Source organism: Lycium ferocissimum, chromosome 6 (assembly GCF_029784015.1).
Source record: "Lycium ferocissimum isolate CSIRO_LF1 chromosome 6, AGI_CSIRO_Lferr_CH_V1, whole genome shotgun sequence".
Classification (NCBI taxonomy): domain Eukaryota; kingdom Viridiplantae; phylum Streptophyta; class Magnoliopsida; order Solanales; family Solanaceae; genus Lycium; species Lycium ferocissimum.
The window spans coordinates 3,376,368-3,448,456 of NC_081347.1; the positions used below are offsets into that span (position 1 = coordinate 3,376,368).

General features: G+C 32.7%; 4 protein-coding genes across 6 annotated transcripts; all 4 read left to right on the forward strand.

The window, feature by feature from the left end:
* The first annotated feature begins 4,029 nt into the window (after nt 1–4,029).
* On the forward strand, nt 4,030–9,587 carry LOC132060554 (rhamnogalacturonate lyase B-like). Its single transcript, XM_059453563.1, has 14 exons — nt 4,030–4,145; nt 4,237–4,287; nt 4,718–4,834; nt 4,996–5,115; nt 5,226–5,361; nt 5,994–6,164; nt 6,279–6,437; nt 6,703–6,809; nt 7,383–7,473; nt 7,567–7,708; nt 8,231–8,390; nt 8,479–8,595; nt 8,883–9,009; nt 9,339–9,587. The coding sequence occupies exons 1-14, from the start codon at nt 4,030–4,032 to the stop codon at nt 9,570–9,572; spliced, it is 1,848 nt and encodes a 615-aa protein (XP_059309546.1). The 3' UTR covers nt 9,573–9,587.
* Nucleotides 9,588–15,577: 5,990 nt separating this feature from the next.
* On the forward strand, nt 15,578–25,492 carry LOC132058945 (probable rhamnogalacturonate lyase B). Its single transcript, XM_059451375.1, has 17 exons — nt 15,578–15,692; nt 16,779–16,925; nt 20,727–20,778; nt 21,059–21,180; nt 21,266–21,316; nt 21,401–21,517; nt 21,724–21,843; nt 21,954–22,089; nt 22,522–22,692; nt 22,777–22,935; nt 23,040–23,146; nt 23,355–23,439; nt 23,529–23,670; nt 23,920–24,079; nt 24,446–24,562; nt 24,980–25,106; nt 25,218–25,492. The coding sequence occupies exons 2-17, from the start codon at nt 16,819–16,821 to the stop codon at nt 25,452–25,454; spliced, it is 2,010 nt and encodes a 669-aa protein (XP_059307358.1). The 5' UTR covers nt 15,578–15,692; nt 16,779–16,818; the 3' UTR covers nt 25,455–25,492.
* A 6,377-nt stretch (nt 25,493–31,869) lies between these two features.
* On the forward strand, nt 31,870–41,986 carry LOC132058946 (probable rhamnogalacturonate lyase B). Of its 3 annotated transcripts, none has more exons than XM_059451379.1 (17): nt 31,870–32,030; nt 32,179–32,278; nt 35,308–35,383; nt 35,825–35,946; nt 36,035–36,085; nt 36,611–36,727; nt 36,874–36,993; nt 37,111–37,246; nt 37,964–38,134; nt 38,754–38,912; nt 39,005–39,111; nt 39,211–39,301; nt 39,413–39,554; nt 40,355–40,514; nt 40,609–40,737; nt 41,156–41,282; nt 41,538–41,986. In XM_059451379.1, exons 2-17 carry the CDS (start codon nt 32,190–32,192, stop codon nt 41,778–41,780), a joined length of 2,040 nt encoding a protein of 679 aa, XP_059307362.1. In that variant the 5' UTR covers nt 31,870–32,030; nt 32,179–32,189; the 3' UTR covers nt 41,781–41,986. The 3 variants fall into 3 exon arrangements, with proteins under 3 accessions (XP_059307362.1, XP_059307364.1, XP_059307363.1); XM_059451381.1 differs by having other exon boundaries at nt 40,609–40,635; XM_059451380.1 differs by having other exon boundaries at nt 31,880–32,030; nt 32,176–32,278.
* A 2,433-nt stretch (nt 41,987–44,419) lies between these two features.
* On the forward strand, nt 44,420–55,650 carry LOC132058947 (uncharacterized). The gene is made up of 16 exons (XM_059451382.1): nt 44,420–44,520; nt 44,710–44,788; nt 45,036–45,154; nt 45,238–45,273; nt 45,398–45,514; nt 45,609–45,728; nt 46,326–46,461; nt 46,629–46,799; nt 47,247–47,399; nt 47,493–47,599; nt 52,610–52,700; nt 52,812–52,953; nt 53,611–53,770; nt 53,878–53,994; nt 54,124–54,250; nt 54,934–55,650. The coding sequence occupies exons 1-16, from the start codon at nt 44,423–44,425 to the stop codon at nt 55,168–55,170; spliced, it is 2,010 nt and encodes a 669-aa protein (XP_059307365.1). The 5' UTR covers nt 44,420–44,422; the 3' UTR covers nt 55,171–55,650.
* The last annotated feature ends 16,439 nt before the right edge of the window (nt 55,651–72,089 follow it).

A 72,089-nucleotide genomic window follows, 5' to 3' on the forward strand; every position in this document is an offset into this window, starting at 1 on the left:
GTGAAAACCATGAACATTCATATAAAAGCATATAATTCTTTTTGCATAACAAATTGTTATCAACCCAATGACATGTAATAGCAAAAAAATCTAAATGGTTAATACTAAGACCCAAATAATAGTAAGACAAACATTACAATTTAAAGAATTAAATACGTGGCGCAAATAAAATCTATATTTTTAAACAAATCTATAACATCGGCTCTACAAGTACTTCTAGGAATACCCTCAAATAACGGATTATAACAACAAATTGAATGTAAGTAACAAACCCCAAACCCGAGGGAAAGGAAAATGGTAAACAATCATAAGCTACCATTTTAGCTATTTCTACGCGTTCTTTTTTCTTGTCATACTTAAAATTTCTCCGGTTCGTGGGTCTATCGTCATTTGAATCCCCCCACATTTGAACCCGTTTGCTCTCCCCAAGCATCCATATGTTTGGTTCTCATATGAGAATTTAGTTATCCGTTCCACCATCCTTTCCAATTATTATGGTTAAAACTAAATACTTGTCCACATATGTTACATAAAGTCGATTGGCTTTCTATTCTTAGTCATAAATTTCCAAATTTTTCTGTCAGCTTACAAAGTTCAGGCGGTTTGTCTTTGTATGTTTTTCTGACATGTATCTCTATGGGATTTTCGGGGGTTGTGTTTCATCATCATCATTTAAGTCTTCATTAAAAGTGTCATGTAAAATGTTGTTGCATTGACAATTATTGAAGCAAGTTCTAAAAGTGGATTATTTCCACCAACATCAATACCTACATTAGGTGTTTCTTCCACAAATGTTTCCTCATTAAGCTTTACTCTAACAATAACTACTATTATGGCACCACGTCTTAATCTCTTTGACATTATTAAATAGAATTAATTTAAATCACAATCAAATAAATCACAAGAAAATAAATTACAACAAATTAAATTTTGTAAATTAAATTGCGAAAAATAAAGATAGAAATGAACAAGGGTACCAAATTGAATGACATTTCCTCAAAGAAAGTCAAGGCTTTGAGATTTACAAATCCACCAAAGCTACCTCTTGTTAAAATCACCAACTCCACCAACAATATTATAATTGCAAAATTAATAATTGAAAGTTGAAACTATAATAAGACTTAGTTATTGCAAAATAATTATTTCTCTGAGAGATTGAGATTTGAGAGAAAGATGAAGAAGAGTGAATGGTGTGATATTAAAACCAAAATGAAGAACTTTATAAGCTAAAGTGATCATGGGTTAAGTGTTAAAAAAAAAAAATTTGGGGTCCCAACTTTTTAAAAGAAAAACGGCCATTTTTGCAATGAAAGCAACAAAAAATCCGCAGATAACTATTTTTTTTTTTTTTTTTTAATTTTCTTATAAGGACTTAACTAGATTGATTAAGTCCAAATTCCGGTTTGTAAGACTGGGAATATTGGAACCGGAAGGTATACAATAAAAGAGTTAACTTGTTCTACCGGTCGATTCTGCTCTTTAATTCGATCTTTTAGTTTCGGTTAGCCCGAACTAAAAGCTTAGTTATGTGTGCACGCGCAAAAGTTGCAATAGCAACCCTTGGACCACGATCACGACATGGGTTGTATGATAAAAATGTTGACTTCCTAAGATAACAAAGAAGGGACCGCGATTGTGGTTAAGGTTGACCTGCTCTAACCCGACTTCCACGATGGGGGTGTGACTAATGACGGATACACAATTATGCCTACGGGTTCACGTGTACCTAATAACATTTGTATGTATTAAAAAATTTACTAAATATTTAAAAACATTTTGATTATGAACCACTTAATTAATACTATAGTTTAATTTAAAATAATTGTAAGAATCAATTTTAAATTTTGAATCCTTCTCTAGTGTGACTCGAATGGCATAAATGATAATTATATTACCAAAATAAGCAGCATTTTAAATGAACAACATAAATAATATTTTTTGGTAAATTATTACAGTATTTATAGTATTAGTTGGACTTTCCTTAGGAAAATATATGACTTTTGCTTTGACCATTTTCATTGGCCAGTTTGAATCTCTTTTTAAGATTGACTTTTAGTAATTTTCTTAATTAGTACTTGTCCTTATATAGTCTTCTTAAATCATGAATTGTATATTAATTTACAGACCAATTTCAAACTTATAAAAGCTTCAGACAGCTATCATATTACATATACAGGGGAATAGCAGAGAGGTATGTAACTTCTTCTCCGTTTTTTTCTTTTTCTTTCTGTTATTATTATTGTGTTATCACTGTTATTTTTTTATTAATTTGCTTTTCACTTATGTATAATAAATATAATATGTTATGTTCTTGTATAAAAAGTTTATTTTTGTTTTTTCTTCTTACAAATCGAAGCGACAAAGGGTTAAATTTATGTGGATCGTAAGGCCACGATACATTGAGATTCGGCCCTTCGTCTTTCTGATTCGTAAGAAGAAAAAACAAGAAATAAATAAAAAATAATACATTTTACACAGGAATGGTGGTGGTGTCGGGGTGAGCTTCTTGCACCTCGACTATTCTACCGGATATCTACTTTCTTTTACTGGCACAAATATCGGTTTACTCCGTTCACAAAGATTTGGATAGATGGAAAGACATCACCTTCATTTTTTTTGCGATATTATTAGATAAATAATTCATTTCAATATTTAATTGATTTTATTTTTGAGTGAAAATGCAGAAAATGGGGAAGAATAAGCAAATAATTGGTGTACATGTGTTGGAGGTGACTATGGTTGCTTTTTTATTCTTCGTAGTAGCTGATTGTCGTCCAAACAATGGGTAAGTCTTTGTTTCTTTTATTTTAATAAATTTTCGATCCATAAAAACATTTTCAAATATATTTGTATATGTTACCAAAATAAATTTTTTGCATACTGATTTGTTAATTACTTCTTTGTTCTTAAAACAGGCGAAGATTGACAACATTGCCAGCAGTCAAACTGGAAATACAACCTAAATATGTAAATCTACTTTTTGCAAATATTTTGTTCTATGTTTTTACACATTATTAATGTTGGTTTATATTAGGGTGTCAAATGAGCAGGTTGAGCTGAATTTGGTGGGGGTCAAAATGGCCTAAATTAAAAAATAAGGTTACTTAGGCTGAAGTGGGTTGGGCTAAAAAGCGGGTTATAAACCGACCGGCCTAATTCTCACTAAGTTTTAATTTCTTTGTTTGTTCTTTTATAATTTTATTACCTAATAATTTTTTTTCCTTATTATGGCTATATATAACATATAAAATAAAATAAAATGACTTTAAAAAAATATTTTGACGAGATTTCTCATAGGTCAATTTAGCCTACATATTAACCCAAATTTTGACGGGTTGAGCTAATAAAAGAACTGGTAAATGACCAGTGCAAACTTAAGCGGGCACATTTTTATGTACAAATTTTTTCACCCCTAGTTTATATTGAAATATAATCCCTCCAAATCCCAAAAAGAATGAAACTAATACCTTATTAATACGTTCCGGGATGACACACTTCTAAATTTGAAATAATTTAACTTGAATTTCTCATTTTATACTTAATGACAAATTTTTATACCCACACAACAAATATTATAGCATATTTAAGATCATATGTTTCATTCTTGTGATGGTTTAACTTTGAACAAATTAACAAAACAAAAAAGACTTATAAAACTTGTTATTTAGTTCAAGTCATAGACATCTGTGGCTATAAATCATGTCATAAAGGATAAAATATAACATATAAAGTTAAATTATTTTTAATTATGTAAATGTATCATTTCTTTGTGGCAGACTAAGGATGAAAGAGAATCACATAAAATGAGATTGTGGAAGTATTATTTATATTGCCGCACAAATATTATAATATATTAAGAAGTACAAATTTAAAAATCTTACTATTAATTTTCTTAAATTACACAATCAAATTACGGTCATATTAATTGAAACGGAAAGAGTATAAGCTTATGGTACTTAAGTTGATTTTGTATGTTAAATAAAGGTTCCATCAATTATATGAATCTCAATTTTTAATTTTCAGGTGACAATGAGCAATGGCTTCACAAATGTTACTATATCAAAACCAGATGGACAAGTCACTGGCATATCATATGGTGGGATCGAAAACCTACTAGCCACCCAAAATGCTGAAAACAATAGAGGGTAATTAATCTATAAACTTCGTATTATTTATAATTTTTATTTAATGAAGAAAATAATTATTAATGCTTATACTTAATTATGACAATTTCAGGTATTGGGATATTATTTGGAACAACACTGGACCTCGAACCATCCGAAAACCGTAAATTTTACCTTCTCGTCTCATATTTACTTTCGATGAAAACATTTGAAGATCATCATTATCTTTTTTACATATATATTTTCACTACTAAAAAATGTTAGTCCGACGGATGTTCCCATCAGAACACCGTTGAAATATGGAATTTCGACGTAAATTCCATCAAAAATACTTCCAACAAGTCAATTTCTGACGGAATCTCTCGGAAATTCACATTACTTAGTAGTAATATTTTTTTTTGTTTTAGACACTCACTAGCCTTATAAGCCCAAATTCATGCTGTGTAGAGCTCATTTAAGGAAGAAATATTTTGTACCAAAGGATTTTCATTCTCATGACTCGGGCTCGCGAACATCTCATTAAGGGTAAAAGGATCTCATTCATCCGGCAGCCAAAAACTTGAAAATTAAGTCCAACAATTTTGGTGTGACAGGTTATTGGGATCAAGTTTTGAGGTGATAATTGACAATGCAAACCAGACAGAAATTTCATTTAAAAGAACGTGGAGTACTTCTCAATCTGATGAACCTCCTTTAAACATTGACAAAAGGTGAAGTATTTCTTGTTGCAAGTTATTTTTTTGATGACTTAATAGAGTGAAAATAACGTTGTATTGTCAAAATATATAGCAAAATTAAACTCTTTCGGTATACAATTAACTATTTTGGATGTTGTACTTTCTAATATTAGAGATATCAAATTTAATTTCAGGTATATAATGCTACGCGATACACCAGGATTTTATACTTATTCGATACTTGAGCGTTTAAAAGGATGGCCAGTTTCGTATATCCAAAATCTCAGGATTGTGTACAAGCTTCAACAAGACATGTATGTGTTTTATCTAAAAAATTTCATCATTAATAGAAAAAAAATTAATCTATATTTGAACTGGATTTATACATATGTCTAATATTAAAATAGCATATATTTATGAATAGGTTTCACTACATGGCTGTCACTGATGAGAGGCAACGGTTCATGCCAACAGAACTGGATCGAAAGAATGGCAAAGTGCTTGACTACAAAGAAGCTGTTCTTCTCACTAATCCGACCAATCCAGATTTAAAAGGAGAGGTAGGAGTAGGAACTTATAATTATTATACTTATATTTTTGAAATTAACTATCCAACTAATCCGAACTTACAAATTAACTATTCAACTAATCCGAACTCGTGCTGGGTAAGTTCGATTTAAGGAGAAAGTGCTCCCTATCAAGATTTTCTGCATTCTCAAAACTCGAACTTCTTAAGACCTCTGGTGACGAATCAGGAATTGAACTTTATGGATTCGAGATGTCACTAGATCCACTGACAACTTGAGTTACTTTGTTTGAAATTTAATATTTTGTTCATATTTAATAGTTTTCTTTGCACATCCATAGAGTTTAAGCCGAAACTACAAGATTATTATACATTCGTTACTGCCTCTAATTAAGGTGGAGTTCGAGGGATATAATATATATCTCTATCCTATCACAACTTTTGTTTATAACAAATATACTCTGATGACATAATGAACTTTTATAGTATTAAAGTCAACAAGCATATTAGCTTTAATTTGAATCTTTTACTGTAGATAACCCAAAAGGATATTCACTTTTGGTCTTGAGAAAGTGATAGATCATATATTTCATTATTTTCATAATTACCAAAAGTTTTTGTTTACTATAGTAATAGATCATGATTTTTTCACCTATAATTATGCAGGTGGATGACAAGTATTTTTATGCAAATAATAACGAAGATGATAAAGTTTATGGATGGGTGAGTGCAAATACTTCTCTAGGATTTTGGATGATTATTCCAAGCAATGAATTTCGTACTGGAGGACCTCTTAGACAAGACCTTACTACACATGTTGGTCCAACTGTACTTAGTGTAAGTGATCAATTAATTAATTACTCAATTAAGTTTTATAATGTGGCACTTGTTAATTTTCTTTTACTTTTAAATGTAGACCTTATTAACTTTTTTATTTATACATAATTGCAGGTATTTGTGAGTGCACATTATGCAGGAGAGGATTTAGCAATTAAATTTCAACATGGAGAACCATGGAAAAAAGTTATTGGCCCTGTGTTTGTGTATCTTAACTCAAATGCTGCAGCTAAGGCAAATCCATCCATACTGTGGAATGATGCAAAGAAAAGAGTATGTATTAATGAACCGTTGTTTCAATTTATGTGATAGTTTTATTATTTCTGAGTTAAAAAGGTTCTTCTTTAACCGCACTCTTATTGAGTATTATTTAAATATCTTAAAAATAGTTTGAATTACGTTATACGTAACTATTACTGTGATTTAATAATTAAAATCTCAAACTTGCCACATAAAGTGGAGCAAAGGGTACAAATTTTGGCGTTTTTAAAAGTGGAATTTGCTACAACATTTTTCTGACGAATGATCAAATTGACAGATGAATCAAGAAGTTGCAAGCTGGCCTTATGACTTTCCAGTTTCAAAAGACTATGTCAAATCTAATCAAAGAGGAAGAGTTAGCGGCCAACTATTTGTTAATGATAGGTACGTCTTTTTTCCCCGGCTAGATTATAGATTGTGTCACTACAATAGCTCCTAGTAGACATTGGGTTAGCGATTTGTATCAATTATATTATTGTTGATGAACTTGTGAATCTGGTAAATGTGCCCATTTACTAGAGGATTATTGAGGTGGTGAACCCTTTAAATGATTTAATTCATACTTTAATTCAATCATAGTTAAGTTTAGGCTTGGTGAGGTCTACCTCCACTTTGATTACCTTAGCCATACTAAGTCGAGTTCTACAATTTGTAGCTATGTCCATAGTAAGAGGAGTCCTAATTGGACTTGGGATTTGTTTGACATAATCTATAGTCATATACATAGGAAGATGAGTCCCAACTAGCTGAGATTAAAATAGTTGTCCATGTAGAAATACGTGCGAGACTTAAGAACTCCTAATTTGTCTTTTATGACAAATACTTAATATCAGAATAAATGAAGCTAAATAACATGAATATAAGTGATTCATATAATCAATCCAATTGATTTGAACTTGAAGTATAGTTGATTGACTAATAGATATGATCAATATTCTTCTGTTTTTGTTTTATAAGGTTTGTCAATAAACAAGGTGTGCCAGCATCGAATGCTTATATAGGATTAGCGCCACCAGGAGACGCTGGATCTTGGCAAAGAGAAAATAAAGTAGGGTTATATGATTGATAAATTTATATATAAAATAAGAGAATTTTTTCATTTATATACGGTTATTAACTTATTTATTTTGTTTATATCCAGGGATACCAATTTTGGACTAAAACTGACTCTAGTGGGAATTTCATCATAAAAAATATCATACCCGATAAATATAACCTGTATGCAACAGTCCCAGGATTTTTTGGGGATTACAAATACACTTCAGATGTACAAGTAACTCCAGGTTTACATTTTTACTTACTCATATTGTTGATTCTCTAATTCTAAATAATCAGCTCGTTCTAAATAACTATGATCATATTTGTTTTCTATGCTACACTTTTCAATAATCAATTATGTCAAGCTATCACAATTGTTTTTGAACCAAAACCTTTTAACTTGTTTGGAAATTTCTAAATGATATCTTCGATTTGCAGTATTTTAAAACAAAAAATTGATCAAATTCAACATTACAAACATCATAAACATGAAAAACTATTTGGATGCTCTATCTTTTTGTTTCACACTCAATGTATGATACCCACTCTAGGGCCTGATTAATCTGGATTTGCGTCGAAAGTTTCATTTTTGGGGTTAAAGGGCTTTCTACCAGAAAACAATATCATTTACAGGACTCAAACACAAAGCCTCTAGTTAAAGCTTGACAATTCTGATAAGAAAGACTTTCGTTTTTTAACATGCTAATGTATAATTAAATGAAACTCTTTTCCTTCCTTATTTCTTTCATTTTTTTTTCCAAATACAGGTTCTAATATTAAATTACGGACTTTGGTTTATAAGCCTCCAAGAAATGGAGCCACACTTTGGGAAATTGGTGTGCCAGATCGCACTGCTATTGAATTCTTTATTCCGAATCCACCTCCAGAATTCAAAGTTCACAAATACAAAAACGACACTGAATCAAAGTACGTTTCAACATTTTAATTAATATATATATAAATTCTTAATTAACGATAGAAAATTGTTGCTCATTCACTCTGTTTTGGTTTGCAGATTTAGACAGTATGGTTTGTGGAAACAATATAATGTTTTATATCCTAAAAATGATCTTGTATACAATGTTGGCACTAGCAATTACTCAAAAGATTGGTTTTTTGCTCATGTTACCAGGTATGCTCCTTATATATACATGGGATTATAAAAATAGATCGGATTGACTGTTTATTTTTCTAGTTGGTATACATAGATTATATATTAATTATACACAGTTATACATATTATACATCTGCCGGCTATTGTTAATTTAAATGGTTGGATGGTCGGCTATTTAGATTAATTCTTCTATTTATGAAAATATTTATAAACCCCTCTCTCTCTCTCTCTTTTTATTTTTATTTTTAACACAATCCCTATTTAAATTTTAATAACCATAAAAGTTGCTGGAATTTCTTTTGAAGGAATGTCGGAAACAACATATATAAAGCTACCACATGGAAAATTGTATTTAACCTTGCCAATGTTGACAATGCGTCAAATTACACTCTCCAACTTGCTCTTGCTGCAGCTCATGAAGCTGAACTACAAGTATGTATTAACCCTTTGATTACCTAGACTTATCATTTCGAATATATACTATGTTGTTCGAACTCTTCAAATATACTATCGGGTTTGTGCCGGATTCTAAAAAAATTATGCATTTTGGGAGAATCCGATATGGATAAGGCAACATTTTTGAATAGTTCGAGCAACGTGGGTGTATTACATACGCGCGCGAAAGAAAATCTAGACCTCAATAAGAATCTTGATTTTCTTGACAATGAACAATTTTGTGTCTCTAACTAGACTAACGTAACTAGCCAAAATTTATTCGAGAAAGGATTTACATGGATTTTCTTTTTTATTTTTTTCTGAAGGTTCGTATCAATGATGAAAAAGCAAGAGAACCTCATTTTACGACAGGATATATTGGGGGAAGTAACCCAATTGCAAGACATGGAATTCATGGATTATTTTTTCTTTACAGCATTGGAATACATGGCAATATGCTTGTCAAAGGAACAAACACAATTTTTCTTACACAAACAGTATGTCTCACCCCATTCCAAGGAGTTATGTATGATTATCTTCGTTTAGAAGGACCTCATTAGTAATAAAATGGTTATTCTATTTGTTCATTATTTAATGGGAAAATTTCAATCATGTACAATCTAGCATACAAAATTACATTTGCGTAGTCATATTTTTAAATTACACCCTGCATAGCCAATTTTTCACAATATATAACATTTTACAACAATATACAACTTTATACATCTGGAGTAGACAATGTATCAATCTTGTATAAAAGTGTATAATAATGTACAGAGTGTATAATAATGTATAAGAGGTGTTTATATCCAAGAAAATTCAATTGTATACAACAATATGCAACATTTTTTCAATTGCAGTGAGGGTACAAATATACAACAAGCTTTTGAAGTGAGGTACAAATTGGGCCATTTCGGATAATTTTACAAACATCGGCTATTTCGGGTAATTATTTTCTGTAAATAGTCATAGAGGGTTATTTTGCCTTATTTAATTTATTTTTAGGCTAGACACAATGCGTTTAAAAGAGAAAATTATAAAGAAAATACAACCAGAGCCATAAAGCTCGAAACGAAAAACTAAAATTGATCGTGTACACTTCTCTGACGTGAAGTGTTCAATCTACCTGGCAAAAAAATCATCAGCCTTAAATGCATTTAGTATTTAGAATACTTAATATTCAAAATAAATTAACTAATATTAGCATCTAATATACAATGATGACGATATTAATACAACTCCTTGTGCTAATCATCATAAATACATTTTCCGTAAGACCATCGCAAGATAACTTTCTAATATTTTCGTGTGCAGATATTTTTCTTTTCTCACTGATTCAATCAAAATATCTGTGGGAATAGCTACTGAATATTTTTCAATAAAAAATTTCAGTGGGAAAATAATGACTTTCTAGTAGTGAATGCTGCATAGTTACTTCTTCAATTTCGCATCTTATAGTGAATGATACGATCCGGCTTGTGGAAGACTCGAATTCAAACAACAAACATGTGGAATTAAAGTTAGAGTAGAAATCAAAGATGAGAAGTGAAGAAAAGGGGATGGGAATAGAAGCAACACCCAATTAGTAAAGAAATTATAGGCAAATTTAGGTATATGAAACCTAAACCTTCTTAATCATTCCTACTAACGAACTTATACTATTTGAATTCAATTAATCAAATGAATTTACAAATGAACAACTTTCATATGAAATCAATGGAAAAAGGGTTCAATAGCTAACAATGGAATCCACCATAATCAACTATGTCTAAACACTAATCACTAGATTAGCACTACACTAATTCTACCAAACAAACTATCACTCATTTTGAGTATTCATTTCAACATCATTCAAAACTCCCTAATGAAATAACTAAGTGTAGTATTTATACCACTAGGCTAAAGAAGACTAACCAGCTTATTACAAAAATACCCTTAATGAAGTAAAGACCTTATTTGGTTGTCTTCTCAAAGGATGATGGCTTGTCTTTAAGAATATACTTTGCAGATAAATACCACCTTCCGCCTTTAACTTCCCAAATTTTGCAATTGTAGCCACATATAAACATTTAGGCTTCTTTAAGAGGAAAGCTTTGGGCCTTGGATCTTGGGCTCAAGAACTCCTCCTCCATGCTATCTTCTATAGCTTGAAGGCCCTCCAATCATTGTCTTCAAGTGCTTCCATAGCTTTATTCTCCGTGAACATGACCTCTAAAGCTTGAAAGTTCTTGGTTCGTGTTGTGAATCAAGCTCTACATAAGGGCCAATGGGCTAGAAGTGATAAATAAGGCTGATCCAGTTAAAGATATTGGGCCAAGTAAAATGATATAGAGTTTTGTATAGGATCCAGACCAATTAGTAATTGGTTAAAAGGAAAGGGGTAAAGATAGAACGGTTTATGCGTATTCTGTAGAAGAAATTGTCTGTTCCTCTCATCTCCTTTCTCATAGTCTAACTTCTCATCCCCATTCTTATCTCTATCCTTAGTTACTTGTTATTTCTAATTCAATAGTGTTACAGTGTAATTTGGCTATCAATGATTGTATACTAGTTGAGTAATTGTGTTGAGAATTCTAGTTTGTTTCATTGGTGCTTTCATTGAGAGTGTTACAGTGTAATTTGGCTATCAATGATTGTATACTAGTTGAGTAATTGTGTTGAGAATTCTAGTTTGTTTCATTGGTGCTTTCATCCAGAGGTCTTCAATGGAGGACCAAAAATTTCGGACTCACTATGATTCAATTAACGTTGGGAAGGATTCGGATTCATTTTCCAAGGAGTTATTTGAAATTCGTTTATTGTTACAGGAGTTGGTTGGAAAACTTACAACGAGTAAACCTATCCCGTTGGAATTCCAACGATTCTGTGGCGATAATCCAGAGTTATGGATTTCTCAGGCTGAACGCTACTTCGACTTCTATGAAATTGCAGAAAACCACAAGTTATCTCTGGCCTCGTCCTATCTCGATGGGGAAGCTCTAACGTGGTACCGATGGCTTTTCCAGAACAAGCAGTTGGCAGATTGGAAACATTTTGCTGCGAAAGTATTGATTCGCTTTCCTAAATGGCATCTCGAATCGTCAGAAGATCGCTTGGCCAATCTCCGGCAGTGGAGCAATATTACCAACACATCCTCGCCTCAATACTTGAATAAGCATTCTGACAGCAACGACCCAAACCAAGTAAGCACGGTGTTCAGGGATATATCGGATAGGGCAACTGACACCTTCAGAGATGTTGAACTACTGTGTTACCAGAGACCCAGGTATGTCCTCTTGCTGCGCAGGGGAGCATCTCCATCTCACTTGTAATTCAATCTGATCGTATTGCTGAAAACTCTGAGATGGACCATGTGTTCGATAAAATGCCTGAGGAGTGTTTTGAAGTAGATTCCTTGGACAATGACCCTAACGAAAGTAATATTGAGATTGGAACTCTTGAATGTATGGAAACACCTCAGGTTGGAAGTGTAAAATCAGTAGAGGTAGCAGAATTGATACAAGAACATTCTTCCATTATCGAAGATCAGTTGGTCGACGAACTTCCACTCACAGTAGTGCGCTCCGACACTCATGATCTTAATGCTATTTTCCATGAGGGAGGACATTCTGCAACTATAATAGTCAAGATGTACGATGATAGCTTCTGCGGAAATGCCGCTTTGCAAACCAAGGTACCTACTACAGTGTTGGAAGATACAAACGAATCTAGTATCGAGGAAGCTGAAAATTCACTAGATAATGTGGCCTTGTTTGGGGAATCTCCTAAACGGGATACATCTGGATTTTTGGTTCCTTTTGCTGGCCAACAAACTGTGATGTCGGATGCGAGTGTGAGATTCGCTGAACTCGAATATTCATTTGATGGTGCCTTATGGGTTCGCATAGTTCTATGTTTACAGAGTTCTCTTGAAGAAATTTATGTGGCTAAACGAAATAGGGTGTTGCTTTACCTTGACTTTAGCTTACACAAAAGTTTTTAGGTTGATACTGGGCAGGAGCAAAATATTTCTGGATTCTTGTTGCCTAAATCGAGAGAGCATGCTATGGATGGGAAAATACGGAGAGTTCTCCAGGCATTTGCTGAAAGTTACTCCAAGCAGTCACCAAATATTTGGGTCAATAAAGTTGTTAAACTCTTGTTTGCTATGTTTGGTCTAGTTCATAAATCAAGGACTACTTCGTCGTATATTGTTACTGCTGCTCCTTATCTTGATTGTGATGCCTTTCCTTTTGATAATGTATTAAATCATTTGCTGGTCTCTCTTTGTGTACAAACTGTTCAACCTCGGCTGCCAAGGCAACTTCCAAAACCACCTTTCTCAACTGTATTATTGGAATTCCTAGCCCAAGTGGCACAATCTGTTGAAATAGCAAAGGAACTCGACTTCGATGGGCTTGTCATAGTTTGTGGAGATGATTCCAGTACAAATGCTCATTTTGTTGCTGCACACTTTAGTAGTATATTGCAGCCTACAACAATTGTACTTGCTGTCATGTTACAGGAGCGGAAAGTATTAGAGTTAAGAAGTGAATATAAGGCGATGCTTCAAGCGGTGCACCCTACTGGTTACATATTTTATAGTGTCATTGGGATGGTAGAGTTGGCTGCACGCCATAGATTACGTCATGGCTTAGTTGCAATGAAGAGATTTGGTGGAGAGCAAGCTTCTAAAATTGTTCATCAGTACTTCAAGGTGGATAATTTTAGTTTCGAAGGGTTTGAGCATATTAAGGAGTATTGTCTGTATCATATTTCAAGTGCGTCCGGAGTTCCTTTTGATCCTAGTAGTACTCTTGATGCAATTCTTGGCATCCCATTATCTGATACCAATACCTATAGTTTGGCCTATTTTGTAAATATTTCATTTGATACCGAAGGAATTGATGCTAAGGAAAAATGGAGTGAGAAGGGCATTAATGCAGATCTTGTTAGCCATATTCGTGAGCTACTGTTGGAAAGTATGACAAATATCCCTCATGTTGCCTCCAGTTATGTTTCTAAGCTTAAAACCATGCTATATGAAAGTTTGAGTGACATCATAATTAGGTGCTTTATTGTTTTGGACGCATCTCAAATTATTCAACATATTTGCCATGTCATCCCGTACAAAGTGGGTGTTGTTCAGAGGCTGAACAAGAATGACGAAGCCAAGTCTGGAATACTCCAAGCTGCCAACCAACTCACGCTATTGCTCCTAAATGTTTTCGCCTGGTGTAGCCAAGGGATTTATAATACTCCAAGTTGCCGGATGAAGTTTCATGACATGAACCTTGAGGACAAGGTTCTTTTTGGGGGCGGGAGTATTGTTGTGAATCAAGCTCTACATAAGGGCCAATGGGCTAGAAGTGATAAACAAGACTGATCCAGTTAAAGATATTGGGCCAAGTAAAATGATATAGAGTTTTGTATGGGATCCAGCCCAATTAGTAATAGGTTAAAAGGGACCAGGGGTAAGATAGAACGGTTTATGAGTATTCTGTAGAATAAACTGCTGTTCCTCTCATCTCCTTTCTCATAGTCTAACTTCTCATCCCCATTCTTATCTCTATCCTTAGTTACTTGTTATTTCAGTATAATCCAGTGTAATTCAATAGTTTGAGTATGGTAGTTGTAATTTGACTATCGGTAATTATATATATTCGTATTGAGAATCTGGTTTGTTTCAGTTCGGCTTCTAGTATAATTGTTGGAGAAGTTTGAGAAATTGAGCCCTCGATATCATATCAGTGAACCATTTGAGATTAATTGATGCAGAAATCTCATAAAAGTAAAAGTAACACGACTGAAGCTGAAAGCAAAAGACAAACATTAGATGAACAAAAAGAAAGGCACAGAACATCTGTCACAACAAATAGTTAGCTAATTTACGACTCGAAACTTGCAAGCCAACCAACATCTCAACTACCAAAAACTATAACAAATTGTTTCCTACTTCTTGCTTGGTCTGGTACCTAAGATATTCGTTACCGTTACCAACATAGCTTCACCTGAAAACAATAATAAAATTGAATATAATTAATCATCTTAAATATAAAGAGGACTACCACTTATCAAAATAGAAGATATAAAAATAGACTTTAACTTGTGTGCATTGACAGCGTAAAGAATTTTTTTACACAATTAAAGCTAACTGTCTATAAAAAGCAGGTTAATATGTTATATACACTGATAGTTTAAAAATTCTTTTACAATATTAGTGCATCTTAAGTTTAATCTTGATTCCAGAACTAGAAACCTATTATAATTCGGTAGGTAATTGAAAATTGAAACATGTGTATAAATTTGCTAAAAATAATACCCGGTAAAACAAATAAGGAAGGAAGTTAAATGGAGAAAAAAATGATTATAATCAACTTGATTTGATTTATTAGTAAGGAGTGAAATTTCCATTGGGAAGAAAGATATAACTTTTGCTTATAGCCTATTTAGAACATTTTTAATATATTTACCTTTAAAAATCTTCTTGCTTAATTATACTAGTTTTTTCTCTCAGCATACAGTCTGTAAGCTAAATCATGAAATCACATGATATTTACTATTTAATAACCACTTTCAACCTTATAATATAAGCAAAGTCATTAGTTACCTTCGTCTCCAACTTTTTGCCAGAAGAAAATATATGACACATTTTGGAGGAAAACGAAACTACAGCAAAGCAACAAAAATTCCACAGATAGGTACGTACTTTTAATTTTTTTGTATAACCATCTGATACTGAGAATTCACTAGACTGGTTTATCTAGATTCGCGCCATTTGCAAGACTCATTAAAAGAGAAGCTTCACTACGAGAGATTTCTTCAGCTTATATTTAATATTCCTTTCTGTTTTTATCTCCTTTTCTTTTCATTTTAATTGAAGAGCTCTGTTGTGTGTGTGTGTCTGTGTAATGCTCTCTCTGTTTCTTTTCTGTAGTTTGTTTATATTTTTTTTCTCTCTTTATCAATAAACATTAATCTTTGAGCTTCATTGTGATATTCATAGAGACATAAAAACAATTCATACTCGTATTGGGATGTGTAATTTCCTCTTACCAATCAAGTCTTAATTACCAGATGTTTCGCAAGGAAAAAAAAATAGAGAGAATATATAGACATATGCTTTCTAAAAATAATTTAAAAATAATAATAAAGCTAAATTCTGAAAAGTAGAACCTAACTACATTTGCTGTCCTTCTGCTAAGTACGCCCGTGACCGTCTCACTTCAAATTTTGGCGTTACTGATTTCCCTAATTAGACTTTAGCAACTCCACTTCTGTCTTCCATTTTTCAGCCTCAGTAAACATTGCAGATAAAATATCACTATAGCTTATACAAATTTAGGCCTAACTGTCAAGGCATTGTCCGTTTTGGTTCAACTTTTGGAGCCTCACGGTTTTGTGAGTTAGGTATTAACCCGAAAGAGAGCTCGACAGTTGAACTCCTGAACTGGCAGTCTGGCCTTATATATGGATTTCGTAACTTTCCCATCGTATTTCAATGCGAAATTTTTCCTGAATCCGCCCTTAACCTGTCTTGAAAAAAAAGTCAGAGGTCCATGGCCTGTTACAGTATGCTTTGTTTACATATCAGTGTCATCAGAGGTGGATCTCGAGTAGGAACTCAATAGCTTTTGCCAGACTATGTATTTATATTAAAAGCTTCAATAATAAATATCTATAAATATGACTGTAAACTCAATTATTGTTGCTGATTAACTTGATATCATTATAGAACCCATAAATTTCACCGTGCTAATACTAATTATACTGTCTTAATGCTGCAGGGCTTAAAAAGAATTCCATTGTTGAGTGAAAAATACAGACATGGGGAGGAATATGCAACTAAGCTTATATGGAAACTTATATGTCTTGGAGTTTACTATGATTGCTTTTACATTCTTCATAGTAGCAGATTGTCGTCCTCACAATGAGTAAGTCTCTGTTTCTTTTACTATTTAACTTCCAATCTAGCTATAAATCCACTTCCAAACATATATCAGATCAGGTAAATAGAGTTATTCGGTATCTTATACTCGGTGAAAGTAGCAGGTTAAGACAAGAAATACTAGGTTATTCTTTGTATTTGTTTAACAGAGTAGAGTTATCTGAACCTGGATCCGGTCAAGATGAAAAGCAGCAGGTATTCCATATCAGGCATCGTCTATAAAATAATAGGCATTTGATGATCTGGCTATAAAATGCAATACTTATATGCCTTGAAGTTGGGGATACCAATATCATAAAATAGTCATTAGTAATTAGTAAAAGTGAAAAAATAAAAAAATAGCTATTAAATGATAAATGTAAAGAGAGACTACTCCTACATATTTGGGTTAGTTGTGGAAAATATTTTCCAATTTCTTACGTACCGTTGGTAAAAAGTTTTAAAATTATTTTTAGAAAATAATATTAAAAAAAAACACTAATGACATTTTACATTTTTTCCTATCAACCTAAGTCGCAGTGGTTAGAATTATCTAGTAAAATAGTCGAAAGAATAAATATGAAAAGCAGCAGGTATTCCATGGAGATACCGACAGGCATCGATAAAATAATCAAGCTATAAAACGTAATAGGCATTTGATGAAATAATCTGGCTATAAAATGCAATACTTATATGCCTTGAAGTTGGGGATACCAATATCATAAAATAGTCATTAGTAATTATTAAAAGTGAAAAATAAAAAAATAGCTATTAAATGATAAATGTAAAAGAGAGACTACTCCTACATATTTGGGTTAGTTGTGGAAAATATTTTCCAATTTCTTATGTACCATTGGTAAAAAGTTTTAAAAATTATTTTTTTTAGAAAATAATATTTCTTAAAAATGAGAAAAATTACTTAAAAAAAATAAGTCCACAAATGACATTTTACATTTATTATCTCTTCCGAGCGGAATAACACATCATCATCTTCATTGGGTCTTTCCCAACTATGTCGTCTACATAGTAGAAAAATAAGTAAGTATACAAATCGGTCTTCTTTATTTTTTCATCAAAAATATTTTTTCACGGAACACACACATTTATCCCTTTTTAGTTCCGGAAAGTCCCCAAATCCGCTCTTAAACTGAATAACCACCGCGACCAACCACCATGAATTCCTACAATTCTTAGTGGCAATGTTGGTTCCCTGAAAAACTCAGTTCTGGTCATTCTGTTGCTATTGATGAACTCCATGTTAGGATACTGGTTCGGGTCACGGGTCATATCAATGAGCAAAATGGGAATATATTCATGGTGAAGTAGTTCGAAAGAGTCAATTGTTAATCTTACAAAGATTGTAAGGAACAAAATGAAAAAGAAAAAGAGTGGAAAGTTTGAACTTTCGGATTAAGAGAGTTGATAGAATCGAACAATGAGGGTCGAATTCTTCGGAGGAATATGAATGCTGCTGGTTGTTTGTAGATGGTGGGATTGTTGAAGTCTTCCACACTTTCCGCATCATCGATAAAAGTCAGAAAATATCTACTTCCACCGAGTGATTCAAATGTACATCGAGTGTACCAAACTTAACAACTTGATCTTTTTGTTGAATTAAATGATTACGTATTTGCTTACCAAATAGACAATGATCAAAAGGAAAATGATAAGATTCTTCTTCATCAAGGTAATAAGCGAGTTCTCGGTGCCAATGTTAACGTTTTGTACAATGTGCCACAAAATGTCCTATTGTCAAAACGCCCTTTGACATTTTCCATGTGGCTAAAATGATTTTCATACTCCCTTGTTTGTCAAGAGATACCAGGATGGAGATTGAAAAATGGGTTAGGCATCTATCTTTATTTGTATATCACCAATTTATTCCCGAATTCAACTTGACCCGCCTTTGTATTTTTACGTGGGGAGCGCGGATTGTCCTTCATGTCTTTGGGTAGTGGTCGAGATTGTGATGAGCGCTTACCCTTGTTCTTACCCTTTTCAAATTTGTAGCAATTCTTCTTTTAAGTTTTATCGATGATCTCCCGACTTTTGCCTCTACTTTGCCATTTTCCTCTCTGTTTCTTTGTTGTTTTCCTTTAATTCTTTCTGTGCTCATGTCTTTTCCTTCTTAATGTATAATTTTGCAAAGTTTGTCCATAAGTAACAACTAGTGTTGCAACTATGGCCAATTTGCATTTCGTCTCCAAGGGCATTTCTACACAAGATAATTGATTTACCGGACTGCGGAACTCACTTTGGTATGTTCGGCAACGAGAAGTTCCAATTCTATTGACAAGGCGTCTCATCGGAGGGTAACTTCTTCCAAAATTAAGTTACACTATGGTCAATCCATTGTCGGATTTGATAGTTTTTCTATTAAGTGAAAAATTAAAGACATTTTTCACCCCAAAAAAAATTGAGGACCGGCAATTTTTCAAAATTACAAAAAAGCGGGAATCCTGCAAATTGTTCTTTTTTGAAGATACCACTTGTTATTTTCGAGAGAAAAAAACATTTTTCGTGCAAATATATTTTCACGGAAAATATTTTTTTGTGGAATATTTTCGGTATGATGTATTTTTCATGGAAAATATTTTCCACAAATATCAAACACACCCAAAACTTATGAGATACAGGATACAAGAAAATTGAATACATGAAAAAAAAAATAAAGTAATCTCAAGAATAATAAACTCAAATTAAAGTAAATCTTAAAAATAGATCAAAATAGGTAATAACGATTGGGTAACATTAGCTTAAAAATTTGGGTGAAATGAATATACACTTTAAAATGGGTTATGTTGGGTCTTTAAGTTTTACCCTTCAAATTAGTGGTCTTTTAAGTTTTATCCCTCAAATTGGTGGTCTTTAATTTTTACAAATTCTGCCTTAATGTATAATTTTGCAAATCTGTCCATAAGGTAGAATTTGCATGGCATTAATTAAGTTTTTCAAATTTTTTTTGAAGGTTCTATTTTCGAGGAAAACATTTTTCGTGCAAATATATTTTCACGGAAAATATTTTTTGTGGAATATTTTCGGTATATGTATTTTTCATGGAAAATATTTTCCACAAATATCAAACACACCCAAAACTTATGAGATACAGGATACAAGAAAATTGAATACATGAAAAAAATAAAGTAATCTCAAGTAATAAACTCAAATTAAAGTAAATCTTAAAAATAGACTAGAATTGAGCTAAGTTGAATATCACTTTAAAATGGGTTATGTTGGGTTGCGCTTGACAGCCCAACTATTTTTCTCTCATAAAATTTTGGGCGGGCGATCCGGTTGACACCCCTTTACACCAAGTTGTTAAATTTATTATACTTATATAATTTAATGAGGTGAGAATACATGTTAATTAACCATGTTAAGTGCTAAATTTCTATGTCCAAACACATGTTATACATCTATTTGCTTGGTATTGTGAATTTTAAATCAGTTTTCCTTCTCCAAGCTACTTGGTGTTCAAATATCATTGAGCAGCTTAGACTAGTTTCTGCTTTTCTTTGATCCACTCTTTTTTTCTTGTTCTTCTTATTACTAGACATGTCATTAATTTGGTGTAAACATTATGTGCGAGCCTCATATGAGAAAATATTTCAAAAGGTTTGATTTTTATATGAGAGAATCCTTTCGTATAAATCTAAAGCAGGGTATCACATGCAATTTAGTCTAAGCTATAACTTTTTGTATCATGTGGGAGATCTGCAACTGTTGTACAACTCATTTAAGTTGATAGCAAGAGTCATCTCTAAGAAAATTTGCATACTGACTTGCTATTTCTTTGTTGTGAAAACAGGCGAAGATTGACAGAAACGCCAGCCGTCAGATTGGATATACAAACTGAACAAGTAAGATTTACATTTAGCAAAGTTTCAATTATTATATATGTAAATCTTGCATGATTTAAATTGAGGTTCCTTCAACAGATATAAATGTTAAATCTTATTACACAACACCAAACAATCACATATACAAGTCTAAAACTAGCCAATATATGTCTGATTTTATTCACTTCCAGCCTAGATGATAAACAACAATCAGATGTACATAGTGTTTCAATTTTTTTTTACTTAATTTGATCCACGAATTTTTTTCAACTTTTCTCGTGCTTATGTTATGTCTCTTCAGGTGACGATGAGCAATGGCTTTGCCAATGTTACATTATCAATACCATATGGTCTCGTCACGAACATATCATATGGTGGAATCAACAACTTACTCGAGACCCAAACTGGCGAAAATAATAGAGGGTATGACCTATAAACATCTTAATATTTTAAATTTTCGTTAATGAAGATATTAACTAACAATAGCACCAAATTATGACATTTTCAGGTATTGGGATGTTTTTTGGAATGGTACTGCATCTCGAAGAGTTCGAAAAAAGTAATCTTTACCTTCTGATCACAAATTAACCTACATGAAATTCGACCATCCAAAAATAAAGTCCATTTTTGGTGTCAAATGCAGGTTTTTGGGAACAAGTTTCGAGGTAATAATGGACAGCGAAAACCAGGTGGAAATTTCATTCAAAAGTACATGGAATGTTTCTCAATCTGATGGACTTCCATTAAACAGTGACATTAGGTGAAGTGCAATTTAAAAGCTCAATTATGTTATATGCTATGTTGCTCGGACTCTCCAAAAATGATGCCGCACCCCGGTCGGATCCTTCAAAATGCACTACTTTTGAAGGATCCGACACGCACCCCTGTCCATTTTTGAAGAGTCCAAGTAACATAGGTTATATGGAAATGTTTAATTTGGACTAAGTTAAATAGACAAATTTTCAGGTTTGTGATGCTACGAGACACACCCGGATTTTATACTTATGCTATAGTTGAACGTTTGGAAGGATGGCCCCTTGTATACATCGAAAATCTAAGGGTTGTCTTCAAGCTTCAACAGGACATGTATTAATCTAAATTTTCACATCAGTAACTTAAGATATTGTCTATTTTTCCCTCCCCCAACTCCCCAAATTATATTTATGTAGTATAAAGCTACATATTTTTATTTATAGGTTTCATTACATGGCTGTCTCAGATGAGAGGCAGCGGGTAATGCCAATGCCAGTGGACCGAGACACTGGGAAGGTGCTTGACTACAAAGAAGCTGTTCTTTTGACAAATCCAACTAATCCAGATTTAAAAGGAGAGGTAGTATCCTATAATGAGCTAGTATGCATAACAACAACATACCCAGTGAAATCCCACAATATGGGGTCTGGGGAGGGTAAAATGTACGCAGACGTTACCCCCATCTCGGAAGATAGAGAGGCTGTTTCCGAAAGACCCTCAGCTCATATGAGCTAGTATGCATATCTATATGAAAACGTCAAGGCTAACATCCATCATATTCTGGACCACATATCTGTTGAACGTGTGGCCAGATCATTTAAAAGCTTAATCTGTTATGATACACTTTTATTTACTCAATTACATCTTCAACAGTACCTATGTTAGATGGAGAACGAAGTTGTTCATTGTATGAACATGTTCTCCATCGGCAGATACAGAAGTGCAAGCTATAAAATTAAAATCAGTTAAGCAAATTTATTTTGATGTAATTTAAATACAAAAAGTATGCAGGTGGATGACAAATACTTCTATGCAAATGATAACAGAGATGATAGAGTTCATGGGTGGGTAGGTACTAATCCTCCTGTAGGGTTTTGGATGATAATTCCGAGTGATGAGTTTCGTACCGGAGGACCTTACAAACAAGATCTCACTTCACATGTTGGTCCAATCGTACTTTCTGTAAGTGTTGAATTAATCAAATACCAAAAGTAGCAGTTTCCTTTTTACTTTTAGGAATATTGACAATAAAAGTCATAATACCAGGTATTTGTAAGTAGACATTATGCTGGAGAAGATCTGGTACTCAAATTTCAACAAGGAGAGCCATGGAAAAAAGTTATTGGCCCTGTATTTTTGTATCTTAACACAAATTATTCAGCTAAGGACAATCCCTCCATGCTTTGGGATGACGCAAAGAAAAGGGTAATATATTTATCTTTTACTATTTGATAATAACAATTTGGGCCGTCTTCAGAGGTGAATTCAGTTTTACATATTGCTGAAGGATTTTCCAATCGAATTTACAGATGAATCAAGAAGTCGCAAGTTGGCCTTATGATTTTCCAGTTTCAAAAGATTACATCAAATCTAATCAAAGAGGAGCGGTTAGAGGCCAACTTTTTATTAATGACAGGTACTTTCTTCTGGTGTTCGTTCTTTAGTATTTATTCCATGTTATTTATGCATCACCGTGGAAAAAGGAGGATACCATTGTGCTCTCATAAATGTCATGGTGTTGTTTTTTAGCTAAAACTCTTTAGTAAGTGTGACTAGTGCTGTTCTTATAAGTACAATTAAATAAAAGTGCACTAATATTTAAGATCTATAATTTGTATTTTCAGCACTACTGCTTTAGTACCAGCATCCAACGCTTATGTAGGGTTAGCACCACCAGGAGATGTTGGATCTTGGCAAAGAGAAACCAAAGTAAAGTTGCGTATTCATAAATTTAGAAATAAAATAGAAGCATTTTAAAATTATATAGATTTAATAGTTTTATTTCATTTCATTTTCAGGGATATCAGTTTTGGACTAAAGCAGACTCTAGCGGGAATTTTACAATAGGAAATGTCATATCCGGTACATATAACTTGTATGCTACTGTCCCTGGAACTATTGGGGATTACAAATACAATTCCGATGTACAAGTAACTCCAGGTTTTATTCGTAATTACCCATTTTGTTATTTCCTAATTCTAAACAATTAGTGTGTTCAAAATGATACCCTTTCCAACTTTTAGTCTATAGTGCACATTCATCAAATTTTGACCATAGTTTTAAAAAATAAATTTATTTGCAATTTGACAAGAAAGAATTACCATTTTAATATGCTGATACTTAAGTAAACGAAACATTGCTCTTTCATTATTTTTCTTATTTTTCCTTTATTCTTATATCAAAATACAGGTTCTAGTATTGAATTAGGGAGTTTGGTTTATAATCCTCCTCGAAATGGAGCCACACTTTGGGAAATCGGTGTGCCAGATCGCACAGCTGCTGAATTCTTCGTGCCAACTCCACCTCCACAATTTAAAGTTCACATATACCAAAACGATTCCGAATCAATGTACGCTCCAAAAATCTTCGATACCTACTTACGTTGAAACTAATTCTAGTATCACCTACTTCTCAACTTTTCTTAGCCTCCAATTTGTAGGAATTAGTAATTTTCGAGATGAAGGGTAACCTTGGCGTAAGAAAGTTGCATGGCATGTGACCGAGCACCACGGGTTCGAGCGGGAAGGCTTGACCTCAGGAAATGTAGGGTCGGTTCAAATACAATAGGCGTGCGTCGGCCCTTTCGACCCCGCGCATAGTGGGAGCTTAATGCACCGGGCTGCCCTTTAGTAATTTTCGAGATAGTGCTTTTTGATTTACTTGTTATCTTAACTGTAGAAAATTGTAGTTCATTCGCTCCAATTTTGACTTGCAGATTTAGACAGTATGGTTTGTGGGAACAATATAGTGCTTTATATCCTAAAAATGATCTCGTCTATTATGTTGGAACTAGCAATTATTCAAAAGACTGGTTTTTTGCTCATGTTACTAGGTATTCTCTAAAGCTCTGTTTGACTCTTGTTTTCGAGTTATGTATTGTAATAGCACATGGACCGCTGATGGTTGAACTTGAAAGGGGTTTGCTTTGAAGCTTGAAATGGGAGGGAAAAATTAGGTCATAAGAGCGAGGTCCGGATCTAACTAATGGTCCAGGCAACAGTTTGATCCTGAACTCGCCCTTTTATGTCCTCACTTTTACCTTCCGTTTTGATGTGGCATTTTCCTAATGCAAACTTTACCGTGAATCCCCTTCCGAGTTCAACCAATAGTAGTTGTTGAGCTATTGCGTATACTGTATACATATAGGCGCTGTTCTCTCTCTCTCTATTTTTTTCTTCTTTTTTTCACGACAATACTATATATCAAATTTGAATAACAATGTGAGTTCTGTGAAATTGTTCATCTGCAGGAATATAGGAAACAAAACTTATGAAGCTACCACATGGAGCATTGTATTTGACCTTGAAAGTGTTGACAATGCGTCAAATTACACTCTCCAATTGGCTCTTGCAGCAGCTCACGGAGCTGAACTACAAGTATGTAACTCATCCTTAATTCCTTTGACATATCATTTCAATTAATTGATACCCGAAAATTGACTTTCTTGAAAATTGTTTTTTTTTTTGCTGTTTTTCTTTTTCATTAAGGTTCGTTTCAACGATGGTGAAATAGCAGCACCACACTTTACGACAGGGAAAATAGGAGGAGATAGTGCAATTGCAAGACACGGTATACATGGATTATATTGGCTTTACAACATTGAAGTACAGGGCAATCTACTCATAAACGGAACAAATACATTTTTTCTTACACAAGCAATGGCTACTAACCCCTTTCAAGGGGTGATGTATGATTATCTTCGTTTAGAAGGACCTCATCAATGATAAAATGGTCATTATTAATTTATATTTTTCTTACAGAATCTGTTCTTTTATGTACTTGTTTCCTCTTTCTATCTTTCTGTTTTTTGTTATACATTTGTTCGAGTAGTGATACATAAAGACAGTGAAAAAAGCACAGAAGTTACAAGCACATACTCCTGGTAATTGATGGAAAATAGAGAGCAAACAAATTAGGATTGATCACAAAATTATACAATACTATGTATATTTGATTGCTTTTCCAATTGAACTTTGGTCAAATGGTCAAATGTGATGCCAAAAGCCAGGTTATGGATTTCATTTTGGCTGAAAAAATAGAGCCCTTTTATGTTCCAAGTTCCTTTTGAGCAATGGGTGGACTTTAGATTACCATATTTTCAAGGTTTAAGTTGTATACACTGACAATATAAGATTTTTTTATCATGTTATCAATTAATGTTTATTATAAAAATTTGCGTGTAATTACTTTATGTGTGACCTAATGAGTAAATACATTTTACGCCGTCAATGCATAAAAGCTAAATTATTTTTCATACTTGAGTAACATTATATTAAGCCATTTACATGTCCATTCCAACAACATTGCGACTCTTTTTGATAATGGATTCTGCTCTCTTTAAAAGGTAACCTTTGTTGTGTTTCCCTTCTTTAAGTTTTTTCTATAATTCGGGGCCAACTTATGCACCTCAATTAATTTGATTCAATACTTGCTATTTTTTACCTGCATAAGTACCGGATAATTCTGTTCATCAAGACTTGAACAAATATGAAAAAATCACGTGGTATCATATTTCAGTCGTTCACTAGAAGAAAACTTTTATAAAAACCTTTGATAATTCTTTTCACTTACTTTATATTATCCTAACACCTTTTTCTTATTCTTGTGTGGAGCTTTGCCAAATTGCAATACAAATAGGTTTTAAATAAAAAAGAAAAAAAAGTGAGGGAATCCATTATGGAGCATAATAAGGTCAATTAAAAGTCACGAGTGGTTCTTATACTTTGGTATCACATGATCCGAAAAAAAATAAAACGTCCACATCTTCATCATAACTTTTTTATTTTAATTAGCACTTTTGATTTTTCAGCATTCAAGCAATAAAAGTGCCTTTTATATTCACTTTTTGGATGTTTCTACAAAAGGTTTTTTTCATATTAAAGTCATTTGATCGTTCCACTTTCGTCCCTTTTGCGTTTTGGAATAATTAGGCAATGACTATATTTATTATAGAAACAAAATTAGACACAATTTTCGAAATTTATAATTAAGGAGATTGGCAACAAAGTTGCTGACCTAATAACCAATAGAGTTTGACTTTTCTGAAATTGAACGCCATAAACAGCCTGGTCAATTTGGTGTAGAAGTTAAGTTAAAAAGAGTTAATGAGGTTACATCCAACTCTATAACAAAATGTATATTAAAATATATAATTTTTATAGGGAAATGATCAATTTTGTTTTTGAACTATTCGAAATGGAATAACTTTGCTTTCAGTTTCATTTTTTATACAAAAATTACCTTCTATTAATAAGTAGTTCAAAATATCCTCATCGTTAACCAAGTAGCTCAAAAATATGATTCTCACTAATGATCGCTCCAACTTTGATGAAACAGCAACAACAGTACAACATATTCAGTGAAATCTCACCCGTTTGGGGAGTATAGAGTGTACCTGATAAAAAAAAGAGTAATTTTCCTCCTAATCTATTTCAAATGAGATAATTTTGTGCATCATTCCCTATCGTTCAGTCAATTTCAATATATCATCCCCGAAAATTTGGAACCAAAATTGAGTCTCTAGTCATTTTAGCAGACTATAAATCATCCCTAATACGTGTTTTTTTTTTTTTTTTTTTTTTTTTTTTGGAGATTGAGTAATAAGTAACTAAACCATTATTAATTTTTTGTTCTTGATTGCAAATCTTCACAAATTAATTCAACCTTTGGAGCAAAAAAAAAAAAAGTACTTTTTGTTGTCAGCTTATAAAAATATATTCATTTATCAATTGAGCTGTATAATGTTTCTTATATTTAGCAAATTTCAGTTTTCTAGTTATTTAAAAAAAAAAAAAAATCTAGTAGGGGTCCATTTGTTTTTTTCTTTTTTTATCACTTTTTTGGGGTGGCAATTGGCATATCGAAGTTCTATGTGGAATGGTCATTCTATTAGTCAAGATTCAAGACTATAGTCCACTCTATCATCAACTTGAGATTAGAGTCTTCAAATGCCTATCACCTACTATAAAATATCAGAGGGCTAAAAAGAAGAAAGACGTAGCAAAAGTGGAACTAGAATTGTGGTGTTTGTTCAACCTTAAAAAGGAGAGGAGTTAATTATATTCATTCAAGCTCGCTTAATCATATGATAATTGATAAGTTGAATTAGTTTGATATGAATATCTAACGTGAGTAAGTATTTATCATAGCTTTCGTGAGTTACATGATTTAAATCTGGCAGGAGAAGAAATTTCATATTCTTAAGCGCATCATCAAATTCCATATTCTTAAGCGCATCATCTCATATCAACAAATTTTCCTCATGTTTGTAACCATTGTTAGCCAGAAAATCAATACATTGGTCTGTCACCCAATAGATATGGCTAACGATTGCCTTATTGACTTCCAACAAATATTTACAACTTTTAATAACAGGTTTAGCGGGTGATACTATATCTCCTCTTCATTAATAAACTTGACGGTAAGTAAAATTGTCTCCGCTTCTAAATCTTTGTATCCCAATTTTGTTTGCTTATCATAAGGAGTTAATTAATTATATGATTATATCCATGAAAGAGAGATCTAGTTTTTTATACGTATACAAATTCTGTTCATTTTTTTCTTTTTGAAATTCTAATACTGTTGTTTTTTATATTCCCCCTGTCAATAAAACGTTTTCTTTTATTCTTTATTCTTACAAAATTAATTAGATCCTGATTCCTGACATACCTTTACCTAAAAGCCAAGCAAACTCGACCCTAGTGCGCATGGACAGGGCGGCATATATAGCAAAGAACCCCATCATTTTTTTCCTTTAATTTAAAAGAAAAAAAAATCAAATTTGTTTTTACACTAGCTCAAATTGAGAAATATTTGGCCTAATATTGCCCCTTGTTAGGAAAACCGAATCTTAATTTGCTCTTGCTCAACGGAGCTCTAATTGAAGAGTAATTTAAAATTATAATCAAGAGTTGAACATTAATTTTACATTTTTTTTTTTGGGTGAATTTGGATACTTATATTCCTCCCATTAGCGATAAAGCTTTGTTAACGTCAAGAGAAAATAAAAGATGATTTGCTAATGACAAGGATGTGAATAGAATAAAATTATAATTGTATTGATAGTAAACTTGAACAATTTCGAATAAAACATGAACAAATTTGAACCTTTTAACATCAAGGACTACAAGAAACGCGTCCTATTAATATGGAATATTCGTTCAACTACATTATGTGCATGCATTTTAACTTTCTTTTAATATTTGATTGTTTAAGTCAAAAGCGATTAATTTAGCTAACTCATAGAATCACCTTAAATTCGCCTCCGACTCGAACACACTGAGTAAATTGGAATCATGACTCATTGCAGGAAGACAACAAACATAAGTTCCATATGTCGAAAACCAACTCCAAGACCAAATAATAAAAATAATAATAATAATTGTGGCTCAGTCCCAAAATAATTATTTATATGTAATATTTGATTTCAGTAATAAAGTGAATTGCTAATTAATTAATTTGTTAATAAATTACTGTCGTTATTAACAATGCCCTTATATAGAGAGTTCAAACATAATTCTATTAGCAAAAACGTTCCATATTAACGTTAGCGTGGTGTCTATTTCGAGGTTTCATGCTAATCACGCTAATTGTAAGAACTTAAATCTGGCATTATCTGTAATTATTAAGATGCATAATAATCACAAATTAGTATGTTACAAAACCAAGACCAAAAAAGCTTTGTCACTGCTAAGATCAAAGTTAATTCCTTCCTCATATTATTTGTCCATATATATTATCTGCCTTTTAAAATTTTTGCACACCTTTTATGCAGATATGAATCTAGGATTTGAAAGAAATAGGTTGGATTTTAATGTTCTTATAACTAAACACAAATGTACTTTAAAATCTATGTAAAAGTTTGTTGAATTGTTAGTAGATTTTCACATTTCTATCTATGTTATGTGTCAAAAACACTGAGTTTGAATGAGACTGTCGAAGTGTTGCATCAGCCCCTACTCATAATAAAGATTATTTAATAATTTTAATCATGTGGTTATTTATTATATTCCATCCGGATTAAAAAAAAAAAAAAAAAAGAGTCCACTTATCCATTTACACACCCCTTAAGAAATTACTCATTCCAAGAAAAAATGTAAATTGACTAAACTACCCCTAATTAAATAGGCATTGAGATTTGGTCACATAACACTTAATAGGGGCAAATCTGGAAAAAAAAGACTAATTGTTTCTTGATTTAATAAATGGACACTTTTTTTGACAAAAAAAAAAAAAGGCTAAGTGGACACTTTTTTTGATCTAGAGGGGGTATAATCCTTTTATTTTGTTTTCCTTATAGATCTCATTTAATTAGTGCTCCAGTAATTAAATGAAGCAAAAGAAGGATATATTTGAAACAGAAAGAGTGATAAATGACTACTTAATTTTGTTTAAAATACCAATATTTTGTAACAAATTTGATTTACCAAACTGACTAATAATATTTGAAACCCCAAATAGATTAATACACATTAAAGGTTGTCAAAATCAAGAAAAGCCGGTGGAAAATTAAAGTAAAAGCATCATTTGTTGAGTTGCCTTTATGAAAGAGATAAAATTCCTACTAATTCTAGACGTAAAATACGGTTAACATGCTCATGTAATTTATTTTTTTTTCTACCCCAAAAAACCTGTAGTTTGATTTTACACATTGAAAGTCTTCAATTTTTGCCTTTTCTTCTTTCATACATGATACGTTGACAGGATTAAATATTCATATGTTGGTCCCTATGCTAATCGTCCTAACACTGCACATATTATTAGGTGAATATAGTCAAGGTTTAAACCATAAAACCAACCACCCCAAACTTCTATTATTTGCCAAAACAATTGAATTACCAACTACATCATTAAATATAAGCAGAACTAATAGCCAAAGGAGCAAAAATTACCAAATATGTGTCGTCCCTGACGGAGAGTGGACCGATGAGGGCGGGTCAAGCAGGATTTTAATTTAGGCCTCTATACTGACAAATTTCTGAAGATGAGATGCATCTCACACCTTTGGCAAATTTCACATCAGAATGAGATAAGAAATAGGAGTTTTATAAGTTAGTTCACATTGTACGTGCGCTTTGAAAGATAAATTCGTATTGGTCTACACCCGGACAATATGTCACATGGACGTGGATCATGACTGAATACCACATTTCTAGATTTAATAATGTTAATAACATTAATAACATCAAAGCAAGTAAGCGATGTACAAGCATTTAAGCGTAAGGTAAAATACCAACTATGAAAACACTACTCAGGAATCAGGACCTAGTTTAATCAAAGATTTAAAGGGAATGGTTACACTTCTTAGTATTTACTCTATACATATTTTTACTTAATATTTCATAAATTGCTCGATTAATATCCTTAATCTCCTTTCAAGAAAGAGTTCATGATCAGACAAATATTAATCTGACAAGATAAAAATTACTGCAATAAAATCATTAATGTATCTTGACTTTCTTTTAGGACTTCACTTAGATACACTGCTAATGTAAGAAAAGTTCTATACTATAGTTAGACCTTTTTATGACAATTATTTTTTATAACAACATTTCATCATACTAGTCAGTTTTTTCTTTTAAAAATCGACTTTCTATGTGATGTTATATGATATGTTCTCTATTCAGACAAATGAAGCTATAAAAAAAGGGGTCTCACTTTATCACAGTATTTTAACTTGTTCTAGCAGGTTATATCCCTCATTTTCAAGTTGCTAATTCTACTTATAAGCAACTATTAGTCGTATTTTTTAATTAAAAATACATCCAGTTACCACTAAGAATGTGGTGGGGGATGAATAAGATCCTTTACATACCAAAATCTCGAATTTAGATATTTTGTAGCAAACGCCCTTCTTTGAAATAGGCTCTACGTGGTGTGAAACTGAGTTAATGATCATGGGTTAGGGAAGTTGGGGGATAGTCTTCCATGAGAAGAAATTTTGAATGGAATTAACCATTCAAACTTAAGTTAATTTAATGATTCGTTAAAACACCAATAAATGCTCAATTAGCTCTCTATATAAACCCAAGAAAAGTCCTGAATTTATCTCTCGAACAAACCTTGTAATGCTTTTATTACTCTTTTAAGATATCTCACTAGAACTTCCATCAATATTTTTTACTCCACCACCACCTCCCCCCGCCCCCCGCACACAAACAAAAACCACCCACCCCCCAGTAATAAAACAAGACAAAAAACCCAAAAGCATCCCAAGAGAATTAATCCTGAAAAAAAAAAAAAAACATAGAACTTTTTGCTTCTTCTTGTCTTGCCTTCTCCACACTCTACACACAACACAGGTATATGCATTTTCTTTTATATATGTTCTTTTGTCTTAGACCTTTTTTTTTTCGTTGTGTACGAGAAAATGATTCATGTTTTAACTAATTTGTATGTGTGTGTGTGTATATATATATATATGTTAATGTTTCTTTGTTTTTTTAGTAGAAGGTGAGAAAATGAAGAAGAGGCAATGGAGTTCTGTTCTTGGATTATTGGGCATTTTTCTTCAGTTTTCTTTGCTGGCTGAATCTTCATTAACAAGAGAGTTAGCTTCTTTTCTTTAATTTTGTTTTAATTATAATAACTCCATTTTTAGTGTTCTGTTATTTGACCTGCATTAAATTTAAGAATAGACTAAGATTTTGTATGTTTAATGTCTGTTTCTGTCAACTTGTGCTTTACTCAACACATTCAGGGGAAATAGAGTTTGTTGTCTTAGTTGAGCTGATAATTTTGTATTTTAATAAGAGTAGCGTCGGAATTAGTTGGCGCACCTCGACTATTTCATTGATTAACTGATATGCTATTATAAAAAATCGTATAACTCCGTTATCAAGACTATAGATAGATAGGAAAAATAAATAAGGAGTACAAATGATCATGTTTTCAGTCTTTGCTGAAATTTAAATAATGTTTCTCATAATTTTACCCATTTTATTACCCACTAAGCCACTACTATTTGTTAAGTACAACTGCTATTCTGTTTTCGTGTTTCCAATACGAGAACACTTTGTATTCCTTAACACAATTTAACTTCTAGGTGAAGGGTGATTATGGAGAATTCACACTTTCTTTTATTTCTCTATTTACTGTTCTTTTTTCTTCTTCTGTTTCTTTTCTTTTTCTCTAAATTAGGTATTCCTCCACTCCCACAAAATCTTAACAGTGAAAGGATGACCAAATCTAAACTCTCTTGTTCCGTTTATTAAACAAAAATTGGAAATTTTCTGTACCTTCTGCATTTTCTTCTCTTTATTTGTGGCTCCATCCACACTTAAAATAATTTAAAATTTGTAGTTTTTAACATACATGTCAAATAAAATTCGATTTTTTAAATATAATTTTTTTTCAAAATAAATTAAAAATTTGACCGAATGACACTTGTAAAGTGAATTTGTGATCGAAAGACAAAAGTGATCCAACTATTTGCCAGTTTCACACTTCTTTTCGTTCTCATATGAACTAGCTTTGTCATCTTTCCATTGAGAAGATTCACCTCACCTAATTTATACATGGTCCTATCATCTTGTTTTACTTTTTACTCCTCTTCACACAACACGATACGATCCCCGTGAACATGTCTTTAAAAAAACATTAAAAAGGGAGAAAAAGAGAAAAAGAATTTAAATTTTTCCAAAAACATTCTTTATCTAATTCCTTCAACCACTTAGATTTTTTTTATTTATTTTTAATGTGAACCTGTGAACCACTTAGAATTTACATGTGCACTACCCCCTAACTTTAGGACATTCATGGCATATGAGTTTTGACATGGTTTTCTTCTGCGCAGAGAAAGGTATTTTCACCTTCTTGAGATGACATTTATTAATACGCTATTCCTTAATTACTAGGAAAGAATTCTCTTTAGATTAAATTAAGTGGTTAACATAATTACTCCTTTGCTAGAAAATTACATAGTATTAGAAAAAAATATTTTCTGCAGGCGTTGTTAGAAAATTTGTCTTCAAAACGTGATTTACCGAAATTTCATTTGAAATCGGATGGTGGAAAATAGGTTAAAGTAAAAAGCATTTGGAAAACTTATACTTTTTCCGTGTGAAAACACTAGTATTTAAGTTTTTCCACCTACATTCGGTTGGAAATAGTCACTGAACATTTTTCAATGGAAAATTATTTTTTAGTAGTGACACAGTGTAGGTAGGTAAAATTATTTTGTATATCTACTATAACTAATATTTCTACTATAACTAATAATTTGAATCCTATCTTGGCCTTTTTGTGTGTTTATCTTTCTTTATTTGATTCTCTTTAGTAAATTTTTTGACTCTGCTGCTAATTAAACTTGGTAAATTAAGTAAAACTTTTAATATAGAACCAAAGAGCTACTCAATCAGCAGAGCCAGGTGATCTTGGTAAAGACAAGAAGAAAGAACAACCCGTGAATGAGGAATCTCACTTTTCTTTGGTACTTGTGACTCCATAGTCCGACTTTTGACTAAATTTATACTTCTCAAAACAATATTAAAAAAAGGAAAAAGTTACAAATATACCCCTCGTTAAGAGTGGTGCATATATACCCTTTTCGTTACATAAATGATGCAAATATATCTTTTTCACTAACATAATTTTAAAAAAAATCATTTGTTTTTTTTTTAATTTAAAAAATTCCACGTTGCTTTAAAAAATAAGTCTACCTTTTTTTTTTAGTAGACTTATTTTTTTAAGGCCACGTGGTAATTTTTTTTTCTAGTTGGTCGGGTTTATTTAAAAAAAAAATAGGCAGGCTTTTTTTTTAGGCCAAGGAAATATTTTTTTTAAACGAACGAGATAATCCACTAGAAAAAAAATTGCTTCGTGGCTTTTAAAAAATAAGTCTACTAAAAAAAATGGGTAGACTTATTTTTCTAAAAGCCACGTGACATTTTCTTAATTAAAAGATAAGCTAAATGATTTTGAGAAAAAAAATTGGCACCAAAAAGGGTATATTTGCATCGTTTGTGTAACGGCAGGGATATATTTGCACCATTTGCATAACGGAAGGGGTATTATATGCACCACTTTTTTAGTGAGGGATATATCTGCTCTAAATTGCAAAGTTGAGGGGTATATTTGCACCTTTTCTCTTAAAAAAAAAATAGTGTCTCAAAAATGTTAGAGAATGCTCTTATCTTTTTGTTCTCTCTAGTTTTTTCTAGCATTAGAAGAGATTTCACTTCATTTACTGGTTATTGTGTTTTTGCCCTCAGATTTTTATATGCCAATAACACATATATAGGGAATTTCTAGTGTTCTTTACATTTTCTTGTTAGTTATGATTCATATAGCTGATTTCAATTTTCAACTAGTCCGGATTGAGGCTACTATTTTTATTATTGGTTATTGGGTTTCATATGTGTCCTAATCATCCATAATCAATAGCTCGACTAATTGGGTACGTGCAACATAAGCTCATTAAAGGGGAGCGTTGCTTATCAGTAAATTTTCTTTTCACGAGGCTCAAACACGAGACCTTTAATTATCTATCATATCACATACTGTCACAGTCATTTTCTAGATTCCCTATTACTTGGTTCCTAATTTTTGTTCTTTTTTCTTTGGGGAATTGTTTTGCAGGAAATTATTTAAGAAAAAAAGCCAACTCGACCAACAGTCTTTTCCACCAGTGCAATTGCTTACACTGGATGATTATGTAAAATCTTCTATTACCACCTTTTAAATCTTTCTACTTTTTTTTTTCTTTTTTCTTTTCAATTCTACTCTTTCTCAGAGATAAACTAGAAAGAAAAATAAAAAGGAAATTTGGAAGGATGATAATTGATAATTATAGTTTCAGAATATTGAGGGTCTAAATTGCAAGAATTCCCATCCCACCCCCAACCCCCGCCTCCTCTCTTGTATGTTTATTTAAAATTTTCCGGTTATAGTATTTCTCCTCGTACACTTATGTGAGAATAAGTGCGAATTTTAAAGAAAAATTAATCTAAAATCCCCCTAATAATTTGTTTTAAACGATATGTTATTTGGTATATGAAAAATGGACCAAGTAAATTTCAACTAGTATAGAATTGACATAAAGTTGATTGATATAATATTTTTATTCTTTTATTCAATTTCATTTTTCCTTTTGAAGGTGGTGGTGAATAATGGCCTGTTCAATATCACTTTTTCTGTTCCTGGGGGAATGGTCACTGGAATACAATACAATGGGATTGATAATTTATTGGAAGATGAAAACAAAGATGATAACAGAGGGCAAGTCCTTATACACCCTTTTTTTTAACTTCATATTTCTTAGTCATAATATATTCACTTAATTTGAATACTTGAATTCTTCTTTTAGGTATTGGGATGTTGTTTGGAACAAACCAGCAGGAAAAGGGATTTTTGACAAGTAAGTCTTCTTCTTTTTTTCTTTTTCATTTTTTGTTTCTACAAATTTTGATTCGTAAATGTAATTGGATAAGAGTCAAATTTTCCTCTTTACTGTTCAAAATTGTGCAATCTTGTTACTTCTTTGGCATTAGAAAAAAGTCTTGTTTTTGCTTTTGACTCTTAATGGAGCTCTTATTTTGACACGTGGAGTCCATAGTTAACAAGTACTAGTAGATAAGGTTGATAGCTAAATTTGAACCTTATTATCTTGTACTAGTATTTTGACACTTGGAGTCCATAGTTAACAAGTACTAGTAGATAAGGTAAGTTTAGGGTTTTGAACATCATTTCGTTAAAGTATTTTGACATGTCTCTTTTATGCTGGAGCCCCCTTAATGACAAGGAAAAAATACGAGACCATCTTTTAACTATGGGGATATGAATGAACTCAAAGTATAACGGAGAGTAAAATTTATCATAACATTTTCACTCTACATTAGAATTTGATAAACTAAGAGTGTTTCTATGTCATGTTGGTATACAGACTTTATGCAACAGATTTTAAGGTTATTATGGAAGATGAAAATCAAGTGGAGCTTTCATTCACAAGGACTTGGGATTCCTTAAATGCCTCACATCTTTCCATGAATATTGACAAAAGGTGGTAATCTAATTTTTCACCATTACTTTTAAGTCCGATTTTTTACGAAATTATTGTTTTAACTCAAGTATCCAACTTTTATTATTCGTAGCATTTATAATTTCTTAAACTATCGAAAGTTAAATGGTTCTTTTTTCTTATTTTAGGTTTATAATACTAAGAGGAAACTCTGGATTTTACTGTTATGGAATTTTGGAACGCTTAGAAGGATGGCCAGATATTGATGTTTACCAAGGAAGAATAGTCTTCAAGCTCAAGGAAAAATTGTACGTAACTCAAATTATAAACATTACTCTATTTTTTATTTCTTTGTTATTATTAATTGCACTTTCATATTTTTTTAAATGCTTTTTTAAGTTAATAGTTTTCAATTGTTGGGCCAGGTTCCAATATATGGCAATTTCAGATGAAAGGCAAAGGATCATGCCAACAGCCCACGATCGTGAAATGGGCCAAAAACTTGATTATCCAGAGGCTGTTCTTCTTACTAACCCAACTAATTCTTTCATCAAAGGGGAGGTAAATTCTTTTTTTTTTTTTTTTTGCGCGGATTGTCCGTCATTTGGGGTGGTCTTTAAGTTTTGTCCCTCAAATTGGTGGTCTTTAAGTTTTGCCCTCAAATTGGTGGTCTTTAATTTTTGCCTTCTGCCTTTGCAAATTTTGCCTTAAGGGAGAATTTTGCAAATTCTGCCTTAAGGCAAAATTTTGTAAATCTATCCATACTAAGGTAGAATTTTGCAAATATGTCCATACCAAGGCAGAATTTGCACAACCAGTTTTGCAAATTCTGCCTTAAGGCCCAAATTCTGTCTTGATAAAAATTAAAGACCACCAATTTGAGGGACAAAATTAAATAGCACCCCAATGAAGGGCAATCCTGCAAATTTCGGTAAATTTCATACTAATAAATCAAGTAATTGCACGGTTTGGCCTTCATATGGTCTTTAATTTTTTCCTTTGAAATGGGTTGGTCGTTCATTTTGTCCTTCAAAATCGAACTTATGCATAACGGGGACATAAGTTCTTTAAGGGAGTTGGCATAACTTGTCAATATTATGATGCGTATCTTATGCCTCTCTAGGCATTAAGTTCGATTTTGAAGAGCAAACATTAAAGACCAACACAAACTAGGGACAAAAGTGCAAATGACCCTAATAAATTTAGCTCATTATATGGCGTTAGTTTAGTTTTTACATTAAATTTTGTAATTATTTACTGAAAGTTTGGGTGTTTCAGGTTGATGATAAATATCAGTACTCTTGTGATAACAAGGATAATCGGGTCCATGGATGGATAAGCCCAAATCCACGAACTGGGTTTTGGATGATTACACCAACAGATGAGTTCAGAACTGGTGGGCCTGTCAAACAAGACCTTACTTCTCATACTGGCCCAGTAAACATGAATGTAAGTAACATATGGATAGGTAAAAATGTGTTTACACCAAACCAATAGGGTATATGAAATGTGCTTGCATTAAACTTTTGTCACTTAATTATGAATTTTGTATATTATCATCTTATCAAGTCACTTTAACTCTGGTAAGTTGTTATGATTTGGTGTTAATTTATGCTAAAAACACTCACTGCGCCCAAACTCTGGCACGTGGTGATGTGGTGGGACGGATACTGGATTCCCGTCTGCCAATAGCTCGCGGCTGACCTAAATGCAAGCTACTATGATGGGTGTCGATACAAGTGATAGTTGAAACTCAACTCTAGTTATGTTGTGGATCAATATCTTTCTTACTTTATTTTGATAAAAGTTTCATTGACCCTATTATCATTTTTATCATGTAAACAATTGAATTTCAAAAAGTAAATTGGGTAAATATTAAGCTTAACATTGTTTCTCGAGATTGACCAGTGTCATTCTTTGATAAATGGTCACTACGAGTCAAACTCAATTAACTCTGGTCAATCCTAGTTCTACCGTTAAGGGGGAGAACTGGATTTTAACCTCATGGTCAAACACAGACCGGACTATTTTATCTACTATTCACAATTCATGTTATTTTTTGTAACAGATGTTCTTTAGTACACATTATGCTGGAGAAATTTTGGGACTGAAATTTAGAGACGGAGAGCCCTGGAGAAAGGTTTTTGGCCCTGTTTTTGTCTACATAAACTCACTTTCATCTGATGAGGAAGACACTCTCACACTATGGACTGATGCAAAAGAACAGGTATTGTATTACAACTTTCTTGAAATTTTTTTAATATATCTTTCTAAGTGCAAACATATACTATAATTGTTTTCACTCAACTTTACAAACAGATGTTCATAGAAACTGAAAATTGGCCATATAATTTCCCTCTTTCGGAAGATTTTGCTCGAGCTGATCAACGGGGAACTGTAAGTGGCAGACTACTCGTCCGAGATAGGTACATTTAACATAAAATTGCTCCACTATCCTGTAAATAAAAAACGAGTGATTTTTTATGTTCATCAAGAATCTATAATTCTATCTTCCTTTTTTGTAGCTATGTTAGCCAAAGTCTTATTACTGCAAACTCAGCTTACATCGGACTGGCTGCTCCTGGAGATGTTGGATCTTGGCAAACAGAAAACAAGGTCAACTTTTATATTAATCTTTGTTCCCCCTTTAATTTATTTTTGCAAATTTTTAGCTTTTACTTTAAATTGAAAAAAACAACGACATTTTTTTTTGCCTTTGTTCTTTAGGCTTATCAATTTTGGACTCAAGCAGATAGTGAGGGCTATTTCTTGATCAAGAATGTCATTCCAGGGAACTATAGTTTATATGCTTGGATCCCTGGTTATATTGGAGATTACATGTATGATCCGTACATCATTGTCACACCAGGTTTGCAAATAGTTTCTTCGCTTCAATTTATGTGACGTAGTTTGAATCAGTACAGAGTTTACGAAAGAAACGAACTTGTTTGAAACGTCTGGTTTAAAACACTCCATAGCTTTTGTGTAATTATATAACGTTTGAAGCTTGTCCTCTTAAACATGTCATAAGCTCATTATTAAAGGTAAAATGAGAAGTGTAAAATTTAGAAGTGTGTCATTTCTTTGGAACGGGTTAAAAAGGAAAGTGTATCTCATAACCAGAACGGAGAGAGTAATGTTTTAATTACTCCTCCATTTACATCAAATAGTGAGTGATATTCGAAGTCAATGTTTCTTTTGCCTTGATATTTAGGCTTTGGTTACCGAAAAAGATATCTGATTTGGAACAGAGAGACAAGTGAATGCGAATCCAGAGTTTAAATTTGATGAGTTCAATATTTACGTTCTCACTTCTGAATCCATTGCAATTTTACAATTACGGGTTCAGAACTTAGTACCAATCGAAATTTTATTTATTTTTCACATATACATTTATGCTCCCTGTAAAAATGTTGGTTTCAGTTGAACATGTTGTAACTACATTGCAGTATTGTAATATCTGGATAGTATGACAAATCTCTTTTGTTCCGTTGGAAGAATGGCCTCTTAGAACAATCTACTAATTCTATCGAGTTGTTCCAAAGGATCAAAATGGCCAACTATTAATGAAATTGTCGCCTCTCTGTTATATACTAGTTTAGGCGATCCGTTCTGACTATAAGTAATATTATATTTTGTACATATCTAATATGCTTATGGATAAAGCAGGATCAAGAAAAAGGGTAGAAACTCTTGTATATGATGCTCCAAGAAATGGTCCAACATTGTGGGAAATTGGAATTCCTGATAGAACTGCTGCTGAATTCTTCATCCCTAATGCACAACCAACACTCTTAAACCAATTATATGCTGCAAATAATGAAGAGAGGTTAGTAAAATTTCATTTAAATAGCTAATTTTGTGTCTATTTTATGTTGGTTTATTTTGCATAATGTGAAATGTTTTTTTGTTGGTTTTTTCAGGTTTAGGCAATATGGATTATGGGATAGGTATACAGAGGTTTACCCTGATAATGATTTGGTTTATATTGTTGGATCAAGCAACTATCAAACAGATTGGTTCTTTGCTCATGTCAATAGATATATTATCAAGTATGTTCACAACATCTTCACACCCTTTAGTGTCTTTTATCCTATGTTGTTCAGACCCTCCAAAAATGTCGCTGCACCTGTATCAGGTCATCCAAAATGCATAACATTTCGAGGATCTGAAACTCACCCGACAGTATTTTGAAGGGTCCAAGCAACACTACTTTTATCATTAGAACCTTCCCTTTGCATAATAAACGGAACTTCTGAGTGTGCTTGGCGTGATACAAGTCAGTATTCATGAAAAAATGTTTTCTCATAATCAAACACCAGAAAACTACTTCCTCACTGAATTTTTTTTCCATCATATCAAATACACCTTCTATGTATTACATGGCCAACTACACCGAAAGTGAACAGAACATTGCATATTTTGATTTACTTTATAGAGTCTTAATTTTGACTTTGGTGATATATACAGTGAAGATGGAAACAAGAGTTATGTACCAACAACATGGCAAGTTCAATTTGATCTTGAAGATGTTGACCAATCATCAAATTATACTCTTCAACTAGCATTAGCCTCAGCACATGAAGCTGAATTGCAAGTATGGACTAATAATCTTCTCAATCGTTTTCCTTGTAACTAACCAAGTATATTCAGGTTATATTGACAAATAGCCACTTTTCAGTCCTGTAATAAATTAAGAGCCACTGTCATGAAGTTTCATCTGTGAAATTTGAAACTCCAAGACAGTGGCTACTTGCCAAAAGCAGGGCCTAAAAATGGCCAGCGGGCTATTTCCAGATATTATATATTTGTATTTTTTTCCGACTAAGTACGTTTTGTGCCAATGTTTTAGGTTCAATTCAATGATCCAGACACAGATGCTCCTCATTATACGACAGGGTTGATAGGCAAGGATAACGCGATAGCAAGACATGGTATTCATGGATTATACAGGCTATATACTATAAATGTTCCGGGCTCTCTCCTTGTTTTTGGAAACAATGTTATGTATCTCAAGCAAACTAGGAGTGACGAGCCTTTTAGAGGAATCATGTATGATTATATTCGACTTGAAGGACCTCCAGAAAGCAATTGATTAATCGACCTAAGTTATCGAGCTTAAACTTTTAGATGACGTCAATTATGGGGTTAAATTATACATGTTGATAGATTTTGAAGGATCTAGAAGATAGTCAAGAAAAATTGAAGTTGATCTTATAGACTCTTTCTTGGATGTAAGTGTAGGTAATTAGCTGTTGATGGTTGTTTTAATCGAGAAAAGTGCCTGAAAATTTTATGATAGCTTAATCTACTAATCTTGAACCTGTAAAATTTAAATGATATTCTCCAATTGCAAGTATCATTAATACATTACTAGTCAACTACGGGACAAGTTTCAGAAATTCATTTTTGCACTGTTTAGAGGCTTCGTGAATTTAATGGGTTATCAATTTTGTTTCATCATGAATGCTGAAGTTAAATGTTACAGACTTAAGTTAAGATTTTATATTATGTGTTTAAGCTAAGTTTTAGGCTTTCGAAATGACATTAACTCTAATTGAGAGTTTTAAATGAGGGTTCAAACTTTGGGAGCCAGTGTGTCGCCTTGGTGTGCATCTACCCTATTTGTTAGAAAGGAAGGTGGCTCGTTGAGAATGTATACCGCTTATCAGCAACTCAAGAAATGACTGAAACAGTCATTAAACATTATCAAGTCATGCGTATTTGTAAAGGACATAGATTTCATACTCAAATTGCACTACTCACAATGAAAGGATCAAGAGGAGCAACATAAGGAAGGTTCAAGTGGTTGCATATGTGAATCCTATATTTCAATCACGTAGACATTATTTGATTTTAACCTGTAATAAGAGAGAAATCATATAGTTGAATTGAATTAAACGAAAATAAGCAAACACCGTGTATTCTACTACATTTTTTTTTTTTTTTTTGGTATTCGCAGTTTACTGACTAATTTGAATTACCACATGTAAACATTCCAATCATTCCACAACGCTCTTGGAGTTTTGCACTTGGGTAGTATCTTTCTATTTATATTCACCCATTTTCCAAAGCCAACTTTGTGCCGTTTGGAACTAAGTTTTGTTTAGACGGTATTCTTGAGAACTAAAAAGTCAAAAAGGCATATTTTATGGCCGGTACGTAAAAAAGATACTAAAACTCAAGGAAAGAAAAATTTCCTTTTTTCTATTCCGTGGACTTTTTGTTGACTTTCCTTATTTATTTAACAAAACTTTCTATAAGTATAAGAGACCCCTTTGAATAAACTGAAAAACTTATAAAAAAACGTTAGACCACGGTGTAGACGTTAGACGATAGTTTCAAAAGCTATGTTTGAATAAGTCTTAAAAATAAGGGCAAAGGTGAATTATATTTTATTTAGAGTAGATATACCCTGATTACAAAAGTGGTGTATTTATACCCCTGCCGTTACATAATGGTGCAAATATATCCATGCTTTTACAAAGTAGTGTAAATATACCCTTTTCGCTGATAGGATTTTTTTAAAAAATCATATAGGTTATTTTTTAATTTAAAAAAAAAGTCTACCCATTTTTTTTTAGTAGACATATTTTTCTAAAGCCACATAGTAATTTTTTTTCCTGATGGGTCGGGTCTGGTTTGTTTAAAAAATGGGTAGACTATTTTTTTTAAAGTGAAGGAGATATTTCGCAACGAAATATACCCGACAATTAAAAAAATTACCATGGCTTTAGAAAAATATTTGCGTAGACTTTTTTTTAAAGTCACGTGGCATTTTTTTTAATTAAAAAATAACCTAAAATAAAGATAAAATTTAAATGGTAACTTATATAAGGAACATTTGCGTAAGCCGAACCCTTTTTTTCCCTGCCCCGACGTTATGTTAAAATTTACTACTTGTTAAATAAATAAATAAATAAAAATTCACATATATTGGCAATTATGATAAGCTTATTTTATTCCATGCAACTGCCTTGTGTTGGAAGAAATACAAATTAATCTGCAGTTTTCCTCGAAAAGTAAGACATATATAGGTCAGCTGTAAGACATATATAGGTCAGCTGTGTAAATACTTAAATAGCTAGTAAAAGTAAAGTTCAACTTTCCATTTTACATTGAAAAAAAAAAAAACTTTCCATTTTACTTGGGCTAAATTTGGAGAAATTAAACAAGGAATTCATCCGTAGTGTACTTAACCATTTATTACGTATTACATCCTACAAAGTACAAACTCAAACCGTCTATATATAAGGCTGTAATTATAAGTAGCTATATATATACCCACAGAACGTACCTGTTCTTTTCACTAATTATTTCGATTTTAGAAGACAAGTTTTGCTTTGTCTTAAGGTTCATCAACTTTTTTTCTTCCTCGATATATCTTCACTTTTTTTAATTCTCACTTTTTATGCGTTATGTTGTTTTTTATCACATGCCTTGTGATAATATTCATTACTTCTCGTCTAGAGTTTAAATTCTGTGCACTAATAATGTATAATTTTCTTTACATTATCAACTTTAGCTGACCTAATATGTAATACCTTAACATGTTGAAGCCGGTTAAAGTGTGAACTGTTGTAAAAATATTCTATACTGTCATTATAATATATAACTTAAAGCCTTTTGTTAAGCCGGCTAATATGTTATACCTTAACATGTTGGTTTTTGATAATATTTATGCATGGGCTTTTTTTAATGTTGATGTTTGTTGAGTTGCAGTGTTTGATGGAAAAGATGAGCTTCAAAAAGCAACACAAAATAGTTTTGTGGTGGTTTGCTATTGTTTTCCAATTTTTCTTGCTTGTCAATGGTTCAAGGGTGCACCATGATAGGTATTATACTAAAAGCTTCCACTTTTTTCTTTCTAATTTTCATGAAATAAACAGAAGCTTCAGCTTCAGTTTCTTTTATAATAAAAATATGTTAGTTTAATGTATTTGTTATATACAATATTTGAATTAATTACTTGAAATTAATGATTAACTTATTTATTTATTGTTATTTCCTTTTCTAAATTACAGGAACAGTACTCTAGCCAAAGAGAGTCGCAAATTGCAACAAGTTTCTCCTCCTGTCACAATGACTATCACAACTGGCTATGTAATACTTTAATTTTTAATGCGATTGCTTAACTTTTTCCGCATCGTATAATCTACGTTTATTCGTGATCATTATTGTCCTAATATTTATGTTTTACCTGGGAAAAAATTGTCAATTATCACTTGTTTCTAAGAAGTATTATTTAACTAATTAAGTTAATAATAGTTAACTACTCCGTGTAAGTTTGAAGCTTTCATGATAAAGGTGTTAATGAATTTATGAGCTAATGTTTTTACTTATTTATCAGGTGGTAATTGATAATGGCATTGTGCAACTTTCTTTAACTAATCCCACTGGAGCAATTGTTGGAGTTAAATATAATGGGATCGATAATCTCCTCGAACCCTTACAAGAAACACAGAGGGGGTAAGCTACAATTTCTTTTTCCTTCCTTTTTAGAAATTCTTACGTGTAATTAAGCTATTTTCTTGTATTTATTAAAACTGCAGATATTGGGATACTGTGTGGAGCGGTAAATTTGACACGTAAGAATTTTTGTTTTCACATTTTTATGTTATATAATTTCTTCAACTCAGTAACATAACAAAATATGTGTTTCTTTTTTGTAAAAAAAGAATTTTATGTACATTTTTCTTTATTTTTTGGCAGGCTTTTTGCGTCAAAGTTTAGTGTGATAGCACAAGATGTTAACAAAGTCGAAGTTTCTTTCAAAAAAACATATGACCCTTCGAGTGGTAACAATCCTCCTCTAAACGTTGACAAAAGGTGAGATTTAATTTATTTTAGAAAATTAAAAGTACTTTTTATAATATAGTGAAATTACATGGAAAACTTGTTGGTTTCTATCATAAATATATAGGTATGTGATGCTGCGTGGGAGTTCTGGATTTTATTCATATGGAATATTTGAACACTTAAAAGGATGGCCTGATCTAAACTTGGATGAAGCTAGAATTGCTATTAAGCTCAGCAAGTCACTGTAAGTTTATTAATACTCTATATATAGTTTTATTACCCTTACAATTATTAATCTTTAATTTAATGCTTTAAAAAATTTCGTGAAATTACGCAAAATATTTGAAGATTGTCTCTCCATGATAAATGTCTAACTTCTCATTTTTCTATAACAAATTCAAATAGGCTTTATCCTTCTGCTTGAGTTATTATTTTTTTTTTTGTGTGTGTGTGTGTGTGTTCTAGAAGCATTCGTTTCTATATTAACCTTCTTGTAGAAACATCAAAATTTCTGATAGAAAGTCTGTTAAACCCTCATAAACGTTTCTGACAAGCAAATTTTCGAAATTCAATTGAAAATTCGCATGTTTATACAACAACAACAATATACCTTTGTAAATTTTGGAGTTTGGGGAAAAAAATTTTTTACGCGCACTTTTTTGAAAATGCTTTTGAAAAATAAACTTTTTTACCCCTTCCTGACTTTTTTAATTAATTGGCGAACACAAGAGAGCAAATAATTCGCATGTTTCTAGAAATGTAAATTAAAGGGATAATACTTATTATGTTGGATTTTAACTTGTGTAATATTTACGGATTCTTTTTCTATTTTTATGATTAGGTTCCATTATATGGCAATATCAGACGATAGGCAAAGGGTAATGCCATCAGAAGAGGATCGTGCAAGTGGACAAGTTCTCGATTTTGAAGAAGCTGTTAAACTCACAAATCCATCCAACCCTAAACTCAAAAACGAGGTAACTTATTTTTATCGATCGAGTTTCTGTTTGTTCATTGATAATGTAAAAAAATAACGTTAATTTGACTTATAATAACAAATAACAAGTTTTGTATCGATAGCGTAATTTTTCTTTTAAGTATCTTAGATTCTTACTAATTTTTAAGTATCTTGTTTACCCTATAGGTCGATGACAAGTACCAATATTCGGATGAGGTAAAAAATATTAAAGTTCATGGGTGGATTAGTGATACTCCACACATGGGTTTTTGGGTAATTTCACCAAGTTATGAATATTGTAATGGTGGTCCTATGAAGCAAGATCTTACCTCTCATGTTGGTCCAACGTCAATGGCTGTAAGTACATATATTTTTAACCACAAAATTTTTTTTGTAAAACTTATAGACAGTTGACAGTTATAACAAGTTTTACATTCTTGTTAATTCTATGAGAAATGATATATATACTACTAATACTACAAAAAAAAGAGTGGATTTTTCAATTGACATCTCGGAAATATGGGACTTATATACTAAACAGTGTAATGAAGTTTACACTATCATGTCTAGAAGTTAAACTCTGTGAAAAGCGATATACACTACTACTACTACAACTACTACAGATGAGTTAATTTTCAACGGACAATCCTAATGGAAATATGGGATTTCCGATGGAAAGTTTGTTGAAAGCGTTTCCGACGAGCCAATTTTCAAGGACAGTTGGAAATTTGCGTTTTTTTAATAGTAGTCTTGTAAGTTAAATAATTATAAATGTTTGAGCAATTTACCTGCTTTATTGTACAGGTATTTTTCAGTAGGCATTATGCAGGGCCACAATTGGGAGTTTCACTAACAAATGGTGAGGCATGGACAAAAGTTTTTGGTCCAGTATTTTTCTATGTTAATTCAGATTCTAGCAATGACCACAGCATACTTTGGGAAGATGCCAAAACACAGGTCATCTCCATTTACAATATTGATATTTTCACTTAATTAATTTATTTTACGAAAAATCTATGAGTAAATACTAAAATTTTGTCAAATTTGCAGATGAATGAAGAAACTAAAAAATGGCCATATGATTTCCCTGCATCAACGGATTATCCCCATGCGAATCAACGTGGCTCAGTTAGTGGTCAATTAATGGTCCATGACTGGTAATTATTGTTTTACGTATAATAACATTTTTGGCCCCTTAGTTATTAGTAGTAAATTCTAGTTTGGTTCTTCTAATATATGACTCAACATATTTAGCTTTCAATTAATTAAAATGTCTATTTTTGGTCACATTGTGTAGGAACTATGTAATATTAATTTAGACTATCTTCAGAAGTACATTCCCCTCAAATTTATAGTAATAATATAAGTTTAACATAATACATGGATAACTAAGTGCTGAAACTGTCAATAGTATAGGAAATTTGTCATTATTCACAAGTAAAGGGATCAAAAGAGCATATTTCAAGTAATTGAAAGTTAAATATGCTTAGGAAGATATTATAAGGATTAAAATCAGAATTTACCAATAACTTGTTGGAAATCTTACGGAAAATACTTCATCACGAACACTTGTAGGGACTTCTCTTCATCACGAACACTTGTAAGGACTTCTCTTCAACACGAACATGTAGGAACTTCTTCTAAGCTTGAGTAAAATACTTGATCACGAACAATTGTAGAGAATTCTTCGTAGCTTGAGGCATGCCAATGGCACTGTCCTTAAGGATATTTCACCCGGTATGGGTGTATCCCCAGGATTCAACAAGCTCTTCTAGTACAAAACTAGGAGCCAGAATCTAACAAAGATTTCACAAAATAATAACCCAGCAAAAGAAATAATAATAAGAAGAACTATTTGCTCTTTTTATTTTTTCTGTCACTTATATGATGACACAAGATCATATATATACACTCCAAGAAAGAGATGATTTTTAATAGTCTTTGTCATCTGCCAACGTTCCAAATATTTAATAGGAAGTAAAAGCCAAAAAAGCAACACATTGAATTGTAAGATACGTTGGGCAGTAAATACATTTGATCAAGAAAAATGTTATTATATATATATAGCCATATTTTATATATATATAATAAAATAGTAATAAATCTTTGTACTAAAATTCATTGACCAATTGACCGACCTCATTATTTTGAGATACCAAAAAATAATATTTTTCTAACAATCCCCCCATATATCTCAAAATAATAATAAAAATTAAAACAAAAAGTTTTGCTGGGTTTTCACATATGAATATAATGCGTCGAATCTGGTGTCGCGTAGACTATGAACCAGACCTAAACAAAATAAGATTATACTTTAATAATCGGTGAAGTTTAGAACTTCTATGAACCAAGAATTCTTTTGTAAGCCCATGGTCTTATTCTATCACATTATACTCGCACAATCTTTGTCGTTATCGCGGCTTTGCGCTAAGAGGCCATGCGCGTGTCCTGGTATTCATGAGTGCTCTAGAAATCCGTCACAATTTCATAAAAGCGGCACCACTCCACACTCATACAGGTCTACCCATCAAGTGTATTCTGCAAAACAATACACCACCTATAAAGGATATGGTAATGGATTAAGAGTTTATAGCTCAACCTCACTTTGCCTTGCAGATTTGCACTATATTCACACACCGTAGGAAGGGACATAATTTAATAGTGCATACATGATCAACTAATGACTTGTTATTACCCATATGAACCTAATTCATGGGATCTCCAATCACATAGGTTGGGTTACCATTATTGTTAATCTTCTCAAATGACAAAAGTCTCATTCCCCTCGATGTTTCTTTTAGTCTTGTGAATCGGCCAAATTCACCTCAGACTTCACACAATTATAAAATTATAAAAACTATCACATCTCACAATAGCGCTATTAAGAAATTATTTTCTCACACAACTAATGTTATTTATATATACTAAGAAGTATCTTAACCTCATATGGCCAACTTCAAACCATAAACTCATATTTCATTATGGTCTACTTGGCTTATTTTCATATTAATTATTACACCCCCACAAAGGGTAAACACATACTCACTAGTGGATTTTGAGATCCACTCAGCATCATTGTATCCTCTCTAGTACATCAAATATTAATTCACTATAACACTTATCCTCAATTGGTTCTTTTCAAAATCATGTACCGAGAAAAGAAATAACACCATAATTTTTTTTTTTCAAAAACATTTTGAATAACAAGACCAACTGATATATTATCACTTTTAAAATATTTTTGCCGCAAAATTCTTGCAGGGTTTTAGAGACCGAAAACATAGTAGATCCGAATTAATGAGGCAGGAGAAATTCAAATGTGAAATATAGATCCCCTCATATAAGGGGGAAAGGTAAAGATCTGAGATAAGTCCTTCTCTTTCTCTTACTATTTTGATAGAGGAGACTGCCCACACGAACACCAACCCAATCTCGATAAAAATCAGTACGCTACACTCGATCAATCCACGAAGGTGTGGCACTTCTCCACCCTCTGCTAGCAGCTTTCTTCTATTATCACTTTTAAAACATTCTCTCAAAATAACTCTAGTAAGATATCATGAACCCCATAATTTCAAAAATTTCAAAGTAAGGACTTTCAGTTTCATGACTCATAACACCGTAACCCCCACATTTTCAACGTATTTAAGATAGGGGAACAATATTTTCATAACCTCATAAGTAGTATTAGTAATTCTCATAAAACATTTCATCTTATAAATAACAAGCTAATAATATAACTCACCCAAATAGCTATACTCACAATATGTCATCATCAATAAATATTTTTAAGAAAAACAATATGAGAAAAATAAGTATCGATACTAAAAGTATTTTTTAAAAATAGTAAGCACATATAAATCATAATTCCAATACTTATTGTCCACAATTTGGAAACAACCTCATCACCTTCAAATAGAGTATTCACTCCAATGATAACACCAATATTTTTCAAAAGTAGTTTTAAGAAGATTTTTTTTTTCCCATTCTAAGAACTTGAATAGTTCTTGAATCACCAACATAAGTAAATCATTTTTCTTCTTCTTCAACTTGAGTGTAGAACTCAAAATTAACTTTACTTGCACAAATATGATTAGTAGTATCAAAGTCATCTAACACCGAATATTTTACATTAGCCACAAGATTCGCTCAAGAAATGACCACAATAAATATATCATCCGCTTAACCAAAATTATTTTTAATTAGCGGGATTATCATTCTCCGAATCTTCTCTACATTGATGAACATGATGACATAGTTCGTCACACACAAAATAATAATTATTTCCATCAAAACATTCTTTATTAGTTTTGCGGAATCTAATCAATACCATATCATTTGACACATGAAGTAGACTTTGTCAGGCATCATTCTCATAAAAAAAAAAACACGTTAGGACCAAATTCAATTCCATATTCAAAAACCAAAGTAAAATTTCCACATAAATATCTCACATTTGTAGAAAAAGAAATTTGTCATAATTCAACATTTCTTCATCCAAATCATCAAGCAAGATAATTTTAAAGCCTAAATTAAATTTACCAAATCTCTTCAATGTGCAAAGAACACAACTTATACAAACATAGATCTCAAAGATAGGTCTACAAATTCTTGCATCATAATTAATCTATAAAGATAAACATCAATTTCAAGCCAACTTTTCATAAATTATCACAACATATAGATGCATATTATTATACATATCTTTGCACTCATCTTACCACCTCAAATATAGATTATCCACAAATATTCAAATGACTTGGATATTATTTAAGAGCTACCTAAAATAATATAATAACAACACAAATTCATCACAAACCCAAAACCAATTCATTGTATTCAGCATTTTGTTGACCCAAATGACTAACACAAAAAAGCATGATTAATTTCAGAGTCTACATTATCCAATATAAAAATGTTCACCACAACATCTCAAACTCGTAGAACATCAATGATAAACCCACTTATAATTTTTACACTAGAAATCTGCCCCACAACTCAATATTAAATCTTAGAGAAGATAATCACTAAAACTACTATCGAAGCACAACTTAAAAGTCTCAAATAAAAGTATAAATTAATCATATCAAAATCATTACTACTTTACTTTTATATCATATATTTTCCATTATACTATAATTCAGAAACATACCTGTAACTTAGACAGATTGTACTAAGTTATTTTCTTTTAATTTTCCGTAAGAACATAGAAAAGCTTGTTGAACCCTGGGGGATACACCCATACCGGGTGAAATATCCTTAAGATTGTTGGAAATCTTACGGAAAATACTTCATCACGAACACTTGGAGGGACTTCTCTTCATCACGAACACTTGTAAGGACTTCTCTTCAACACGAACACTTGTAGGAACTTCTTCTAAGCTTGAGAAAAATACTTGATCACGAACAATTGTAGAGAATTCTTCGTAGCTTGAGGCATGCCAATGGCACTGTCCTTAAGGATATTTCAATATTTGTATCCAAGATTCAACAATTTTAAGACAATTACGAGAATCTAACAAAGATTTCACAAAATAATAACCAAAGAAAAGAAATAATAATAAGAAGAACTATTTGCTCTTTTTATTTTTTCTGTCACTTATATGATGACACAAGATCATATATATACACTCCAAGAAAGAGATGATTTCTAATAGTCTTTGTCATCTGCCAACGTTCCAAATATTTAATAGGAAGTAAAAGCCATAAAGCAACACATTGAATTGTAAGGTTCGTTGGGCAGTAAATACATTTGATCAAGAAAAATGTTATTATCAAATGATGTGACCGTTTGGCAACAGCCATATTTTATCAAATGAATGGTGCCATTTAAGGCTAATAAAATAGTAATAAATCTTTGTACTAAAATTCATTGACCAATTGACCGACCTCATTATTTTGAGATACCAAAAAATAATATTTTTCTAACATAACTAAGGAACCAAAAGTGCTATTAACCCCTTTTTAAGTTATTATCGATTTAATTGGTGATGTAATTATAATTGAGTCACTTATAATTTAAAAAACTTTTTACATTATCAAGTCACTTAAAAGATACTTACATATAACACCATGCTGATGGTGAAAAATTCTTCATGACAAGATGAATCATTTATAATCTAATATTCTAATATAATTGAAGGGTTTCTTAAATTTCATTTGATTAGGTACATAAACAAAGATGCTGTTCCTGCAAAAAATGCATATATTGGACTTGCTGCACGTGGAGTCATTGGATCTTGGCAAAGTGAGACCAAGGTAACGCCTTTTTGTCTATATTTATATATATACAGAAATTTGAATATTTTGGTGATCAGTAGCTTTACAGTAAGAATTTAATTATGATGCTTTACTTATTATTATCTACAGGGTTATCAATTTTGGACTCAAACTGATAATTCTGGTAACTACAAGATAAATAATGTCAGACCTGGAATTTATGGCTTATATTCTTGGGTCCCTGGAGTTATGGGAGATTACAAGTTCTCTTCTGATGTGGCTATCACACAAGGTAATAAAAAATCCTCCCCCTCCCACCCCCACTTTTTCTAATTTCTGTGGTATTCTGTCCGCTTCATTTTATATGATGATATTTAATTAAGTGAACATGAAGTTTAAGAAAAAAAGGCTAGACTTTTGACATGTGCCTAGAATTTTTGAACTTAAACATGCAATAATGTTTCTAGAGCCAGGGGAGAATGTCCAAGATTTAAAGTTTATGGATTCTAAATTTTAGTTTTTTAGAGTTACTAAGTTCTGTAAATATTAAGTGAGTTTCCTTAGATAAATACGGGGTTTAGACTCACGTCAAACCCATACCTACTACAAAGATAAAATCAAAAAAGTTTTGACGTTAAAAGAGTTTTCAAAAGTATTACTCATACGTAAAAAGACTCATTTCCTTTTAATACCTACTAAAAGATTGTCTCCCTTTCTATATTTAAACAATTTAACTTTATGGGATTTTAAAATATCTAAGGCTTGTTTTGACGTTTTCAAAAAATTTATTTCTTAAACTTTGTGTCAAGTCAAAAGAGGACAATCTTTTTGGGACGGAGGGAGTATTCTTTTCGTAACTAACTATAAAGAAAAAGTGTCATTTAATATACAACTGATGAAATCCTTTAGAATAATACGATTTCTAACATAAATAATTTAATTGGTGCAGGGAAGGAAACACATTTAGGTCAAATAATTTTTGAAGCTCCAAGAAATGCTCCAACTCTATGGGAAATTGGATTTCCAGACAGAACTGCTTCTGAATTCTTTATACCCGATCCATTGCCTAGTCTTCAAAATTATTTGTACATTAACAGTACTGTATATAAGTAAGTTTTCATTAATCCTAACTGTATTTTATATAAAACAAAACTCTGCAATATTTTTTTTTATAAATAATTTAGTTAATTTCATTATCATTTGTTGCTAATTACAGGTTTAGACAATATGGTTTATGGGATCGTTACACGGATTTATATCCTAATGGAGACTTAGTATACAAAGTTGGTGTTAGTGATTTTCGAAAAGATTGGTTCTTTGCCCATGTAAACAGGTAATTAATTAATTAAATAGATAGTATTGGTTCTTTAACTTCTTGGTCTAATTATTTTTAAAAAAATAATCACATATAATTCCGTGTTTTTTTAAACATTTTGATTTTTTTTTCTTTTTTATATTGCAGGAGAAATACTGACAACAGTTTTTCACCAGCGACATGGCAAATTTCATTTGCTCTTAAAAATGTGGATCCTGCTGGCACTTATTATCTTCGTATAGCTTTGGCTTCTGCATCCTATGCTCATTTGCTAGTAAGAAATCAACCTCACTTCTATTCTAACATTTTTTAGTTTTTAAAATGAATTAAGACAAAAAATTAAAGAGAAGTTTGAGAAAACCATAGATTAGATGAGTTATAGTTTTATGTATTGATGATGTAAAACATATTACGAAATCAAGTCATTATATGGTACCTAATTACATAGAGGGATAAATAGTATTTGTTGGTTCCTTAGTTATTGATAAATTCTGATTTTGGCTCTTGTGATATATGACTCTAACACCTTTAATCTTTAGTTAGTTAAAATGTGTACTTTTATATGCGGACTAAGTTTAGAAGTATATTATCCTCATATATGGGTAACAATACAAGCTTAACATAATACATAGGTAATTAAATAGTGGAACTGTTAGTAATTCTGAAAATTTGTGAATATTTTCAAGAAAAGGGAGAATTAAGTTCACATTTCAAGAAATTGGATGTTGAATATGCTTAATCAAATACTATAAATATTAAAAGAATTTATTGACAACAGAAGGAACAAAATGATATTAACCCTTACATACAATTTTATGTTACAAGTATTGAATAGATAACATGGTTAAAATAATAAGTACGTAACCGGTTAATATTGTAACTAGTTTACGTTTTTTTCTTTCATTATTTTGTTCATAACAATAAAGGTAATATATCTTTTTATTTTTATATTTATAGATGTGGATAAATACTCCCTCAAAACCAAGGCCATGGTTTGATTCATCACAAGTTGGATTGAGTAATGCAATAGCCAGACATGGGATTCATGGATTATATATGATTTTCAATATTGAATTTCCAGGGACTCAACTTCATGTTGGTGAAAATATAATATATTTGAAGCAAGCATCAGTTAATGGTCCTTTTACTGGACTCATGTATGATTATATTCGTCTCGAAGGTCCTTCACAATAGAAAGAGGAGGATTTTGATAATTAGAAGATAGATTTTCCCCCCTAAAGGGGATATAAACAATCATGATTTTATTTATACATAGGTATAGTCATTTTTTTTTAGTTTTGCCATTCAATTATTGTCTTGAGAACGGATGTTGTTCTCGAGAGTACTTTAGTTTTGAGAACGGATGTTGCTAGTCAATTATTACCAGTCTAATAAAATTCTCTCATCGTTGGTACTTTAGTTTTGTTTGTTTGTTTGTCTTCGGTTTATTATCTCTAATAATTACTAGTGTTTGCCTTACTAGCTTACTTGATTTGCTTAATGTGTCTATTACATATGCTTTTATGTCTCAAACTTGCAGATTTTTTTTTTTTTTTTTTTTTTTGTTGTCATTTTATAAAACTTAAGACAATTCTCGCAAGGACAATCCAATGATATGATTCATAGGTCACATGTCGAATCAAAGTGTTACAAGTTTAATTTTCTTTACTTCCAATTGTGAATCGACCATTACATTACAAATTTAATCTTTCGTACTCTCATATTATCTCTATGACAAGAAGGTGGGCGGGGGGGGGGGGGGGGGGGTTTGGGGGACGGTTGGACATAACTTAGGAAGTAAACGAAAAAATAGGCAAAATATCTAAAATTGGTCTTTTCCTTCCCTACTACTCAACAAGTTAAAACTTCTTTTCCTTGCCTACTACTATAGTTTTAAATTTCATCTCATCTCGCTTATTCACCTAAAAATCATGTTGAGTTGTGTGCTATGCACGTCTTTGAGAGTGTGTATGAGCATGTGGTCAATACCAACGGGTGACAACGGTACAACTAAGTTAGTGGAGTTGGTTATACAATTAGTTAGATCAGTTAGTTATATATTCTAGACTAGGTAGTTTTCTCTTTCTTAGAACTTGAAATGTAACTCAGATAATTCTCTTCTTCTTCAATAACAAGTTCTCTTTTTCTTCTCCTCGAATTACTCTTGTATTGCACTGTGTGAGTTCACAATTTATCATGGTATCAGAGCTTGAGTTCTCTGTTAGTAGGGTTTTTTCGCTGTAAAATCTAAATCTCACAAACAATTAGGATTGTTACGATTCTGCCAAATTAGGGTTGAATTGTCGAAGAACAATCGAGTAATTGAGTGCAATTGAAGGCTTCGAGTGAGTTTCTTCAGAATCTATTACAACTTCTTAACTTTGAACCAAAATCGAAGTGGTTCGTATACAATTTTCTTTGCAAATTTTGATCTGTGAATCGAAGTAATCAATGGCGGTCACGAATGGAGGCACTGAGAGTCTTTGAAACAACTCTCAATGAAACTAATACTTCGTCAACAACAACACCGACGGTGGATCAACATCATCCGCTATTTCTTCAACTATCTGATACTCTAGGTAGTGCTTTAATCTCTGTTAAGCTAACTGGACATGAAAATGTAACGACCCATTTGGTCGTTTAGCACTTTTAGGCATAATATTCCTAAAACACCCTTTTCGTGGTCAAATCTTGTTGTCTATAGTCTGCGATAACGGGTGAGTTAAACTAGGGTTTGTCATTTGACATGGTAGATATCTTAAGGAGGGAGAATGTTGACTCCATAATAATCCGTGCTACTTGTATTAAAACAAGAAAGAATGAGTTAAGAAAATGAAAGTTAATCGAGTTAGTAAGAATATCCTTATAAATATGGTTGTCTTAAGTATCTCGGTGACCTGGTAACCTAAAGGATTTGAAATCGCGTTATGAGTATGGATATGAGGTAATGTGAGTGACCTTTTAAAATATTTGAGATTATTAGTAATGATATAGAAGATGGACAAAAAGATAGGAATATACTTTTTCGATTGGAGGAGAGATTGTGAGTTCTACTTATGGTTATTGTGATTCTACGGACCCTTCGAGACATGTATATGAATTGTTATGGAGGTAAATGACTGTGTATATGTATGTATAAGAGGTTACATGAGGTTGGAAGAGGATTAGAAGTTAAACGAAATGAATCGGAACAATTTTCTAAAATCTCGGACCCGATTTTAGCCTATATTGTAGGAGGCATATCTCCTAGTATATGAGGAGTTTTAAGGTGTTTCAAAAGCCTAAAATTAAGTTCATCGAGTCTAGTTTTTCGTCAAAATGATATCGGGGTAAGGAGATATGGATGATTCAATTGAGTATTAAGACTATCTCAAGATACAAAGTAGAGACTTTAACTTCCGATTTCGTTTGAAGTCACAATTTATCTACAAATTTTGTTTGGTATAGAAGCATTAATGGAAATTAGGAACTCTAATCGTGGTGTTAAGTTAAAATTAGTGGCAACAATGAGCCAATATGAATATTAACATGACATGCCCAAAAGATGACTCAAAGTCATCTTAAATGACACTATGGGAGACATACCAATATACATTTAAATGTGATTCATCCACTACACTTACATTATATTGTGGACAACCAAATTGAAAGAAAGGAGTATGGAATTCAGCCAAGTGACTGAAAATAAGGCATCCATGTGAGGCATGCATTTGAATATTTAAGCATCTACTACTTTATGAAAGTATACATTGTTTTAGGAGGACATAACATGGTGGGGGGATCATTTCACATTAAATATTGCTCATTCATCTTGGCATAATTACAATGGACAAAGGGTGGTGTATGAATCATTCACCACACATACAATTGTCTTGTAAACAATTGAAAAGAAAGAAGAAAGGAGAAACAAGAAGGTGAGGTTGGCCAAAAAGTTGTAGAAAACAAATTAGAAAATTTAAAGTGTAAAGTTAATGGAATGAATCATGCCATAAGTGGAGCAGGTGACCAACTTGTAGGCATCAAAGTTGAACCAAATAATGACCAAGAAATCAGCCATCACAATTCATTTCACTACACAACACAAAGAAAGAAAACCTAAGCCTAGAGAGAGAGAGCATTCGGCCAAGGGGCTGATTTTGAGCCCTTTGAGTTTTGATCCAACTAGGTGTTTCAACCCTTTAGAAGGTCCCTAAAACGTGAAGATAGTCTTTGGAGCAACAAGAACCATTTCCAAGTCACCAACTCTAGCCAAGTAGAGAAGTCAAGTTGTCAAGGTAAGATCTAACTTTCTTTTCATGTATTAAGGGTGATGTAGATGTGTGAATATAAGTTGTATGCATGAAATAAGGTGTGTTGATGTTGGAACATGATGGAAATAGTTATGGGGTTATAGGTGTTGATGTTGAAGTATGGTTGGAAGCGAACATGAATCGCATAAAATCATGAAAGTTGGTGTTGGAAGGAAGTAGGCAATTTTTTTGGTGGAATTAATGGACTGATTTTCTTTAATAAATATGGTTGTTACTATCATAGATCTCATGGTAAAAAGAATGAAAAGAATTGGAAGGTTAAAGGTGAAGTTATGTTAGTATGAAAATGGTTGAATCTATGATTTTATGTGAGTGATGTTGAAGCATGTTGAAACCATGTGTGGACTGTTTTGTGAGGAAGTTAGTGAACTATTTTTACTTGATATTTTGATTGTTATTATCATGAAATTTATGATGGAAATGAAGGTGTTTAATGATTGGAGTTGAAACTAAAGTCATTTGTGAGTTGTTATAAGGATTATAGAAATGACGATATAGCGAAGTTGCGTATGAATTGATGTTGTACTTGTCGTGTGGATAGCTGGTCATAATTTACTGAAATTATATGAAAAGAAGACATGAAATGATGTATAAAAATCGCATGTGGTTGGCTTAGTATGTTCGTAAACGTTTGCAAGAATTCCGAACATTATTATGTTGTCGGTTACAATTTGTTTTGGACATGTTGTGGTAGTGGACTGTTTTGGACTTGTGTTTTCATTAAGTTGGAAAGAATAATTATAAGTTAAGAGTATACATCATATTGTATGTTGGATGGGCTGTTATAAGTTGTTACATGAAAACGTTAAGGCTACAAACTAATATAAGTAACTTGAGAATGTCGTATGTGAATCGTTATTGCATGTTATGAATGTGGGCTGTTTAGAATATTGTGTGGGCTGTCCGGATTGGTATTGAACACATAATTATTGATGTTGTATTGGTAGTATGTGGTTGGTTTAGATACAAGAGAAAACATGCCTAAACATCTAGAAAGGAGTTTAACGTTAGAATACGTTTGAATGTAGCTTAACCATAGTTGTTGGCGTCTTAATATAGGTTGAAATATTATTGGGTAGCGTACACATATTGTGTGACGAATAAGCACTAAAGACCTTTTCCGATCGGAAGCACTTGGAAAAAGCTTTGGCATGGGAGTTCGTGACACTTCGGCATTGAGGTAATTCTTTACCTTATGGTGAGACTTTGATTAGCGAAGCGTATGTTTAGATGATATTGTCGGAGAATGCATATAAACACACGGGTATCAAGTTGGGTTAGATATTTTCTTAGGTTGGACCTTGTTGTATGATTTGGGGGATACACATCTGTTGTGTTGTTGACTTATCTTGATCTATTTTTTTTTTGTGCTCGTTGCCACTTGAGACATTAATACGTGACTAATGATATATCATGACTATGATATTGCGGTGCTTTACTTGATTGATATGGAGATGAGAATGGTGATTCCATCGTGGATTTTTGTGTAGATATTACTTGTATTCCATGTGCGGTACCGTTTCGGATTGAATTGGTTTTTAACATTACATTTCATCATACTCATATGCATTTCCATGATACATTGATATATGCATGGTTATGGCACTAATGATGATATGTGAGAGTGTAGAGGTCTTTCTTGGGAGAGGAAAAAGAGAGAAGTGTTTGTTGCCGAGGTTTCTTTGGAACGATGGAGTGTCCGAAGGTCTTTAGGATCGTGAGAGTGTGCTCGTGATCCGAGGTTATATTCGGAGCGAGTGGTACATGGACCGCGGGTCCCCCATGGGTCATGATCGGCGAGACGTGGAGTTAAGCTCCGTAGTAAAAAGCGCATATCATTGCATTCATCCTACATACATTATTGCATTGCATTATATCTTGGTTCCGATGATTGTTGTGATACTGTTGTGATGTACGATTCGGATTGATTATACTAAGACTTGGCACGATTGGGTTTAGATGCTATAACATAAAAGATGACTTTCCGTGGATATGGATTCATATTGACTTGTACTTGTTGGTTTATATGTTTTTCTTGCTTGTTGTCTTTATATACGTTATCTAGTCTTAGTGGCCTATGATACCTGGTTGTTTGTCCCTACACTTGCCGCATTCTTTATGAATGCGAGTAAGAGATCGATTTCTACTCTTCGTGGCTAATATTCGAGGATTTCGATTTGAGTCCTTCGGGATGAGCATGAGGACGATCGATGGATGACTCTTTTTATCCTTATGTCTTGTTTCATTACGGGGACATGATCTTTTAGGCTACTATGTATTATATGACTCGGACTTATAGTATTTAGTTAGATCTCTTGTATGACACGACTATCTTGGGGTTGGATTCTATATTTCTTTATATTATTATCGTGAGACTTACGTTATTTTATCTTCTTGCTTTATTTATATATTTTTGATTGTTGGAATAAGGGTTCGCCTCCGATAAGGTGGGAAAGGTAGGTGCCCGCACGACTTAGTGAAAATAGGTCGTGACAGAAAATTACACTTTATGGAGCAGTACTATGCGTATAAGTCTGCTGGGAAAGAGTAAACTAGGGTTTGTGGATGGTAGATATCTTAAGGAGAACTTTGACCCTTCCCTCCACGAACTGTGAGAAAAATGCAATGCAATAGTCCTTTCATGGATTATGCACTTTGAGCTATGAAATTGTTGAGTGGAATGGTTTATGCTTTAGTGCTCATAAAGTGTGGGTAGATTTGAAGGAGAGATTTGATAAAGTTAATGGGTCTCGTGCACTGTTTTTACACAAGCAAATTGCAACTCTAACTCAGGGAATCTCATCTATTTCTACCTATTTTTCCAAAATGAAAGAGTTGTGGGCTGAGTTTGATGCTTTAATGCCCTGTCCTAGCTGTAAATGTGATGAATCTAGGAAATATATTGAACACTTTAAGTACCAAAGGTTGTTGCAATTTTTGATGGGATTAAACGAATCCTACTCCCAGTCGAGCAATCAGTTGTTGAATATGATACCAGCACCATCTATAAACAAGGCCTACTCTAAGATCATTTCAGAGGAAAGTAGAAGAAGCATGTCTCAATCCTCACATATCCCAGAAGTAATTGAAAATTCAGCCATGTACAGTTCAGCTGGTAAAGGAGTAGTCAACAATACAAGTCAATATCCAACTGGAGGAACAGTGTTGTTCAGTAGGAAAGGAGTGCTTAATTCAGGTCACTACACACTTGGAGCTTCTAGTTCCAGTCAAAATTCAAGTAGATCTGCAAGTTTCTCAGGACAAGGTTCAGGTGGTTCCAACACAAGAAATGGTGTTAATGGTGGAAATAGTGGTTATACAGGAGGAAGCAACAGCTATGGTGAAGGAAGTAGCAACTATGGTGGAGGAAGTAGCAATTATGTTGGTCCCAACCATGGTAATTCTCATAACAGATTCAAGAAAAACAACTTGTACTGTGACTTCTGCTACTTCAAGGGACATACTAGAGAAACCTACTACAAACTAATTGGCTACCATGCTGACTTCGAGACCAAGAAGAAGTATCATAATAGTCCCTCAGGAAATGCTGCTTACTATTCACACTGCAAGTGGAGGATCAACAACTAACTTTGTAAGGTCTTCACATGTGATCGGTGTCAAGACTAGTTCACAAGTCGATGTCTGCGATTCCCCAATTTACTCAGGAGCAGTACAATCAAATTTTGTAGATGCTAGGCAAACCTGAAAGTAATGCATCTGCAATGCACTGATAGTTGACTCTGGTGGTTCAAGCCATATAGTAAACAATCTTAACCTGTTAACAGATTCTAAGTTGCTTGATGAACATAAAAGAGGTAAAGTTACAATTGCCTACTGGGGATGATGTGTTAGATCCTTATATCCTAAAGGATCAGAAAATTAGTAATGTTTTGCACATTCTTGACTTCAAATTTAATCTCTTGTCTATGGCTAAGCTTACTAAGGAGATTGTGGGTTGTCTTCTATTCACCGACATTCTTTGAAGAGTTAGAGAGAATAATGGCTTATATGTTCTCGGAGAAGTGAAAGAAAGGCTCAATTCTTCCAAAGATCGATTGATGTTGTGAGGGAGAATCCACCCCCCAACTCTTTGGATGAAAGACCTAGATACCCTAAGGAAAATTAGTAATTTACACTGTTGGTTTACGTAGTTTTGATGTTGTAAAAATGGTATGTCCTTTTGACAAGGTTGCCATTTCCTCTAAGCAACTCTAAGGCTAGTACTTGTTTTCATACTATTCATGGTGATGTATGGGTTATTAAAGAGTACCCACTCATGATGGGAAGAGATATTTTCTCACCTTGGTTGATGATCATTCATGATATACATGGGTGTTTCTGTTTCCTACTAAATCTGAAGTGATTGTGGTGCTTAGATCCTTTTTTGCTATGATTCATAATATGCATTCTCTAAAGAAGTATTTTAGATGGATCTGTGAATTTTTTAACTCTCAAATGATAGCACTCTTCGGCCCCTAGGCATTGTGCATCAAAGTTCAGCTTATAAGAATGAGTATTGCTTGAAAGGAGACATAGATATATCTTGGAAGTAGCTAGATCTCTAAGATTTCACGCTAATGTCCCTCTTAGATTTTAGGGTGAGTGTGCCACTACTACTGTGTATGTTATTAACACATTACCCTCCTCAGTTCTTTCAGGCAAATCACCTTTTGAAATTGTGTTTCATCATCTTCCATCTCTAAGGTATAAGTTACATGGCTATGTCACTAATGCGAAGAAGTATGATAAATTCTCTCCAAAGAGTTCCAAGAGATTCTCAGACACAAAAGGGATACTAGATGTTTAATATTCAGTCTAGAGAGTTCCTAGTTAGTAGGGATATGGTATTTAGGGAGGATGGTTTTCCCTTCAAATATCTTCCTAATTCTCATATCTCTTCCTTGTTTCCAATTTTGGAAGTTGTCACTTTCCTCAACTTCACCATCTAGTCCTGATACTCAGACTCCTATTGCTTATGAGCCTTCATCTGAGGCTGCAGTTGACTCTATGGATAATGAACAAGTTATCTCTATGGATGATGTGTTAGATCCTGCTTCTTTTGACATGCCTGCTGACTTAGTTCCTTATCCACCAACACCATCTGATGTTCATGCTCCTACTAGTGTTCTCTGGAGTGTCCGTATCCTGGAACCCCCCCCCCCCCCATTTAGATGAAAGACTATATTACAAAGAATGGAGGTAATCTTGTTCCGATTATGAAGTCTGTCTATGGGACAATCTTACATCTTATTCTGCTATAGTTGAGCCAAGACTTACAATGAGAGGATGGTTAAAGATGTCAAGTGGTTCTCATAAAACAAGAGATTCTAGCTGTGAAGAGAACAACACTTAAGTATTGTAGTTACCTTCTGGTAAAATTCTAATTGGTTGCAAATGGGCATTCAAGGTTAAGTACACCTCGTGTGATGTGGAGAGCATTGCCAAGGGTTATAGCGATAGGAGGTTAGATGAAACTTTCTCCATTGAGATGCTTGTGAGGTACCGTGTGGTTCTTCTTTTTGCTGCGACTAGAGGATGGTTTGTGTTCTAAATGGATGTCCATAAAGCCTTCTTACAAGGTGATCTTGTTGAAGAAGTGTCTATGGACATTCCTTAAGGATTTTCCAGTTCTCAACAAACTCAGCATAAGGTGTGCAATTTGCACAAGTCTCTCTATGGGCTGAAACAAGCCTCTAGATAGTGGAATAAAAAGCTTACTGATGCTTTGAATCACTTAGGTTTCTCTCAAAGTCATTTGGATTATTCTCTATTTACAAAGCAGTTGAAATCAGATTTAGTTGTTGTACTTGTATATGTGGATGACCTCTTAGTTACTAGTAACAACCCTGATTTAATATTGCGCACCAGAATGACCTCCAACTATGTTCAAGATGAAGGACTTAGGGGAACTCAAGTTTTTATTGGGTATAGAGTTTGCAAGATCTTCTAAGGGTATTGTCATGTTCCAAAGGAAGTATGCTTTGGAGTTGGTTGCTGAAATGGGCCTTGGGGGTGCTAAACCTGCACCTACTCCCTTGGAGGCTAACTTGAAGTTCACATCTGCTCAGTTTGATGCTTTGTTTCTGAGCGATGCTCCACGATAATCTACTTTCGGATTTAGTAAGTATCAGAGGCTGGTGGGGAGGTTATTGTATTTGACTATGACAAGGATTGACATAGCCTATGCAGTCCAAGTTCTAAGCTAATTTATGCATCAACCTAAGCAGTCCCATATGGATCTTTGCTTTGTGAGTGGTAAGATATATCAAACACCAACCAGGTCTTGGTCTTCTGACGCCATCCACAAGCTCAGTACTTCTTGAAGCTCATTGTGATTCAGACTGGGGTGGCTGTCTTCAAACTAGAAGATCAGTGACAAGTTATCTAATCACTTTTGGTGGTGCTTTGGTCTCTTGGAAATCAAAAAAACAGGCCACTGTGGCTAGAAGTTCAGCTGAGGCTGAATTTAGGAGTATGGCATCTGTTTTAGCTGAGGTCACTTGTCTAGTTGGTTTGTTCAAAGAGCTTGGGGTCACTTTAACTGTTCCCGTGCATTTATTCTGTGATAGCAGAGCTGCCCTTCAGATTGCAGCTAATCCTATCTTCCATGAACGCACTAAACATATTGATATTGATTGTCACTTTGTTCAAGAGAAGATTATTCAAGGTGTTATCCAAACTTTTCATTTGTCTACCAAAGAGCAGGTGGCAGATCTTCTCACCAAGAGTCTTGGAAAACAACCTCATGATCATTTACTATCCAAGCTGCTGGTGAAAAACCTGTTTCAACCATCAGCTTGAGGAGGGGTGTTGAGCTGTGTGCTACGCACGTCTTTGAGAGTGTGTATAAGCATGTGGTCAATACCAACTGGTGACAGCTGTACAACTAAGTTAGTGGAGTTGGTTATACAATTAGTTAGATCAGTTAGTTATATATTCTAGACTAGGTAGTTTTCTCTTTCTTAGAACTTGAAATGTAACTCAGATAATTCTCTTCTTCTTCTTCAATAACAAGTTCTCTTCTTCTTCTCCTCAAATTACTCTTGTACTGCACTGTGTGAGTTCACAATTTATCAAATCATAATAATCAACTTATATGCATTGCATCCCAAGGGTATGTAAACCTTACATCAAATCACCACAACTTCCTGCCCCCCTTAGCTCATGGAATGTTGGAGGCATTGCTCCACCTGCCAACTTAAACAAAATTGATGGCAAGTATATCCACCTGCCAACTTAAACAAAATTGATGGCAAGTATAACTTTAGTCACTATTAATGTTTATTGAAGTTAGGCCTTCCCAACGCCATAATTTCAATTAGAAATGTCTGAATTTATTTTGGCAAGTTATTATATATCTGAAGCTTTGTCAAGGCCACAAATTTAATAAAAAATGTCTGAAGTTTAGGTTTGTCAAGTCCACAACTTTCAGTCAAAAATGTCTGAAGTTGATCTCAGCAAGCTATTCTAAACTTCAAGTGAAAATGTCTGATGTTTGGCCTTGACAAAGCCACACTTCTGACAGAAACATCCGAAGTCAGATGCGAATTTTCTACTTCAGTATTGTATGTCTGAAGTTTTTTCTGAGGCGGGTAAACTTAAAAATAAATTCAACTATAGGTATAAATTAAATGACGGATGCGAAAGCGGGTATTTGTGCACTTCATCCCACACAATCAACAGAGGTTGTGGACCCAAAACGTTGTGTTCAATTTAATGGGCTGCATCTTGGCCAAACCACGACTCGTAGCTATCCCTACACAAACTAACTATAGTGACCCTTACAAGCAAAAGCCTATGACTTGAGAAATTCCCTGCCTAAAATGTCTGTTACATAACTGTTAATAAAGACAATTAATGAGCAAGTGCTTAAACACTTACCTAAATGTCTTTTTTCGCCTTAATAGTACTCCCTTAGATCTCCATTCCAATTTATACGAAGATAATTGGCTAAACATGAAATCTCAAAAGAAAAAAAAAACTTATAAATTTTTTGATTTAAAGTAAACCATAGTAGATAAATGCGTGGCTATTGATCACCTCATCAAAGCTAAAATTGAAAGTATAGAGTTAAATTATTTTAAATATAAAAAGATTAAATTATTTTTGAAAAACTAAAAGAAAGTATATCATATATAATGAGATATATAAAAAAAAAGTTAGATATTCGAACGTGACTTTTCCTCCGTAATATTTCACCGGTAATTTCATTTCAAGTAGATGTTTTCTCCAGATTTTATTTCACCAATAGGCAATATCCATGGCATAGCCACACCGAGTGAGTGGTGACAAGTTGAAAAAAATATTTTGAATATATATAAGTAAACAATTATCTTTAATACGTATTTATTAAATCTTGAATACTCTTAATAAAATTTCTAATTTCATTGCTGGCAATAGCCTTTTGTTTCACAGCTCAATAGGTGAGATTAATGCATGTTACTTAAAAATGGTTTAAGTGCTTGACATTTATGTACAAACACATGCCATGCATCTATTGATTTATAAGTATAAAAACCAAGTATGGATAAATTATCTCTGTTCATGTAATCAAAGACCTATCTATATATAGAGACTAGTTGCATGAGGCTCATGCTAAGCCCGGACCCAAACTCATGCTACAAAAGTATAAAATTTAATTTTAAAAAAATATCACTTATGTTACATTTTTTTCAATTGCATAATTAATTTGATCTATTGGCACATGTATCATTATCTTATTGGTAAGTCTTTATAATTATTAGAGTTTTTCAGTCACATAATTGAATAATTTATAAAAAGTAAATTACTTATGAGGAAGGAAGTTTGGAATGAGAATTAGCAAATACAAAGAAATACAAGATTTGATATTCAATAAAGAAGCAAAATTTTGGAGGTTTAAAACAAATAAAGGGTGTGTTCTAGGGGTGCTTATCGGTCGGTTTACGGTTTATAGACACGCTTAACTGATAACTAAACCAATAAGATATTTGTTATCAGTTTTAATCAATTTAGGTCCATAACGGTTCAGTTTTCCGTTTAACCAATAAGAAAATGTTTCTTTTCTTTCTCTTGTTTTCATTTGTTCATATACATTGCCTTCATGCGTAAAAGTCTACACAAATTACAAGCAGAAGCAAATTCAAAGACGTTATTGCTAAAACAAACTTGTTTTCTTTCTGGTCAAGTTTGAGAGAACTAAAGTGTCGCTTGCGGAAATAGGGTCTTGGAACGAAGAAAGAATTTAGGAAATAGAGTTTGTATTTAAAAGCTAAAGTTACTAATATAATTAGAGATAAAAAGGTAATTTTAATACAATCTTATTAGGTTATCGGTTTAACCTTTAACTAAAACCTCAAAACTGAAAACCACCCCGATAGTCCAATAAAAATATTTACAAAACCATTTAAAAACCGCTAACCCAGTAATTCGATACTGATAAATCAATAACATGTTTCTCTGTTCGGTTCATTGGTTAAATCGGATTTTGCACACTCCTAGTGTGTTCGGTACCGAGGAAAACATTTCAGAAAATATTTTTTCAATTTTTCATGTTTGATTTTGTAAAAAATTAAGTTCCTTAAAAATGAGAAAAATAACTTTCCTAGTGATAGTAAAAAAATTGACAAGCTAGCATCAACAGGTTTAAAACCCCATGATAACAATATTGTTTTTGTTTAGAAAGACAAAAATCAGGGATGATGAGATAGAGATCAAATTAGGTCTTCAATTGGATATTCTTTCTCTTTTACCCCCACCCCTCCCCCAAGGCCAGGAGCTCCCCCATTTTGCTCCGTTGATGACTCGAACCCACAACCTTTGGGTTGGAGGTGGAGGGTGCTTCTACATCTGAGCAACCCCTCGTATATTCATTGGATATTCAATGTTGCAGTTAAAACGTTTTACGTGTTGTACATGTCTTTGGCTAGGTGTTGTACTTATTGGAGTGATTGGCTTTTAAAAAGATTGGACAAATTTGTAGTGAAATGAAACGGAGAACCACCAAAAGATGTGGTGCAGCGGAAGGGGCTACTCCTCTCTTAATCAGAGGTTTCGGGCTCAAGCCTTGGGTATGGAAAAATCCTTATTAGGGAGCGCTTCCCCTGAATGGGCCTTACGCGGCACAAATCTGAATTTAGTAGGGCTTCAATACGGATACCGAACACCAAGTGAAAAATAAAAAAATTTTAAAAAAAATAGATAAGGGGACAACTGTGGTTTTTTTATGAAAGGGACGGAGGAAGAAATACACAATAGTGATTTCCTTAGTAAATACACGTGTTTATTTAGAAGCCAATGGTGATGGTATGAGATAAGACTAAGTACAAGGTACCATTTATAAATCTTCACAGCCTAAGTTGTCTTTTTAAGATAACATCACAGCTAGGGGTGTACAAACGAAACCGACAAACTGCACCAAACCAATAATCCGAACCAAACCGAGAAAAAAACCCTACTAGTGGTTTGGTTTTCAAAAGAAAAACCCGACTAGCATTGGTTTGGTTTGGTTTTAACCAAAAAAATGTCAAACCAAACCAACCCAACCTGACATTACATGTAAAAAAAAATTAAAAATGTAATTTATAAATATTTCTTAAACTTTTTCATAGTCGTTTTCTTTTAACATATTATTTCAAGCTTGGATTTAGAATTTTGAATGGTCCAATAAGTTTTATAGCCCATAAATGTTAGTAACTCAAATAAACCTTAACAAAAATCAAATCAATAGTAATGCTAACAAAAGAAATTCAATTCTAACACTAGGATTGAGAATAATATTAGATATCTATTCTTTAGTTTTATATTAGTTTAGACAGTGGAAATACATAACTTAATTTTATTGTTTTCTTTAATTTTAGTCATATAATTAATACTTATTAGCCGTACTTATTTTAGCATGACTTAGTACTTTTAGATTATGATTATTTTATTTTATGTGATTTGGTTACATTTTCTGTTGAATATTTTAGTACAATGTCATCTCTCATCTCACATTTTGTGTTGAACCTCGTATACACACTCGGCCAAATACACGATTTTGGGCCTTTTCCATAGAAGTTTCCAGAACATTGTAAATATATTATTCCATTGTAATTACTTGTAATTATCCATTAGGTTGTTAAATAGAAACGAATAAGAATAGGACAGTTGTATAGTAAGAATAGGAAGCTGTAGTAGTTAGTTATTTTGAAACCTTGTATCTATACATGTATGTACAATGCATTGGAATATACAGAAAATGAGATATTTTCTCACATCATCTTCCTATTTCTTCATATTCACGTCGTGTAAGGCTCATTCAAAGAAAAGAATTTATTAATATCCAGAGCTCGAACTCGAGACCTTTTATTAAAGGAAGAGCAGACTAGGAAACTGATTTGAAATAATTCCACAATTTTTTTTTTTTGAAAGTATATAATTGGACGTTCAATTTGAAAAAAAGGAAAGAAAGGGTTTGATATTTTTAAAATAATTTATAGATATTTATTTGGCTATAAATTATTTTTATTAAAAATAAATAAATTTAAATTAGAATTATGTTAAAATATATAAAGATATTAATATTTTTCAAATAAATTTAGAACATGTGTGTCACGTTTTATATTATGGATGAGAGAAAGAGACATATCCAATTAGATTAATGAGGTACCTGTTACCACCTACCACAATTCCAATAATCGAACAACTGTCTATCCAATTCGTATGGCTGTTTTTTTTCTTAATTAATGACCGGACGACAAAATGTCATTTTCTTGGTCAGCAAAGTAATGTTTTCTTGCTTGTACCGGTCTTAAATAAATCTTTTTATCGATTTAATCGTATGGTGCCCAGGCTCCACTTGTATGATTGATGTAGATTCTTTTTGTCTAAGATTAGAGGTGGTAAATAAAGGATATGATTAAATTTAGACAGATTAAAAACAATTGAATCAATAAATTAATCAATGAAAAAGGGCTAAATATACCTCTATACTATTAGAAAAGGGCCAAATATACCTGTCATTATATACTTTGGATTCAAATATACCCCTACTATTATACTATTGGTCCAAATATACCCTCCTTCATTAAAGTTGTCCAAGGTGAAAATCCAATCCTACGTAGCACTAAACATTTGATGACGTGGATGCTACGTGACATGCTACCTCACCACCGCTAACCTATTTTACCCTCCCTTCTATTTGTTCTCCACCGCTAAAAATTTTTTTCCCCATTGCCACCATTATCGCCATATAGTTGAAGCTCTGGTAATACATAAGTTTTTTCATGATTCATCTACATAAGAACTAATTTGCATGCTATTAAGAAAAGCTAAAACCGCAAGAAAAATCAAATGTAAAAACACTTGTATGGTGAACATGTTATGAAGACCATTCCAAATAGGGGCGGGTCCACAGTACTATGTGGGGGTTTTCGGAAATCCATAACCTTTGCTCGGATCTTATATTCACACTGTAAAAGCCGATGAAAATATAAAAATTTTGAGCTGGAAACTAGTACAAAAACTTGATGTTGGTTCCCGGGTGAGAAAGTAAGCAGTGAAATCTTGGTTACCCCATTGACCGGGGATCGATTCCCTTTGTTTACATTTTATATAATATACTTGTCCTTCTAAAAACCCCATAGAGTTCTCTGTAATACAATTTCTCCTTCATTCTTTTGCCTCATTTTTCTTCTTTTTGTTTTCTTCTTATATTGTAATATGATTTCTCAAAAAAATTGGTTATTATTATTATTATTAGTTTGAGATTATTGAGAACCCATAAATTTCAAATTCTGGATCCGCCTCTGATTCCAAAGAGAAAAGGAAGGAAAAGAAAAGAAAAAAGAAGCAAAATCCATCAATCGAAGAAAAGTCAATTCCCCTCACGAGTCCAGTCCAAAAGTTCCATACCCTAATTTTTTTCTTAGGAAAATTGTTACTCCTCTCTCCCAATTTGTTTGACACTTTCCGCTGTTTAAGAGTTAAAAGAGTTATTTTTTGACCATAGATTTTATCATATCTCTTTTACATTATTAATTATGTTGACTTATATTACTTTTTACGTAGTTTTCGAATTAGGGGTGTTTATCGGTCGGTTCGGTTCGGTTTTGTGTATTATCAGTTCGGTTTATTGATTTTCGGTTTTTAAATATGTTAAACCAATAACCAAATCAATAAGATATTCGTTATTGGTTTCGGTTTATTGATTTTCGGTTTAACCTATCAGAAACTGATCCTCTAATTTTTTTTGCTTTCTCTTCGTTTTCATTTGTTCATATATACATTGCCTTCATACATAAAAGATTAAAAGGCTACACAAACTACAAGCAAAACCAAATTCAAATACGTTATTGCTATTTGCTAAAACAAACTCTTTTTTTTTTGTGAGGATTGCCCTTCAAAGGCACTGGTCTTTAATTTTTGCCCCTCAATTGGTGGTCTTTAATTTTTGCCCTTCGCCTAATACCCCGAAGTTCCAGGTTCAAACCCCAGCTCAATAAAAAAAAATAGGAATTTCGCAAGGCAGGGGGTTGGATTCGTAAGGTAGAGTTTTGCATGACAGACTTTTGCATGCGAAACTCTACCTTAAGGTAGAGATTTGAAACTCTGCCTGAGGTAGACTTTTGCATTGCGAATCCAAACTCTACCTTGTGATTTTTTTTTAAAATTTTTGACTGAGCAGGAGTTCGAATCCGAAACCAAGAAATTTTTAGCGAATGACAAAAATTAAAGACCACCAATTTGAGGGACAAAAATTAAAGACCAGTGCCTTTGAAGGGCAATCGTGCAAATGACCCAAACAAACTTCTTTTCTTTCACGTTAAGTAGCAAACTTGGGCG

Coding starts and splice junctions, on each gene's coding strand:
- LOC132058946 (XM_059451379.1), top strand. CDS start 32,190: ATGAAGAAGAGGCAATGGAGTTCTGTTCTTGGATTATTGGGCATTTTT. Junction 36,086..36,610: donor GGAAAAGGGATTTTTGACAA/GTAAGTCTTCTT, acceptor GTTGGTATACAG/ACTTTATGCAACAGATTTTA. Junction 38,135..38,753: donor CTGGCCCAGTAAACATGAAT/GTAAGTAACATA, acceptor TTTTTGTAACAG/ATGTTCTTTAGTACACATTA.
- LOC132058945 (XM_059451375.1), top strand. CDS start 16,819: ATGGGGAGGAATATGCAACTAAGCTTATATGGAAACTTATATGTCTTG. Junction 22,090..22,521: donor ATCCAGATTTAAAAGGAGAG/GTAGTATCCTAT, acceptor AAAAGTATGCAG/GTGGATGACAAATACTTCTA. Junction 25,107..25,217: donor CTCACGGAGCTGAACTACAA/GTATGTAACTCA, acceptor TTTTTCATTAAG/GTTCGTTTCAACGATGGTGA.
- LOC132060554 (XM_059453563.1), top strand. CDS start 4,030: ATGAGCAATGGCTTCACAAATGTTACTATATCAAAACCAGATGGACAA. Junction 8,596..8,882: donor TTTTTTGCTCATGTTACCAG/GTATGCTCCTTA, acceptor TTTCTTTTGAAG/GAATGTCGGAAACAACATAT. Junction 9,010..9,338: donor CTCATGAAGCTGAACTACAA/GTATGTATTAAC, acceptor TTTTTTCTGAAG/GTTCGTATCAATGATGAAAA.
- LOC132058947 (XM_059451382.1), top strand. CDS start 44,423: ATGAGCTTCAAAAAGCAACACAAAATAGTTTTGTGGTGGTTTGCTATT. Junction 44,789..45,035: donor TGACTATCACAACTGGCTAT/GTAATACTTTAA, acceptor CTTATTTATCAG/GTGGTAATTGATAATGGCAT. Junction 46,462..46,628: donor ACCCTAAACTCAAAAACGAG/GTAACTTATTTT, acceptor TTTACCCTATAG/GTCGATGACAAGTACCAATA.